At 44.4% G+C, this 54,671-nt stretch overlaps 1 protein-coding gene and 1 pseudogene across 1 annotated transcript; both read left to right on the top strand.

Annotated features, from left to right (window-relative positions):
• Window positions 1–13,203: 13,203 nt before the first annotated feature.
• SH3GLB1 (SH3 domain containing GRB2 like, endophilin B1) lies at window positions 13,204–52,096 on the top strand. Its single transcript, XM_054979064.1, has 9 exons — window positions 13,204–13,412; window positions 15,857–15,998; window positions 22,325–22,453; window positions 24,435–24,568; window positions 24,757–24,849; window positions 37,713–37,802; window positions 40,876–40,976; window positions 47,496–47,727; window positions 51,644–52,096. Exons 1-9 carry the CDS (start codon window positions 13,341–13,343, stop codon window positions 51,749–51,751), a joined length of 1,101 nt encoding a protein of 366 aa, XP_054835039.1. The 5' UTR covers window positions 13,204–13,340; the 3' UTR covers window positions 51,752–52,096.
• LOC129331540 (U6 spliceosomal RNA) lies at window positions 36,717–36,780 on the top strand (annotated as a pseudogene).
• Window positions 52,097–54,671: the final 2,575 nt, after the last annotated feature.

Genomic DNA, 54,671 nt, shown 5'->3' with positions numbered 1-54,671 from the left:
CTCCCTGGTCAGTTCCCGTGGGGAGTCTCTCGCGGGCTGGTCACCAAGCTTGCCCTCGCTACCGGGCAGCCTGCTAGCAAGCCCTAGTCATGCCCAGGTGGCAGCCATGTTCCCAGGCAGCCCGAAGACCAGCCTGAGCAGCCTGCTCAGAGAAGCCATTTCGTGGAAGCGTGCAGATCACGTCCGCAGCGGCCAGCCTCGCCCTGCTCTGCATATCTTGATAGCCGCCCCGGAATGGAAGCTAAAGTGCCGGCTGTTCTGAGCACTTAATGGACGCATCTCAAAGCAACCTCCGCATTCCAGAGCTGATGACATCGAGACAAGCCCAGCTCCCTGAAAGACCCATTCAACCCACCCGGCATTCCCCCTCCCTCCTTTGTCCCCTCTTCCCAAGGTGTCACAATAATATATTCAGATTCTAAAGTGGCCCATCTAGGGTAGTTATAGATCCATCAAACCTTTGTTTCACCCATGAGAACCACAAGGGAAAGGCATCTGCCCCAGGGTACATTTTGGGGCATTTAAGCCGGCCTCCCCGGCCATGGGGTGCACGTGCCATTTCTATCCTGAAGTCCTTGCTGTCACTCTCTTTGGATCTAGTACAGGCATTAGTCCATCCTGTCTCGCTGCTACGTCTTTCTTCCACGCCGTGACTAGGTGAGTATACGCAGTTCAGTCGTTCTCAAGTGGGTTCTCCTGCTCATGCAACCGTCTCTATTTTCCTACGCTATATTTCTTAGTTTCTCGTATGTACCTTGTATGAGTGTGCTAATTTAGGCATACACAACACTATCTAGTAAAGACACGTTTTATTGTTACTTAGGCTGCCTCTTTATTACACGAGTATTCTGGAGAGGGACCCTGGTATATATTGGTTAAGATCCGCACAAAATTCAAACCCAGACTGCAAGCTAATTCCCCATCAAAAAGAGCAATTCTGGTAGCATTCCCCTCCCACTTTTCTAATTTTTGTAATCTTAAACCTATTGCATTATAGTATGCAAGTTAACAGCAAATTAATAGAACTTTCATGCTATTTGCACCATATCATTTGCCTATCATGCTTATCATAATCAAGTTATGCCTAGCATTCTGTTTTTTAAAAACCAAGATACATCTTTGATGCAACAAATTTAATCCTCCAGCAAATATCACAATCCAAAATTGTAACTGTTGCTTTTATACATTGGTATAAAATTGATTTGTACTATATTTTTTACCTGTTTGCTACCCGAGGACCCCAATTGGGTACAATGGTGGCTAAGTATCTTTTTTACCTGCCTATCATGATCAAGTTAAGTACCATGAGAAAGGACCTCTAATACAGGAAGTAGTTGTGGCATCTGCAGCAAAACTAATTTGACAGCATCCAAATGAGCAATCCAATGTGTCTGAGAGAGTAACTACAAGAGATGCCCAATAAATGCTGGGTTACAGGACCACGACTAGACTCATAGTCAGACATACATAGAGGGAACTCGCCTTAAAAAGCACTCATTTGCTTGGCGCTATGAGGGAGCACTATGAGGGAAGAGAGGGAGCTTCCAGTTTTTCTCCCAACCTGCTTTTGCCAAAGGAAAGGGCAGCAAGGTGGCTTTTTTGCCCCTTTACTCTGGCACTATCTTCCTTGCTAGCGCAGCATGCTATTGTGCTTAAAACCCTGCCCTGAATAGCCCAGGCTAGTCTGATATAAGAAGCTATAACTCGACAGGAGACCACCAAGGAAGACCAGGATTATTATGAAGAGGCAGGCAATGGCAGACCACCTCTGTTACTCTCTGGCCTTGAAAACTTCAGCAGGGTTTGCCATAAGTCAGCTACAGCCTGATGGCACTTTCCACCACCACTACTACCATTGTGCTTAATAAACAGCCTTGATTTGTAAATCTCATCTGGTGTGTGTGTGTGTGGTTGTGTGTGGCTATTGCTCTCTTTAGAATTCTAAAAAGATCCTACAGCCCTGCAGCCTACTCAGCAGACTGACCTAAGTGCAACAGAGGATCCTGGGTGTAAATCATCTACCCCCTTCCTTTGCCCAGAGAAGGGCCTCAAGGGCATTAGACATGGATCAAACTAGACATGCAGGTTTTTAAAGTGTTGGGTCCCGGTTCCCCAGACCCTAACTCGAGTTCTCCGCAGCCACAAAGCAGCTCTGGTGAATGGCTGTTTAAAAAATAAAGGAGAACTCTAATGGCCTCAGAACACCACTGTGTCCTAAATAGTGAGTGTGTGTGGGGAGGGGGGTGGTCTTTGTTTTTTCTGCTCCACATGGAGTATTCTGGGAATGTGGAGCAATAAAAACAGGGAAATACCCTCTCCCTGTGCTATTTTGACATGAGGAAATGGGGAAGGGAGGCAGGAGCTCTTCTTCCCCCCATGGTAGCATTCTGAGGCCATTTGGACTTTCCTTTGGTTTTTAACAGCTATTCCTCACAGCTGTTGTGTGGCTATGGGGAGCCCAAGTTGGATCTGGGCCCAACTCTTTATAAACCTACACATCTAGTTTGGCCCATAATGTGGTTTGCTACTTATTCTGGGAAAAAGCAGTATCCAGCATAGTGGTCTTTGGGAACCACCTGAATGATCAGAACTATATTGGGAGTTCCTCCAAAGGATTTAATGTCTACATTTTCTTTTCCACCATAACCACATTAATCTCTGAAGAAACTTCCAAGTATCCTTTAAAAGCACTGAGATCCTACAAAATTATATTTAAAATATCTAAATGAAGTTTCCCACAAGGCAGATCAACATACTCCAACATTCTTCTGGGCCAACATGCCCAATTATACCATGGACCTGTGGCTTGCCTTCCTACAGTATGTCTCCTGGGTACCTTTTCTCTTCAGTCAACTTCTTGAGTTATCTGGGTTTAAACAAACAGGTCAGATGCCTGGAGTCATAGGCTTGCAACTTGCCCCCTCCCACAGCAAACTAGAATATCATCCAAGTGCTTTCTTGCCATTTTGGAAAGCAAATGATAAAGCAGTGATTTGAGTATCTGGAAATCTCTTCCATATGTGTTAAACTGACAATACAGGTAATGCTGACCTACTATAAACCATTTGTTTGAATTAGATTCAGCTTGCAGTTCTATTGTCTATGTAATACAACTGCTGAGAACCTATGGCTTTTGTTATACTGACATCTAGTGGACTTGCAAACCACACAAAAATATGAGATCAATTGACATTTGATATTAAACTTGTGAAATGTGTAATGAAATGCAAAATTACTACTTTAAAGATCAAAATGTTTTCAGAAAACTTATTTCTTCTTTGAGAAAATAGCAATGAAAAAAAAAACTGGAAATCAAGCTGTTAGGACCAGGGCTTTTTTTCAGGGAGTATGAGCTGGTATGGAGTACAGGCATCTCTTGGGCATTTGGAACTTGGACTGAGAGGGGAGACCAACATGAGTACCCACAACTCTTTAAAAAGAAAAAAAGCATTTGTCAGGATCATTCATTCTGAATTGTTTAACAGTTGCTGTTTTCCATCATCATAACTCCTTCTAGTAGTAAGCCTGATGGTCTCGTACCTATCAGGAGGGCAGCATAATGGAGTAACCCACAGACAAGATAGGATTTTATCTGTACTTGAGCAAGTCCCCAGGAATGCAGAAAAATAGGACTAACTGTAGACTAACACAGCTTTCTGTTTGGAATCATGTAGCAGATCCTAATCTTTTAAGCTCTCCCCCTGTGGTTGTAGGACCCAAACTAGAGGTGGGCACGAACTGAAATATGAACCAAAAAAATGCATGAACCTGGGTGATTCGTGGTTCGTTAACATGTGGTTCGTGCAACTGCGTGTTAATGATCCCCCATGACATTTTTTGGCCAGGTTCGTGAGATTCATGAGCAGTTCGTGACCCCAGACAGGCTGGTGCCGCTGAGGGGTGTGTGAAACTGACAGCCCCGTTCCCCTGCTGCCAGCGAGCGGCAGGAGAATGGGGCTGTCAGTTTCACACACCCCGCACCAGCTTCAGCCCATGGGGTGAAGAATCTGCACCGGGTTCTGTGGGGTCGGTGAAACTGACAGCCCCTGTTCTCTTTCCGCACAGGGTGGCAGGAAAACGGGGGCTGTCAGTTTGACAGACCCCACACCGGGTTTAGCCCATGGTCTGAAGCCAGCGCTGGCTCTGTCAAACTGACAACCCCCATTCTTTTTCCGCCCAGGGTGACAGGAAAGCAGGGACTGTCAGTTTGACAGACCCTGCGCTGGTCTCAGCCTATGGGCCCAACCCGGTGCAGGGTGAGTGAAACTGATATCCCTGTTCTCATGTCCTCCGACTGGAAGGAGAATGGGAGCTGTCAGTTTGACAGACCCCCACACCAGCCTCAGCCCATGGGCTGAACCCGGCACAGGGTCTGTCAGTCTGACAGCTGTTGTTCTCCTCCTGCTTGGGCAGCAGAACAGGGCTGTCAGTTTCACTCACCCCATGCCGGGTTCAGCTCCCGTTCTCTTTCCATCTAAGGCAGCAGGAAAACAGGGGCTGTCAGTTTGACAGACCCTGTGCCAGGTTCAGCCCATGGTGTGTGATAGTGAAATTCCACAAACCATGAACCCGGCTCGTGAACTGGGAAAGGGTCGTGAAGTTTGTGGTTCCTGGTTCATGGAAATACGATGAACCACAAATCATGTGGTTTGTTTTTTCCCCGGTTCCTGCCCATGCCTACCATAAACTAGTAATGCTAGTAATTCCATTTATGGATCTCGCAGTAATCTGAAAACCACATGTAGATAAATTCATGGATCAGTCTAGGCACATATAAGAACTTTTAAATTCCCTTTTCTTCAGTGAGTAAGTTATCAATGATGCCTAAACATGTTTAATTATGGCTTAGTTGCAGGTATAATGTTCAAACACTGGCCTTAGATATAAATACTAAAAATCATTCATAATATCTGATACAGTGTTAGAGATATTTGGGAGTAAGACATTTGCATAGGCAATAGAGTGTCCACATCAGAGTTTTCTGGTCACATTCATTCATTCATTCATTCATTCATTCATTCATTCATTCATTCATTCATTCATTCATTCATTCATTCATTCATTCACAGTTCTTTCTCACAGAAATTCAAGATAGATTGCATAGTGCAAGTGAGATAAAATATAATCAACAGATAGGACATTCACTGAGCAAGTACCATAATGAACAACAGTTAGGATATTCAGTGAATAAATACAATAGGGTGTGGTAGCAGGAAATTCAAAAAGAAGCATAAGAGTATAGAGATGAATACTTCTGAAACTATGCATAACTAGTTAACTCCATAGTGCTGCTTATCTATATACTTCTCATTCCTATCAAAGTGCCTCTCCGAGCTATAATCTGAATAGAAAACCCTCCTGAATAATTCAGTTTTGCATAGTTTGCAGAAAGCCAGAAGAGTGGGAGCTTTCTTAACCTCCTCAGGCAGGTCATTCCATATGGTGGGGGCAATGTTCCCTCTAAGGTCTGTAGTGTTGTGAGCCACAAATTTAGTTTCTGAGCTGAAAGTTGCATAAAAATTTATTTTGTGAGCTGACTTGCACAAAAGTTTTGAGAGTGCCTTTAAAAAAAATGCAGTTCACATACAAAAATACAACTATACAAACATTTGACTATCACATAAATCCATTTTTAGAAGCTTATAATTACAACCTTAAAAAAATCTGAGAATTAAGGGTTAGGTTTAGCAGTGGGTCCAGGCACCCTGTCCTACCTACGTTGTGTGTATTTTATTGATATTGAGCCAAAAGAGTCTGGAGCAGAGGGGAGTCTGAGAGGAAAGCTATGCATGGAAAAAAATGAACCAAGCCAAATAGGGCTGAGAAAGAAAGACATGTTGAGGAAGAGGGTGAAAGGGCCAGATTATAAAACACAAGACAAATGTCTTCTCCGGCAGCAGAGTTAAGAGGGGATATGGGTGAGTCAAAGAGAATAGAGATGCTGCCTCTGAACGGGATCCAAACTGAAGTGGAGCAAGAAGGAAGCGGGGAGGGAGCCAAGAGCCATAGCAAAGGGCCTAAAGATGATGCATCTGATGGACTTTGAAGCCCAACCATTTTGGTCCCTTCCCTTGCTCACCTGGGATTATTCCCCCCACCCCAGCCCCCTCCCTCCACCATTGCCACCAAAGGAGAAACAAGGGAGAGTGGGTCTGTTTAGAATTTCACATGCCTTCCTTCTCCCAGAATGCTCAACTTTTAGGGCAACCCTCCTCAACCCAAACTCAGGGGTGTTTGTTGGTGAGGCACATCCTGAGATTTCATGTTATGAAGAACAAAGGAAAGGAGGGAGAAAGACAGGGAGAGCTTCCTTTGTGCTTGCAACAAGCCACAAAAAGGTGCATTTTTACTTAAATTTAAACAAAGTTGTCAGTTTTATGCAAGTAAAAAAGAGAAGGAAAGAAACTGCTCAGAGAAATGCCCTAATGCTCAAGCTCAAAGGTGGTAGAAGAAGAATTTCTTCTACATGAGCAGGAGACGTATGGTTGCCAGCATCTAGGTGGTGACTGGAGAGACCCCCAGAATTACAACTGATCTCCAGGCAACAGAGATCAGTTCCCCTGGATAAAATAGCTGCTTTGGGGGAGGGGTGTGTGATCACTAAAGCATTATACCCTGCTAAGGTCCCTCCCCTCCCCAAATCCTGCCTTCTCCAGGCTTCACATCCTAAATCTCCAGGAATTTCACAACCTGGAGCTGGCAACCATAAAGGGGAGGGATGTATGTTGGGGAGAAAACAACTGCTTGCATGCAGAATGTCCCAAACATGTCCACACCAAGCCTACCTGGGTGCACTCTTGTGCCATCCTTCACCCACAGGCCCTCAGCAGCGCAGCCCAGGCCTGCCAAGGTGCAATCCTGTGCCATCCTTCACCTGAGCCACCGCCCAGGCCTGCCAGGGTGCAATCCTGTGCCATCCTTCGCCTGAGGGCCCTCAGAGGCACAGCCCAGGACTGCCAGGGTGCAATCCTGTGCCATCCTTCGCCTGAGGGCCCTCAGAGGCACAGCCCAGGCCTGCCCGGGCACAATCCTGCACCATCCTTTCCTCATGGGCCCTCAGAGACACGGCCCAGGCATGTCCAGGCACAATCCTGTGCCATCTTTCGCCCGAGGGCCCTCAGCGGCACGGCCCAGGCATGTCCAGGCACAATCCTGTGCCATCCTTCGCCTGAGGACCTTCAGAGCCACCGCCCAGGCCTGCCCGGGCGCAATCCTGTGCCATCCTTCGCCTGAGGGCCCTCAGAGACGCCGCCCAGGCCTGCCCGGACGCAATCCTGTGCCATCCTTCGCCTGAGGGCCCTCAGAGCCACCGCCCAGGCCTGCCAGGGTGCAATCCTGTGCCATCCTTTCCTCATGGGCCCTCAGAGGCACGGCCCAGGCATGTCGAGGCACAATCCTGTGCCATCCTTCGCCTGAGGACCTTCAGAGGCACAGCCCAGGCCTGCCCGGGCGCAATCCTGCGCCAACCTTACCTTTCAGAGGGAGCCAGCTGAGCAGGAAGGTAAGGCCACTGGAGAGGAATCTCCTCTGCGCTCCAGAAGGAATTCTGTGCGCCAAGAGGTGAAATTTCCTGCGCAATTGCGCACAAGCACACTCTACAGGGAACGCTGGGTGGGGGCCACCACAGAGAAATCACGTGTGCAGGCAGCTGTTGATTTAGCCCACCTGCAGGGTGGTATCTGCAAAAGGCCCTGTTCAGATGAGCGAAGCTGCAGTGGTGGAACATAAGGGAAGTGGTTGTGCTGAAGCACGGTTGAGTAAAACCCCCCTCCAAATGGGCACTTGGAGGGCATTTTTATTCAACTGTACTTTGAACTGAGTCTCTCTCTACACAAGACACCTGTCCCATGTTTGAAATGTTTCCTGGGAACTGTAGTTTTAGAAGAATCGCTTGGGATCACTGCAGACAGGACAGGTGAAAATACAAGCAAAATTACATTAGAAGCATTTTTCTAGTGTAGTTTATGGGTGCAAGCCTTTAGTCCTGCCCCCCCCCCCGCCTCACTCTAGGTGGAATCTGCCAGGTCTTAAAATAAAAGTTTTCAAAGACAGAGCAGAGCAGTCTCCTTCTCCCTCCTCCCCACAATCTGGGTGGAATTGCAAAATTTGTCTCCCCCAGCATTCTTACACCGCTGTCTTTGAAAACTTTTATTTCAAGACCTGGCAGATTCCACCCAGAGTGGAGCAGGGTGGAATAAACTACACTAGAAAAATGCTTCTAACCTAATTTTGCTTGTATTTTCAATCTTCCTCTCCACAGTGATCCCAAGTGACTCTTTTAAAATTGCAGTTCCCAGAAAACATTGCATCACCCAACACTTGAAGAATACGTGCCAGATGTCTTGTGTAGAAAGACTGAGAGAGAACTGAGGCAAGAGCCTTTGGTGGCAGTGAAAACCTTTTGGGGAAACTAAGGAAGTCATCACTGAAACACATAATACAGGTCTCTTGAAGGGAGTAAAATGTCACATTTACCTTCGTTACCTTCAGTCTTTCTTAATTAGTTTATTGTTTATCTTGCACTTCTGTTTATCTTCACCACAGAATGAGAGGGAGACTTGAATGTCTGATCCCTGTCATCCTCCATTATATGTGAATTGTTGAAGTGTCTAATATAGAAAGCCACACCTCATGGTACCAGGATCCTCTTAACACAATACCTCCCTTCTCCTCTTCCCATTTGTAATGCTTTGCATAAAAAATGAGGAAAATTATTTTATTTCTTTCATTGCATCTGAGGATGTGAGCTCTAACTCATGAAAGCTCATGCTGGTAGAAATATTGTTAAATGCAGGGCTTTTTTCTGGGAAAAGAGGTGGTGGAACTCAGTGGGTTGCCCTCGGAGAAAATTGCCACATGGCTGGTGGCCCCGCCCCCTGATCTCCAGACAGAGGGGAGTTGAGATGGCCCTCCGCGCCGCTCAGCAGCGCGGAGGGCAATCTAAGCTCCCCCCTGTCTGGAGATCAGGGGGCGGGGCCACCAGCCATGTGACCATTTTCAAGAGGTTCCGGAACTCCGTTCCAACACGTTCCTGCTGAAAAAAAGCCCTGGTTAAGTGTTCAAGGTGCCACTGGATTTCTGTAGTGTAGGGGGGAGCCTACACCTCATGGACTCAGGACCTGAATGCCTCTGCCTTCTACTTCAAACAAAACTACATTTCCCAGCAGCCCCAGCAACAGCATCAGAGCTAGTTTTCTTGCTAGTTCCAGTCAGGTGATTTTGAATCTGACATGTACAGGAATTAGGGGATATTGCCTCTTGTGTAGAGCTTCTTTTCTGGCAGTAATATGCCAGTCCAAAGTACCGGCACATCTGTCAGCCAGTGGGCATTGGCCCCCAAAGCCATGAACATCATGTGTACTGGCAGCTTTTGTTAAAAAGGAAAAAAAAATCCTGCTTATGTGTTGAATGAATTGCCTGAGCCTGCTGAAAGTAAATAGATAAGGCATTCAAAGTGTGAGGGGAGGGGAGGGGAAGTGTCCTCAGCCATGTACCAACTCAGCTCTGGAGGTGGTAATGACTTATAGGAAACTCATATAAAAAGGACTTTGAATGATACGTTTTCCAAATGCAGCGTACTCGATCTCTGTTGACTTACTTGTTATTCTAATATCCCCAAATTAGAATAATTCTAGAGGAGTTATGTTAGTCTGTTATAGCAAAAATAAACAGGAGATTTACAGAATTTTAAAGATGACCAAGTTTTTCATTAACTAGATAGAACCCATTTTGTCCTCAGAACTCCTGTTCCCAAACTGAGGTTCTGATGCTTGATTATGGTATAATGAGGAATCTTTATTTGACATCATAACTCTGATTAATAGGCCATAGGTGTTACAGAGAGAGTAGCCCAATATATCAGAGCCCAATTTCTTTATTGAGCATCGTTTTTGTAATTAATCTTTTAAAAGTATCCTATTAGGGCCAGAATTCATTGATATGTAGCAGAATCTTTCCCCAGTAAAAATGCTCTTATGTTCCAACACCATAACTGCATTGATGCTCTCACCACAGAAGCTCAAATCTATCTCATTATTAATAATTGTATACATATATTTCTATAAGTGTTTTTATTATTTCAGCATGCAAGGGTGAAAGTGTGGAAACATGGTTGTTATACTTTGTACAAACACATCTGCTCTAAATTACTGAAAAATGTGAGGAAAATATCTGTAGATGCTTACACAAGACAATGTGATTATTATTTTCAAAAGACATTAAAACAGCTTCAGACCTGGACTTTGGTAAGGATTAAACTACACATGATGCTGGAGTTCTGGGATTGGAACTCCAGAAATGGTAGGTCTTAAAAAGCAGAGTTGAGGAAGGGGAGGGCCATATGGATTGTAGCCAAAGTGGATCCTCACACAGAATTATACAGAGAAAATATAAAGAGTATAATTAAAAGACTATGAAATGTGATTGGTTCTATGTAAAACTTAAATATAGTCAACAATTATTTACATTGTGACTGGTCACTATGTGCATCTTATCTTTGAGTTTTAAACAGAAATTTCACAGCTTGTTCTTGCATCTCTTGGTCTTTTGCAACGAAGCCAGTTCTCATCTCACCACATTAATGCTAACCTCAGAGCTGAACTACACGAGACACCAGACATGTGTCGGGTTCCCGCAAATTTATCTGGGAAGTGAAGTCTGGTCTGCAGTAGCAGGGCCGGAAGGATGGAAGGGAAAGTCATCAAGGGAAGCCCCAAACTGACAGGCAGCTAGCAGTAGCAGATGGAAGGGCCAGAAGGATGGAAGGGAAAGTCATCAAGGGAAGCCCAAAACTGACAGGCAGCTAGCAGTAGCAGATGGAGCTGCTGAGGCTGCCATCACTGCTGCCGCCGCTGCTAGACACAACCATGTTTTCTCACAGAGAGGGAAAGGAGACTCCTGACAACAGAACTCTGGTGGGTTATCTCACTCATTACACATGTCATCATTTCCCATGTGCAAGTAGATCATGATGATTCCAGTTTTTAAGCATTTTTTGTGAGACCTGTTTTGGTCTGTGTTTATTTTTGATACAGATTTTCTGCACGATTGTCCTTCCTTTTCAATTCATGCGGAGGCTTTTTGCACTTCAAAAGAGCCCTCTCACAAATCTCCAACCCCTTTTCTTGCCATTACCCCTCCTTTAAACATCACACATACATCTGGCTCGCGTGCACGATCATATAATGCCCCCCTTTAACTTTTTAAAATGGTACTTGCGCTATTACAATATCTACATATACTGCAGTGCTTGCTACATTGGATCACTTGGCAATTATCTACAAGTCTAGGACCAACAAGGAGCGTGGAATGCCATTTCTGATTTTATTTTTAATATGGAATTGTGCGATTGTGCTACTCTACTGTTCATATATTTATTAAACACTTTTGCATTTAAAACTTTGAGCAGGAAATCAATGGTAGAGAACAGAGTACTACGCATGTGCAGTTTCTACAGAAGCTGAAAGACAGGAAAATGGTATAGCACAATCCTGCATGTGCTCAAAAAAAAAAAAAAGGAAAGTTGGGCAGGAATGTGCCAGTCATTTGTGATGAGGCGCAGATAAAGAACACATTTTCTGTTTTGGGACCTTTTTTGTGACAAACACCTACAAAACATGCATGAGGATGATGCATGTGAAAGGTGAGTTCTTGAAGCAGATCAGGAAGATGCGGCTTTGGGACAGGAAAAATCCGAAAAAATTGGAAGATGTTAAAGCGGCCCTTCTGGCCCTGCTGCTGCTGGCCTGATTACACCTCCCAAGTAAACTTGCGGGAACCTGACATGCGTTGGGTGTCTCATGAAGTTTAGGTCTCAGGCAAGCAGCTCTCTTTTAGTCCCCACCTAAAATATCTGACAGCCAATGTGCTGTAGCGGTTAGTGTGTGGGCTAGAGCTGGGAGATGAGGGGCAAATACCATTCAGTCATGAAGTTTCTTTCATGATCTTTCGTCAATTCCTTAGTCTTTCTGTCAGCCTAAGGCAGCTCACAGGGGTGTTGTGAGAATAAAAAGAGGAACTATTTATGTTCTAAGGAATATAATATCCTCCAGATGCCTTGGTGTGTGTTCATCAAGCATAGGGAAACACATGGGAAGTGTAATTTAGAAAGACAGAGCCAGCAGAGATTGCTCCTCAGAGGGTTTGTTAATTTCATCTTCGCCTCCCCAAAGGCTCTGTCAATTTCATTTCTCCAGTCTAAAACTGCATGGGATTGCAACCAGAGGGCAGGGAGGAATGGAAATGGGATGGAGCTGCTTTCCAGAGTCGGGCTTGGGCCTGGAGAGGTTATAATGGGCTGAAGTTTCCCTTCTGACATTTCACACAGCTCCAGTGTATAGCAAAGCCTTTGCTCTGCCCCTGGCTCTGTCTTTTTAAACTATACTTTCCAGCTAACATTGCACCTTCCCACACATGTTCTTCATGTGTCAGACGTCCCCTGTAGAGAAACTAAACAGCACTGGTGAGGAGGGACATTTCTTAGCCCAGTTCAAAGCGCTGATTTTAATTTCCTGGACAAGCAGTGTCTGTTTTGAGGACTGCCGCAAAACGCTGCCTCATTAACAAAAGTGAGTGCAGCAAAAACATAGCATTACCCGATTTGTTTCTCTCAAACATACAGTGTCACTTTCTAAAATGAAAGCAGTACTTTGGGCTAAACTGCAGCCTACCATGTCTTCCCTGACTTGGCTTCTAAACCCAACCCGACAAGAACCAGTTGCGGTTGCTCAAAAGTGATTTAACTAGGATCTGCGCATGCTCCATGGCCTTCTCATCTTATTAATTACGTCATTATTTCACAAGCTCACCCCTGAAGAGCCCCGACAGGACGGAAAGCAGTGTTCACAGCGATGCCTCTACGCTCTCCTTCCCTAAACGCTTAAAGGCCTGCCCTATAGATAAACACAGAGAAGACCCTCCATCTAGTTGCTCACTGGACTCTAGTTTCCAGGCCGGGAGTGAACACGGACCTCAAAGCGAACACTTTCGTTTTCTCCTTTCCCACCTTTCCGAAGCGGTCACTGCCCCTTTAAGGCTCGCTTCCAAAGAAATCCCTTTTCAAGGCTGCCGTGTGGGCGGGGCATATTCTTGGAGCCTCGTTTCTGCCGGCTCCTCCTCTTTCCCGAGTCTTTGCTACTCTTCGCTCCGCCCCCTCGCTCGTTCCACCCAATCAGCTGCCAGTTCCGTTGTGCCCGGCCGGGACCGACAACTCCTGACTCTTCCCCTTTCACCGCTGCCGCCGCCTTGGCAGCAGCTTCTGAAGGAAGGAAACGCGGCGGCGGGTGGGCGCCGCCGCCGGCAACGCCCCCCTCCCGCCTTCCTCTGCCCGAGCTCAGCTGAAGATGAACATTATGGATTTCAACGTGAAGAAACTGGCGGCTGACGCCGGCACATTCCTCAGCCGCGCGGTGCAGGTAATCGCGGAGGGGCAGAAGAAGCGAAGAGAGTAGGGGCGGCGGCTGAAGAGACCCGCCGTGGCCCGACGAAGCGGCTCGTCTCGCTGAGCCTCAGGAGGGCGGCTCCCTTCCCCTCCCCCACTCCAGTATCTCGAGGGGAGGGGGATTCGGGGGCTGTTGGGGCGCGCGCGTTCGATGGCTCCTCGCGGCCCGCTGGTGCCCGCGCCGCTCCTTGCGCTGCGCGAGTTTGAGGCGGCCCGCCCGGCTGATAGGTGGCGCCGAGGCAAGAGAGCCTGGCCAGGCCGAGCCTCCTCCGCTCGTGGCACTCCCCGGCCGTGTGAATTTGCGGTGCCTCCCTCGAAGCAGGAGGAGAAGAGGAGAGAACGGTTCTGTCCGGTTGCCCTCGTCTTCAGAGGCCGCAAGCCGGCTGTCCTCACTGCGCCTGGGCTGGTGGTGGGTGCGACTAACCTGGCCGCAGCTGCCTTGTTGTCCGCCACCGGCCTTGAGCTATTATGCAACATCTCCCTTCTCTGCCCTCCCCCGCCCGAGAGGCGCAGTTTTGGTCAAAGTGGCGGACTTTGTTTAAAGTTTGAAGCACACGCCCGTCTCCCCGAGTGATCGCATGCCGCGCAACAGGTGTGGCTGTCTCGTCTCCCTAGCTTAAAGCTAAAAAAAAAAAAAAAGGAAAAAAGTGCCCTTTCTAGATCTGTTCATACGGAAGGCGTGAAAGCTAGAAGTTTTCGGCTGCAGCCCTAAAAAGGGTTACTTACAATGATGCGATTCCAGAAAGAGGCCCACCCCGTGTCTCCCTTTAATCTAGTTTTAAAAAAACGAAGCAGAGGGATTTTACAGCTATCGACAAGCTGAAATATAAATGGTCTTTTTGTTTTTGTTCACAACTGAAACGATCTTTTAAAGTAGGGCACCCAAGGGTATGGTTATATCTGTGTACTCCCTTAAAAAGGTTGCTGATTATTTTAGTACTACTTGGGTATTTTTGGCTAGCAGTCCTTCACGTTCTCTGCTATCAGTTCTAAGGAGGCCGCATAATTTGGTTTTCCTTTCATTATGCTTCCAATATTGTGGATTCATTTCTTTCCACAGAATGAGTGTGGTAGAAATTAGACTATGTTTTCCAGACTGTTGTAGCATCTGTTGCGCTTAGCGTATTTGGGTATGGGTGTGTGTATTTTAGTCTTTAAGCAAGATCCCTCAGTGGTATTTTTACTTTTGACAAGGTTTAGCTGCAAATTTAATCCTGGTTTACAGTTCAGAAAAAAAGCTAACTTAAGGCACCTGAATGTTACATGTTAGAGTAAATTGGAGTAAAGCCAACAATATCTTAAAGACTTTGAGGCTGTGGGGAGTATGTGTTTACCTCACAACTTGTTCCTGCTGTTTGAATGTTGCCTAAATTGTGCTGCAGATCTGATACTGTTCAACAAACTGCTTTTTAAACTGAGAAGTGTTGCATAATCAATAGTGATATAGTAGGGGATAAGCCATTTTTAAAGAGCCCCTAAACCCTACTGTCCTAATATAAGCACCCTGTCCTGGACTGAAAGGAAGAACAGAATTGAATATTGTTCCAATTAGATGCATCTTTAACACTTGAGGAAACATAGAAAACAAATTTTAAAGTTACCTACTATTTTATTTTAGTAAAAAATCAGTATCACTTAATCACTGTTTCAGAGACTACATTGTTCCTTCCCTATCCCTCCTCTTTTCCAAGTGGTGTATTTCTACATCTCCTGTGCTTCATGGCACTGTAGAGAAGACAAGGCAAGCTATCTTATATTTAATAAACACTATGATGCAAATCTTATAACACTGACTATGATTTACTTCATATGCAAGCAACTGAATGTATTATTTTATCTGGTATTGGCCTAATTTCAAATAGACATATATTGCTTTGGTCTGAGTTCATTTGTTTAACTGGATTTCTAACTAAGATCCATAAATGAGTCAAACAAATAGGTCATTTTTTTAACCACAATTTCCTGTCAGCTGCTCTTCACCAGCTTCCTGTATAACCATCCTTTAAAAAGCAGCTGGAATGGGTAGCTGTGCAGTAGATGCTGAAACTTTTACAATCAATCATACAGTATTTTGAGAAGTCTAAAGAGGTCAATTTCTCCCCCTCCTTCCATAGTGAGGTCTGCTGTGGGCTTTATCTGCTCATCTTAAGGACTTTGGTAGTCAGTAATTATTATTGTTAGTATCCCTGGTCCTTTGAAGGAGATATGTCTCTCGTAGCAAACTGCATTCAGATCAGTCTTTAACTGTAAAAAAGCAAAGGAAAGCACACAGAATAAAGTTTGGCTATATTAGCATCCCTTTGGTTTGTGGAACTTGCTTCTTAAAGATGTATTGTTTTTCTCTCCAGTAAGGTAAAAATCTCGTTAGCAGCAATATGAGTATATATTACTAAGAGATTTTATTTTTAACCACTGTAGTTTACTGAAGAGAAGCTTGGTCAAGCAGAGAAGACTGAATTTGATGCTCACTTAGAAAACCTTCTCAGCAAAGCAGAATGCACTAAACATTGGACAGAAAAAATTATGAAGCAGACAGAAGTTTTGTTACAACCAAATCCAAGTAGGAATTAATATGTGTTTCTTCTACCATTTTACAAGTTTGTTTATTGTTTTGCAAAAGGGTACAATGGGGTTTTTCTGTTGGCTGTAGCATGGCTTGTGTTTGTGGATCCTTGCATTCTGCAGTAAGCAGTGAAACCTGATTGCATGTGTAATGTACTGGTTCATTGTTGCTTTGTTGTATTATCATTTTATCACTTAACAAATGAAAGCTCTATATGACTATGCAGTTTCAAAATAAAGGGATTTTAACGGATTTGATGTTGCTCACTATAATACTAAAACGAACAAGCAAATCCTTTTAAGTGAACCAGAATAATGAAGACATTGGTAGTGGGATTACCTTTCTGATGATTCAAGCCAGGGAAGGGAAAGAAATGTGAACAAATCCTGATTCTTCCTTCATCAATAAACCCCTATTACATTTTTATTCCACCTTGCTTTCAAAAAAGCTCATCGAAGGGCATATTGTTTTCACCTCCATTTTATTCTCAGCTTGTGAGGTAGGTTAGGGAGAGAGTGTCACTGACCCAGTTTATTTCATGGCTGAAGCTGGCATTTAAACACCAGTTAAAGCCCACTACAGTCTAATCTATGACTACAGTATGATGTGAAGGTTGAAGTGATGGACAGGTATCTGGGAGAAGCAGGTTCAGTTCTCCACCGCCATGGAAGCTTGCTGGGTGACATTGAGCCAGTCACATACTCTTAGCCTAACCTGCCTCACAGGGTTATTATTAGGAAGGAAAAAGGGAGAATTATGTAAGCCACTTTGGAGCTCCATTACAGAGAAAGGTGAGATATAAATGAAGTAAAATAATAAATAAAAATTATATTACACTGGTGCTCTCAAAGCCAGAGAGCTGCTTCAGTTCTATAAGCTAAGTTAAAATACCAAAATGCTTTAAATTCTGAAGCTAAGTCTCAGTGGGTTTTTTTACTTGTTTTCAGCAATTTGATTAGTATGTTTGAGGAATTATGGAATTAGTGAGACTTCTGTAGATACAGAAAATGCTGACTGAGCAAACAAGAATATTATCTTACTAACAGTGCAATCCTATGGAGAGTTACACCAGTCTAAGCCAATTGAAGTCAATGGCCTTAGACTGGAGTAACTCTCCATAGGATTGCACTGTAAGAGTATAAAACATATGGGATGCATATGAAAACAATAACATCTACACTTAAACCTTTCGTTATGTTTCGTTTTTGATCTCTAAAAAGAGATTGTGATACTACTTAACATCACTACTTTTTCACTGTGTGGCAGGCTGGTCTGTTCAGGATCTGGGTTTTTTTTTTTTTGAATTACACCTTAATTTGAATCTATCTTGGAGACAATTTGTGGGCTTTTGTAAGAAATGGTGCTTATTCTAATTTATTTCCAGTCTAAAGTGAGACATTTCCAGTATATAGAGGACACCCAGAATCATCCTGTGCTAGAAATGATTGCAATTACTAAGTAACTTTCCATTGTCTGAACACATCTCTCTTGCCAGAGCAACGTTTCATGTGCTGGTGGAAAATTCCTTCCATCAGTTTAGGCTGCACCATTGGTGGAATAGAAACATTAGATTCCACAAATTATATTCAAAGGAAGGCCTGAGAGATAGTTGGCTGATTATCTTTGTAGCTGACAGATGCATACCTGGAAAAAGTATAATAAGTAATGGGCATTGTCCTACAATTTGAATGCAGAGGATACAGAGTTTTCCTATGTTCTTCTGCCATAGTTTCTGATCATTGGAAGGAGGATCTTGGGGACACAGGATCCAGGCAGAGAAACTTGAAAATGTTTTAAATAAACAGCTGTGAGGGTTGGTAGGCTGAAGTCAGGAAGTACAAGGGGTTGAAATTGCCCCTTGGCTCTGTGAAGCTGTACTTGTGAAGAGGTAAAGGTCCCCTGTGCAAGCACTGAGTCATTACTGACCCATGGAGGAATGTCGCATCATGACGTTTTCTCGGCAGACTTTTGTTAGGGATGGTTTGCCATTGCCTCCCCCAGTCATCTACACTTTACCCCCAGGAAACTGGGTACTCATTTAGCGACCTAGGAAGGATGGAAGGCTGAGTCAGCCTTGAGCCAGTTATCTGAACCAAGCCTCCGCCAGGATCGAACTCAAGTTGTGAGCAGACCTTGGACTGCAGTACTGCAGTTTACCACTCTGCGCCATGGGGCTCCTTGCACTTTTGAAGGAGGAGCAAATTCAACTCCTTGTTCTTCCTCAGTTCAGCCCCCCGTTCGCCCACCCGCCCCATGGCGCTTCCTCCATGAACTAAGACAAGTGAGCTGATAGCAGGAGTGGCTGGGATGAGGATGTAGAGAAGGAATGGGGTAGATTTACCTGCTCATTAACTCATGTGGAAACATGGAGCAGTCTATACTGACTCAGACATTTGTTCTATTATTGTCTAATCTAAGTGGCAGTCATGCTATTAAATATTCTACCGAGCAATATTACAAAAGAACTTGGTGGACTTTTTAAGTAAATGGTGACAGCTGTGAGAGTACTATATGCTGCAAAATGGAAGACAGAATCTTGTTCAGATATGTCTGAGTGAATGGATAAAGTATATGAATATGCATCGATGGCCAAATTCTTATGTGCATTACAGACCAATATTGGAATTCCAGAAAAAATGGAAAGACTTCTTCGACTATGTAGCTCAAAGTTAAGAAAAATTAAGACTAAATATGGAAATAGATTAATTATAAAATAGAGACCTTAAAATATTGAATATAAAATATGAAATAAATGACTGACTAAAGATCATTGATATGAAATTTTAGGTCTAAGTAATTAAGGAGAGGGAGAGGAGAAACATTCCATAATTTATCACATATTCTGGATATATTTTTCTGTTGCAGTTCAGATTTAGCATTCTGTATTTTGTATAAGTTTATATGCATTTTCTATTGTTACCTGTATTTTTCTTTTCAAATAAAATTCTAATTTTTTTTTTTAAAAAAATGTTAAGTGGAGATTTTTCATATCATCCACTACTTGTCTTTTTACTTTGAGCTGCTGGGTATTGAACTAGGATCTTCTGCATGTGAAGCAGGTGCTCTGGTATTTAGCCACAGCTCCTTGTTAATACTCTGTCACTGGTATGCGATAATCAAATCTTACTGCTTGTCATTAAGAAACTAGTGTCTTGCACTCCGTTGGACTTATAAAATTGAAGTAACAGTGAAATACCTCATAAGGGTGCAGAGTTGAATAAGTGATAATGCAAATCACACTACAGATTGAAAGTTCCTGGAGATAGGTTCAACCAGATCAGTTTGAAGCTAATATGTGATACGGTGCCATTGATTTCCATTTTCTGTTGGCTGCATTTCTGACATAAGTAAAGCTTTTTTCTTTCATTAAATGCAATTGTTATTTAGTTGAGGATATTACCTAATGTGTTAACATGAGTTGTTAATCCATGGGGTAAACTGATAACGAATCATGTGATGTTATAGGGTTGATCTTTGTAATTGCTTTGTTGTATTACAGTTAATGTCATTCTAGCCTTAGAAATCCGTTAACTATGATGATTCAACTCTTGGCCCTATTGCATCTGGCTGTTACTAGAAAACAAGTTTCCTTTTTTGTCAATTCATGATACTTATGTGTACTTTAAAGACTAGAATAGTACCTTTCATATAAATCTGCTTAGGCCTGGTCTGCACACACAGCAGAGTTATGTGCTAGAATATTGTGACAGTGCAGTGAACTACTCCATTTCAGATTGCAGGGTAAGGAATCACATTTTTGAATGTTTCCCTATATTAAAACCCTCTGCAAGCAGAAAAACAACATAGTAGATAAAGAACTGGAATACAATCTTTTCTCCTTATGCTAGTTTCTGTTTGCCAGAAGTCATATTCTGTGGGTGAACATTCAAAAGTGATATTCTAATCTGTAATTTGGTATGGTACAGTCTATTTCACACCTTCTCCTGCTCTATGTAGTCGTCTTGGTTTCTGCCTCCATTGCTGCAGGAATAGCAACGTGAAGGATTAATGCAAAGGATGTGTTTAGTATTAGAATAGTTAGGAGGAACTAAGAGCCTATGTTGTAGTTGTTGCACAGAAACAGCTTGAAATGACCTCATGACTCCTCCCCACTGCTGTAATGTGCAGAAAGTGTTATATAGAATTGTTTTCAAGTGGTCTCTGTTCTGTAATGTACACAGTAGGGGTGTGTGCTTCGGGTTCCCGGTTGGAAAAAACCCGAACCGGCCCCGATTTGTAAAGATTCGGTATTTCCGGGGCCAGTATGATGGGTCCGATTCAGAAATACTGAATCAAAGCTTTCTGAAGCGATTTGGGTCGCTTCAGGAAGCTTCGGGGCCTTTTAAAACGGTTCCCTCCCACCACCACTCGACTTACCTGGGACATCCTGGCACAGGCGGTGGAGGTGCCGGTTGCGGCCTTTCCTGCTGCCCTGCTGGTGATGGTGGAGGTGCCAGCTGCGGTCTTCCCCGCCACCCAGCTGGCCACTGCAGAGGCGGAAGCAGTGGCGTGGGTGGTGGAGGTGCCAGCTGCAGCCTTCCCCACTGCCCAGCTGGCTGCTATGGAGGCGGAAGTGGCAGTACAGGCGGCAGAGGTGCTGTTTCCAGCTTTCCCCGCTGCTCTGCTGGTCACTGCGGCGGTGGAGGCACCTGCTCTGGCCTTCCCTGCTGCTACGGAGGTGGAGGAAGCGGCACAGGTGGCGGAGGAGCCAGCTCCTGCCTTCAAGAAAGGTAAGTGGGGTTGGGGGAAGGGGGGCTCGGGTGGGTGGGGGGCCTCACTTCGGTATATTCCAAATCATTACGAAGCATACCGAAGTGATTCCGATAATCCGAATCTGAAGCGGCTTGCCGCTTTGGATTTTGGGTTATTCCAAATCTTTTTCCTGCTTCGGCTAAACCTGGTGCACACCCCTAGTACACAGTTCTCTGTGATTACTAGTCAGATATGTGTGCATATGATGGAGGATTTTGTAATATATTCTGATGACTGTTGGTTATTTACCACTTCCAGAGAAGTACAAATGCTTGTAAGGTCCTGTTACATCTCTGGAGTAAATGAGTTCAGATGTGAACGCTCACTACCTCTGACTCGTTTTGTATTACACAAGCAGTCAATGGAGTATTTTATTTAAATGTATAGGGGTGAAGCATATTTTTGAAGCAGCTACATCATCTGCAGTTAGTATTCTGAAATGCTGATGTGACAGAAGGCATATGTAGTCTGTAGAATATTTATTGATCGTTGGGAACTGCTGCTTAAAACTGCTGAGCAGTTATGATGGATGGAAGATTTAGAGACAGTTTGTTTTGGATATTAGAAGAGAGGCTATAACATACCTTTTGGAAAAATGTAATTAAGTATATGTGTAGTCAAATTTAAATCAAGGTGGCAATGTTTTTTTAAAAAATCCGATTGTTATACAAAAAGTCCTCTGCCAGGATTGTCCCTGGCCCTCTGCTGACATCATCTTAGTGGCCCTGATCTAATGAAATTTATTTTAGAACATGAACACTTCGATGATAGTAGAAACACTTGAAATTTTGACTCTCAGAGTTGCTACACTGGTTTGATGTAGTGGTTTAGCTAACTTGAAGAATTGGTTTGCAAGTGCATTAAAAAAGTGGTTACAGTGGTGGCTGCTACAATTGCATTAGTTTGTTAGAAGAAGGAAGTTTTAACTGCTGCTTTGGTTTAAAAATGTAGGGTATAGTTTTGTACTTGTTTATCTTGGTCTCTTCCAGAACGGTTCAAAGAAAAAGACTGTATTGTGGTGTGTGTGTGTGGGGGGGGGGGATCACATCTAAATTCCGTGCATGAAAACACAGCTTCTCCCTCTTTAAGCAACATAAAATGCCCCATGAAACATTGCACCCTGAGGAAACAGAGACTCCCAGGAACAAGATGAGAGGGGATTTGGAGGTCTGCTGCAGGAAGGGAGGTTATCTTCTCCCAGTGTGTGTGTATCTTTTGAATGGGATCCAACCCATTGTGCAGTATCTCTTAATCAGAAGATTGGGTTTTTAATTGACAATATACTAAATGACTAGAGCAAGTGATTTTGGGTTCCATTACTATGCTTTAACATGCCACAGTTATACCTATCTAATATCCTCCCTTTTGCATAATTTTCTGTAAAATTGCTGGTATTTTTTATACTTGGCTTTCTATGATTTGCCTAGTTAAAATGCTATTACCAAATATAATACCTTGCAATGTTTCAGCTTGTTTTTCTTTGTTTCCCTTGAAATGTCCTGTGACTTAAAATAGCTCTTTTAAATTGATCACTGATTAATGATGTTGGTTGGTATGCCCTCTTTTGGCAGATGCTAGAATAGAAGAGTTTGTCTATGAGAAGTTAGACCGCAAAGTGCCAAGTCGTGTGAATAACCCAGAATTACTGGGTCAGTATATGGTCGATTCTGGCACTGAGTTTGGTCCAGGAACAGCATATGGTAAGTGAGAGCTAGTTTTTTGTACAATATTGAGATTCAGTCCTAAGCATGTTTGTGTAGTCACAATCTGCATTGATAGTGGTGAAACCTGTTTTCAGGTAAGCATGGATAAAATTATAGCCTAGAAGCTCTATTCATAGTGAATAGAAGCTCTACTAGAAGATCTAGTGATATGATAGTTCTTGCCTACTGTAAGGACTGTTAGTGATCCAGTGTGCTATTTTTCAGTATTCAGTAATACAAGCCTACTATATAAAAGGCTAACCATGTTCCTGACAACTCACTTCCTACCCTGGTGCACCTCTAGAGGCGCTGCCATAGAGGGAATCCCAGATGAGGCAGCCCGTTCCTCCAGAGTGTGCGCCATGGTGGGAGGCCCAGGCCAGGATCAGGTGCGGAGCAGGCGGCAATGCCTAGCCCCTGCCTTCTCCTAGCTGGGATCAGGAGCGGAACAAGTGGCAATGCCCGCCCCCCTGCTTTCTCCCAGCTGTGATCAGGAGCAAAGCGGGCCGCAATGCCTGCCCACTGCCTTCACCTAGCTGAGATCAAACTTGGAGCAGGCGGCAATACCCACCCTCCTTCACCTGGCCAGGATCAGGCGCAGAGTACGCAGCAATGCCTCCCCCACTTCACCTGGCTGAAATCAGGTGCAGAGCAGGAGGCAATGCCTGCCCTCCCTTCAGCCGTCCGGGATCAGGGGCAGAGCAGGTAGCAATGTCCGCCCTCTGCCTTCACCTGGCTGGGATCAGTCACTGAGGAGGAGGAGGTAATGCCCACTTGCCTGCTCTTCCCTTTTTAGAGCCCATTGTATTTTTCCCCACAACGGGCTTTGTTACTAGTATACTATATTTGGAATAGGTCTGAAAGAATAAAACTTGCTTAAGTGCAAATGCAGTACTTCAAGTACTGTGAAATCAGTAACTATTAAAAAGATAATGGTAGTCCCCTGTGCAAGCACCAAGTCATTACTGACTCATGGGGGGACGTTGCATCATGACGTTTTCTTGGCAGACTTTTTATGGGGTGATTTGCCATTGTCTTCCCCAGTCATCTAAACTTTACTCCCAGGAAACTGGGTACTCATTTTACCGACCTTGGAAGGATGGAAGGCTAACTCAACCTTGAACCAGCTATCTGAACCTGGCTTCTGCCAGGATCGAGTTCAGGTCATGAGCAGAGCTTGGGCTGCAGTACTGCAGCTTACCACTCTGTGCCATTGTTTCAGATATGAATTAGAATAGATTTTTTATAAATTAATTTATAAATAAATTAATTATAATTAATTTTTGTTTGTGTATCATTCAGCTTCTTAGTTAATGATGCCAGATTCCAGAAGGGTGGCTGTGTTAGTTTCTTGCAGCTATAACAAAAAATATCTTGTGGCACCTTAAAGTAAACATTTTAGTCTTTATTGTGTCACCACACTGGTACAGACTGCATTAGATGTTGAAAATTACTTATATTTTGTTCATTGTGAGAACAAGCCAGAACTGCTGATGCTCTCATGTTCCTTCTGTCCTCTTCTAGAACTTCAAAATTGTAGATTTCTTCGTTAGGTGTTTTTAGTGCAGCTGTAGTTTGCGGTGACATTGATTTCAGATATTTCAATCAGTTGCAGAACAGAATTCTAAACTCTTTAATCCTTGTTTGCAGGCTAGAGACAAACTACAGTGGTTGATTTAGGAGAGACATTAAACCAGGAAATCTTCTGTGTCTGGATAGCAGGGGGGGGGGGGAGAATGAACATATGAACTCAAAGATGTCTGTCACAAAGTATGGCTTTCCTATCTCTGAATGCAGACATAATTAAGTGTAATCAGGTTCCTTTTAATACTTCAGTGGTACTAACTAAAAATGCATTGCCCTTGGTAGAAAAGCCACTATGTTGTCATTTGTTTACTGATCAGATCTTAGACTTAAGTTCCTGTCATTGTAAATGGTTGGTATATATAAAACTCCTATTGGAACTTTTCCATTTCAGGAAACGCTCTCATTAAATGTGGAGAAACACAAAAACGAATTGGAGCAGCGGACAGAGAACTAATTCAGATGGCTGCAATAAACTTCCTCACTCCGCTAAGAAATTTTATAGAAGGCGATTATAAAACAATTACTGTAAGTTGAAGAATAAAGTGCTTTCTAACTGGAATTTAACTAGTCCTAAAAGCTCATGAGTCTCTGGAATATGGGGTGGTGTTTGCCAGTGAGCTTGTGGTTTTTGTGCTTCTCCCTGTTGATTAAAATTGAATCAAAGTTTGTTCTCATGTTATACTTCAAGCAATAATCTTTCTCAACTTTCACAGAAAGAACGTAAATTATTACAGAATAAAAGACTAGATTTGGATGCTGCCAAAACCAGACTGAAAAAGGCAAAGGTAGCAGAAGCGCGAGCTGCAGTAAGTAAGATCTCATTCTAAACATTCAATATATATTTGGCTTTCTATCTAGAACTGGATTTTGATCACTTTGAAAGCCACCTTATGTTCTTTAACTAAAATATCCTAGTACATTTAAATCATGAAAACATGATAATTAAGGAACCCTTAAATATGCGTGTTATGTGCTGTCAAGTTGCTTCCGAATTATAGTGACTCTCCATTAATGACCTATCATTAATGGCCCTGCTCAGGTCTTGCAGATGAAAGGCTGTGGCTTCCTTTGAGCCAATCCATCTCATGTTGGGATTTCCTAGTGTTATTGTCTTTTCCAGTGAGCCTTGTCTTCTCATGATGTAACCAAAGTATGATTTCTTCAGTTATTTTAGTTTTTAGGAAGAATTCAGGCTTATTTGTCTTTTTGATGGTTCGTGGTATCTGTAAAACTCTCCACCAGCACCACATTTCAAATGAATGATGGTCTTAAATACATCAGCCTTCAAAACAATATGTTGCTTCTACACTTTCCCATACTTATGTATAACTTGTGGCACTCTGGTAGTCTTAATGGAGAAACTCCTCATTTTCAGTTTGTAAAAGCTTCTTCTTATGGAATTATTCTTGCCGTGGGGAAAAGTGTATAGGTCTGTGCGTTGTGCCTATTCATTGTGGTGTCTGGTTGTGCGTGTGGCTCATTATCCTGTAAACACAGTCCTGCAGGCTACATTTGCAGCTCCATATTGTAGCTTTTTGGCAACTTGCTTATGGGACTTGTCCAGTGAAGAAAGCTGACAAGTTTTGTTGATGTAAAACAAAGTGCAAGGAATTGAACATATAGTTGTGCAAACTACTTGAAGGTTGTATTAAAAGGATTTTAACTTCTTATTCATTTAGATCCTTACTCATCTAGCCACTATACGTGTGTTCAAAGGCCAGTAAGGTTTCTTGTAGTATAGACTAAATTAATCTGATAGTTTTGGATATTTTACGTGGTGGATAAAACAGAATTCTCCAGTTTTTTATTATAGATGATTATGCCGAATGCCTTAATATTTTATTAATTCTCAGTCTCTGTCCTAAATTGATCTGTTGTGATACATGAATATGTAGAATATTTAAGGCTTTTTGACTGAGGCTTTGTTTCACATTGTTCTAGAGACAGAGACATGCCTATATACGAAGTATAGTTGTTAGACTATATAGACCTAGTTGGTTGGATCTTAAATCTTTTTCCACTTGTTCAAGGAGCAATTCCACTTTCACAAGATTTTTTTTGCCAATTCTCCACTGTAGTCTATTCTGTTTCCAGTTGTCCCCTTATACTGTATTTTGTGGGCACAAAAGGCTGCAGCAAGAAGGGGGGAAACATGTGTTCCACAAATGCAGCTCCATTCATGGTATTTAGGATATTATTGTTTCTGTCCGCTGACACCACAACTTAACAATGTTTGTATTGATCTAAATATTAAGCTAATATTGGTCTCATTTTCTGTGCAACTCAGCTGTGAGACCATCCTTGTGTTTTGTAATTTGCTTCACAGTATAACACAGCTTTTGTCTTTATGTACTTTAAGCAACTAAACCTGTCTCCACCTGAAGAAAATAACATTATGGTAAATGTCTCTTACATGCTCAACTTGCTGCATGTAAAATGGCTAAAGGTTTGTTGGCCTTTTGTCTTCATAACTTTTGGTTAAGTGTTTCCTCTTGCTTTCCTACTTTATTTTGCATATTCAAATACATGGAATGAAGGACTAGATCAAATTATGCAAATTTTGTTTCAGATGAACTTAAGTTGTCGAGGAATAAAGCTAATATTGGACTAAATGGTTTTATTACTTTAGCCAGAAGAACATGAGCCTAGCACATCTAGGGAATTGTATAGTACTTAACTTCCAAACAAAATCAATGAATGTTTTTTCTGGTTGGTAGCTTAGGTTATCTAGAACAATTTTTATTTAATCAATTTTATCCTGTTTTTCTTTCCTTCAAGAAACAGTGTAAAAAGTTCTCTCCCCTCAATTTAATCCTTACAACAACCCTGTGTGTTAGGTTAGCTTGAGATAGAGACTGGCTGTCTCAGTCATTTATGGGAGAGCAGGGATTTAAAAAATGAGTTCTTCTCATTACTGGTTTAACATTAACCTTTACTGTACTGGAGTAACTGAAACTGTTCTACAGAACATTCTGTTTGAGGATGTTTGCAGAGCACTTAGCACAATGGTCTGTTTCTAATTGGAACCTAAAGGCCAGAGGTATCTTGCTTACCCATCTAAGATAAAGGCCGTCTTCTTGTTTGGAATAAACAGTTCGACATTCAGTAAAATTGCCCTCTGCTCTGTTGCTACTGTGAATATTTCACATGAACATATGCTTTGTTTACTATTTACAATTCCTAAATTTCATACTTCAAAGTTTTCCAGAAATACCATCTACTAAAGTTGAGAAATTATTCTTTGATGTACTGTTTCATCAAACAAGCTTTAGAACTGTTGCTCCAATATAGTTAATAGTTAAAACTTCTGAGTTGCTTTTTGAAGGTCTCTGATTTTGGGATCTCTCCTTTCCTAAAGACAATATAGCAAAAAATTCTTAAAACCAGTATGTGTAAATGCTGCATAAGTATGTTTGTTTTTCTCTTCCACTCCTGTACTGTAAGAGAAATTCCTACTCCTTTTGTTGGAATCTTTATAACAAACAGTAACAGTGGCTTGGATCCATCAAACTTTGAATGGGAGAGGCTTCTGCTGCCTTTTCTTTTAACTGCCTCATCCAGAGCCTCCTGGGAAAAAAGAGTGGGGATGTGGGAGCTTCTGGAAAGGAAAGGAACACAGCTGAAGGGGTAATTCACAGGGGTTCCCCACACTTCTTAGGCTATATGTGGAGCTGTTACTTATGCAGGAGCCATTCCTGAGGGTCCCTGATCCTCAGAAGTAATTTTTCAGGGCACTTAGGAAGTTGTAGTAGGAAGGGGAAGATGGCTAAGATCAAACTCTGCTCTTCACATTTCATTAGAGCCAAGCTGCTGCATGCTACATAGTAAAGTTGAGGAGGGGGGAATGTAGTTCTCTGTTTTGTGATTGGCCAAACTCTTAATTTCTGATTATACCTGAAGGCAAACATGGGTAGCAAGAGAAAACACTGATTCTTTCCACTGTCATTTGTATTTAAAGAGTTTGAATAGATTTTCATGGTACAGCATATTTTTGAAAAAATTTCATTAATTCATTTATTAATAATTGTCAAATAGTAACAGTTCTTCTAAAACTGTAGTCCTTGTATGCTGTATTTTTAGTTGTGTTCTTTTAAGCTTAGTAGCCACTTCACCTATTATGTAGGAAACTAATTGACTGTAGTGGCTTACAACTAAAGGTAACCAGAGTGAAAGAAGCCTCTTCCTGCTTTTTCTTGCAAACATGTTCTAAGGGTAACAAGGAGATAAGTTGGTTCATAAGTTTTAGCCAGCAATGAGAGCCTTTCCTGTGGCTACTTTATGTAATGAGCAAATCAGTAAATCACGGAAGTCTGACAGATTAAAATTCTTCATGCTATTGTTTCTTTACCTTTTTATGCATACAAGATTTGGGCAGAGGAAATGACGAAAGTAAGTAACCTTACTGAAGCTGTCAGTTGTAAAATAATTTGAATTCATTAAATCTTGCTTTGCCCTGTACTAGAGGACTAGTACTGTTAATCTGATGCAATTTGGAGTGGTAAACGGTAAGCAAAATTGTCTGCACAATTTGTGGATAGTTTAACTACCAACAAAGAACATGTGAGAAGATCTAAGAGAAGATGTTTGATTGCAGCAAGAACGGTTTTACAAACAGTACAGTGACTTTTAAAAAAAAGTCATACATAAAGAGTTTTTTGAGTTTGAGAGTAAAAGATCTGTGCTATATTTTAGTGGCTAAGAAAGTAGGTAAACAAACTGCCTTTTGATTAAAGAAACATCGTTTTTGGAAAAATGGCTGGGTTTAGTATTAAATATTTGCTATCCAGGCAGCTGTAAGGAAAGAGCTGTGAAGTGATTGCCAGCCTGACAAGTAGGTAGACAGTACACAACTCTAAATGTTCCTCTATGTACACTACTAGTGTATCTTTATTAGAAACATACCGTTCCTCCTAATACTCTTGTTTTCTGGTTTAGTTTGTATGGACTTTATTTTGTGTTATGTCAAGGGCTAGTTTAGCCAGTTGGGTCAATTAGCAAAATATCCCATACTGTTGCACAAAATTAATACTTATGATTAAGCTGATGATTATGATTAGAAGAATTTTGAAAACTTCTATCGCTTATATCCTACCAGTTGGCCAAGGGCAGCATATTGTGTGCAAAATGTACCATGCATGTTTAAGAGATGTCTTGTGTCCTGCCTGGATGCCCAGGGGTGCTTTTCTTTAGAGATAAAAAACAAAGAGCTCAAAAGCTGGCAAGTGAGTCCTCACTTTCCAAGATAGCGATGCTATCACCAGCCTCTTTGACTACCCCACAGCTCAAAACCAAGAGGCCCTCTTGATTTAAGCAAACAGAAGTCAGCCTTTCAGGGTAGACACTTTACAGGCTGAGTCCAGAAAATAATTACTTGGGTGGCTTATGGCAAAATGGCCAAGGCGCTGGATTCAGATTGAAGCATTAACAAACCGAATAACTCCACACGAGTATAATTAATAAAGTTTATTGAAAGAAGTACAAAATACAAATTATAGAAGTGTACAATCAGGAAAAGAAAATAACAGGCTAATTAGCTACGCTAGTAAACACTTGTAATGCTTTTAATACTAAACCAGATGTTACCTTTCAAATTCTAAAAAGGAGTTTTAAAGTCACAGGTCCTGAGAACAACAGCTTGGTGTATAGCTACAGGCCTTCTTCACCCATAGCATCACATTCAGAAGCAGAAGACTTAATCCTTCAGGTAGACGTTCCCCCAGGAGGGACAAAAGCCAGAACAGGAGAGGGGGCATTTTATCGTTTATGGTGGACATTCAACAAAGCAAAGTAGTTCTGGAAACAAATACATTCAATTATTCAGAAAAATTTAAAGATTAATGTACAAATGAAATCAGAGGCCTTTTTGTTGTACTTAATGGACAAACAGTTGGAAGGTACACAAGACACACCTTTTTGTATATGACAACAGCAGCGAGACTATTACATGCTCAAAAACGGAAAGCTACTATATTACCTTCAGTAGAAGAGTGGTTGGAGAAAATGATGGATTATGACAAGATGGTTAAACTGATGTCTTTGATCAGGGAAAAGACATTAGATAAATATCTGATTATCTGGAAGCCCCTTTATAGACTTTTTGCGAGCAACAGAAAGAGATGAATTAATGATTTGTGCTTTCAAAGATTAGGGAGAGGGAAAGAATGTCTCGATGGAAATGAGTAGTAGTTATGGTAATTTTGGGGTTAGTATGTAATATGGCTGTACCTTTTCAAAGGAAATTGGTATATATTCCTGTTTATATAATAATTTTTTTTTGTTCTTTTCTCCTTTTGCTTTATCTTTTAGATACGCCTTTTGATCGTCGTCGTCCTTCTGTGCAGCCCCACATTGGGACTGCGCAGGCGCAGGCCAGCCGCGGAGAAGATTCTTTTAGCTTCTAGAAATGTGACGGGGACGTTCGGGCCCACCGCGCATGCGCGCCGGTGTTCCCGCCAATTTTGAAGTACAAGTACCCGAACGTCCCCGGCATTCCCTCAGTTCCTTTTTCGCCGCCGTTCGAAAAGGTTCTTCAGCTGTCGCTTGTGTCTTCCGACTTTCTTCTAGCTGTGAGTTGCCGTTTCCTTCTGACTGGGAAACGCCTCCACTATGTCCCATTCCGCTTTATTTAAAAAATGCCAACAGTGTGGCACTAAAATGACCCACTCTGATGGTCATGACCTCTGCCTCATCTGTTTGGGCGAGGGGCACGTCGTGGAGCGCTGTAAGTTTTGCATGGCCTTCACTCCGAAAGCGCGGAACGACCGCAAGGCCAGGCTCCGGGCCTTTCTTTGGGACGCCAACCTTCTACCGCCCAAAGCCTCTGGGTCGTCCGGGAGCAAGCCCAGCTCTGTCGCCCCCTCGCTGGCTCCTCATCACTCGTCGGAACCGCTCGTCTCGGCTCCGACGGAGGCGTCCGCTCCGGACGGTTCGATCGCCTCCGGTTCCGTGAGTGCTCCGTCCAGTCGAAAGGCGAAGAAACGTGCTTCTTCGAAGCCTTCTTCGAAACCTGTGGCCACCGAGGCTTCTTCGGAGCCCCCGCCGAAGAAGGCAAAGGCCAAGTCAAAGGCCAAGCGCCGTGCTCTGTCGCCGGCCCCGGCCTCGTTGGCTGGTTCCTCTCCTGGACCGGCCCCTCCTCCTGAGGACGTCCGGAGTCTCCTCCATACCCCGTCGCCTCCTCACACACCTCCTCCGGTGATTCCCGACGACTGTGAGTCGATCCGTGGATTTTCGGACGCGTTCCAGGAGTTTGAGCGCTCTCTGCCGTGTGCTCCGGTTCCGGCGGAGGTCTCCGTTCCATCGCAGCCAGTCTTCTCGGTTCCAGCGCCGTTTCACCGGTCCGTTCCGTTGCCTGCTGCTCTGCCTCCTTGGCAGCCTGTCCCGGGCCTAGGGAACGTGGCCTCCTGGCAGGATTTTGTGGCTTGGATTCAGCAGTCCGCTCCCTTTCTGCCTGGTCCTTCGGTGCCCCTGGCCACAGTTCCGGCGCCCTCCACTCTGCCTCCAGCTCCGCCTGCCACTCAGCCGCGTCGCCATCTTTCGGCACCCCAGCCTTCTACCTCGGTTCCGGCTGACCGCCCGTCGGTTCCGACGCAGACCCCAGCAGCTTTCTCCGACTCCGAGGATGATGAGGGCTTGGCGTCTCCGTCTGAGTACTCGTCGGACGCGGCCTCTGACCCTTCCCCTGATGATGCTGTGGGGGAGCTCCGCTCATCGTCCCCTAATGACGATTACAGGGTGTTTGCAGAGCAGATGGTCCGAATGGCCGCAGCACTGGAGCTCGACGTCGCCTCCACGACCTCCAAACCCAAGAGTAAGCTGTTGGAGCCGTTGTATTCGGGCTCTCCTGCCTCGGTGGCGTTTCCTCCTGTCGAGGATCTCGTCGACAATGCCCTGGCACTCTGGCAGACCCCTGCTTCTGTACCGCCTACGGCCAAGAAGGTTGAGAAATATTATCGCCTCAAACAGGAAGATTGCCCTTACCTCTTTGCCCATCCGAAGCCCTCTTCCATCGTGGCCGAGGAGGGTCAGGCTCGGTTCCGACGGGGCTCCTCTTCGGCTCCATCGGATCGGGAGGGGAGAAAGCTGGATGGAATTGGTCGGAAGGTGTATTCTTCGGCTTCCCTGGGGTTCCGGATCGCCCATTTCCAAGTAATAATGGGCTCTTACAATCTTTTCTTGTGGAAGCGTCTGTCGTCCTACCTCTCTGACCTCCCCGACGATCGCCGTCACTTGGTCAAGGCTCTCCAGGCTGAGGCTTTCCGTTTGTCGAAGCAACAGATGACGGCTGGCAAGGACGCTGCCGACTCCGCGGCGCGTGCGATGGCATCCTCCGTGCTCTTGCGTCGGCACGCCTGGCTTCGATCTACTGCCCTGCCCCCCGAGAAGAAGGCCAAGGTCGAGGATTTTCCGTTTGAAGGTCCTCAGCTCTTCTCAGAGAAAACGGATGAGTCCCTTTCTCTTATGAAGAAGAACCAGCAGACGGCCAAGTCGCTCGGGGTTGCGCCTTCGGTTCCGCAGTCGGGTCCGAGATATCGGTACGGCAGGTTCCGGTCCTATCAGTCCCCCTACCAGCAGTTCCACCAGCGCCAAGGACGGTTCCCCTCCGGTCAATCCTATGGCCACCGTTCCTACTCTGGCCAGCAGCGCCACTCTTCGAGACGCTCCGGCCGGTCCAAGGGACGACAGCAGCCTCCTTCGCCCAAGCCCTCGACTTCAGCGCAGAAGCCCACGGTCTTCTGACTAGACCAGGACGCTTCCCAGTTGGTCTCCAAGGACGCTGTTAATGTCCTGTTCTTGGACAGGCTACGGCCTTTCTTGCCCCGTTGGCGACTCATTACTACGGATACCTGGGTCCTCTTTATTGTGGCCCGTGGTTATAAGTTGTCGTTTACCACTGCACCCCCTCTTTCGCACCCACCCCGTTGTGCTTCTTGTTGTAATATTGTGTTACAGAATAATGTTTTGGAGTTGGTTGCCAAAGGTGCTGTCCGGGTGGTCAATGTCTCTACTTCCCCTTGGGGGTTTTACTCAAGGTACTTTCTTGTGGATAAGAAAGATGGGGGGTCTCGTCCCATTTTGGACCTTCGGGCCCTTAATACCTACTTGAAGGTGGAGAAGTTTAGGATGCTTACCCTGTCCCGGGTGTTGGAACTCTTAGAGTCAGGCGTCTGGATGGCCATTTTGGATCTCAAAGACGCCTACTTCCACATTTCCATCTTTGAGGGCCACAGGAAATATCTCCGTTTTACCTGTGGAGGCGCTGTCTATGAGTACACGGCCTTGCCCTTTGGCCTGGCCTCGGCGCCCAGGGTGTTCACTAAATGTATGGCCACCGTGGTGGCACATCTACGGTCTACTGGCTGTTTTGTTTATCCCTATTTGGATGATTGGCTCCTGGTGGGTCCCTCCTCTGACTCCCTCCGGGCCTCTATCGCCCTCACCTTGTCCGTCCTAGACGGTCTGGGGCTGGTGGTCAATTTGGGGAAGTCGGTCCTGTCCCCTGGTACGAGCATTAGATTCATTGGGGTCCACTTTGACTCTCTGCTGGGCCGGGCTTATCTACCCCCGGACCGCTCGAGCAGGCTGTCCTCCCTGGCCCGCCACTTCGTGCATAACCGGTTCCAAACTGCCCTCCTGATTCAAACGTTGTTAGGCCTTATGGCCTCCTCCACAGGGGTGGTGTGTTTTGCACGCCTGCGCATGAGGCCTCTACAAAATTGGTTTGTTCGGGTTTTCAACCCCCTCACTATGAGTCAACACCGTGGGTTTTCCGTCCCGAGGGTGGTACAGCGGACGTTGGTGTGGTGGACTGACCCTGAGAATTTGTCCAAGGGTTGTCCTTTTGGTCCCTTCCTGCCGGAGGTCACCGTCTTCACGGACGCTTCCAATCTAGGCTGGGGAGGGCGTTGTGGACACCTGTCTGCTCAAGGTGTTTGGTCCTCCCTTGAAATGAGCATGCACATTAACCTGTTAGAGCTTAGAGCGATCCGTTACTCCCTTGCTTCTTTTGCAGATGTCATTCGGAACAAGCGGGTGCAGGTCCTATCGGACAATACCACGGCCTGTTACTATCTCAACAAGCAGGGAGGAACGGTCTCGCTCAAGCTCTGCAAGGAGGCGACTACACTCTGGACTTGGGCCATTGCCAACAACGTCCTGCCCAGGGCCATTCATATTGCGGGGGAGAACAACACAGCAGCAGACACGCTGAGCAGGGTGTTTTTGCCCCAGCACGAGTGGTCCCTCAACACGGTTTATCTCCACAAGGTTTTTCGCACATGGGGCACGCCTTTGGTCGACCTCTTTGCCACAGCCCACAACAGAAAAGCCCCGCTGTTTTGCTCCCGGGCCGGGATTGGCCATCGTTCACTGGGGGATGCCTTCCAGATACCCTGGTCTCCAGGGCTCTTTTACGCCTTCCCGCCCTTCCCGCTCCTTCACAAGGTCCTCTCCAGGATCAGGGCCTTCCGAACCCACTGTATCCTGATTGCCCCTCGGTGGCCTCGCCAGGATTGGTTCCCCCTTTTACTTTCCCTGTCACAGGGGCGGTGTCTCCCGCTGCCACACGCCCCAGACCTGCTACTCAGGGACGGAGTGTGGCATCACGATGTGGCAGTGCTAAATCTGACTGCCTGGCTCCTCTGCGCCCCAGACTAGGCCTCTCTACTAGGGTGCTTAATGTGATTCTGAATGCCCGAAAACCGTCTACCAGGTTGTCCTACCAGAGGAAGTGGTCACGTTTCTCTAGGTGGTTAGCCCCCAAAGGGGTTTCCCCTTTCACTTGCCCGCTGCCTGTCATTCTGGACTACCTCCTGGACCTGTGCTCCCAGGGCCTGGCGTTCTCCAGTGTTAAGGTGCACATGGCTGCTATCTCTGCCTTCCATGAGCAGATTGATGGGAGGACTGTGTTTGCACATTGGCTGTCCAAACAGTTCCTGAAGGGCCTACTAAAGTCCTTTCCTCCTAGGGCCCATCCTATTCCTCAGTGGAGCCTGACCCTGGTGCTCTCCCGTCTGATGCTCTCCCCTTTTGAGCCCCTGTCTACCTGTCCCTTGCCTCTGCTCACACAGAAGGTGGCCTTTTTGGTTGCAGTCACTTCCTCCAGGCGGGTTGGGGAGTTGTCTGCTCTGAGGTGTGACCCCCCCTTCCTGCAATTTTTCCCCGGTACGGTCATGCTCCACACTAGTATGCAGTTCCTGCCCAAGGTGGTTTCAAAATTTCACCTGCGTCAAAAGGTGGTCCTTCCTTCCTTTTTTCCTACACCCTCTTCCCCAGAGGAACGTACTCTACACACATTGGATGTGAAACGTGCTTTATTGTTTTATTTACATCGCACCAAGTGTTTCAGGAAGTCTCCTGCCTTGTTTTTATGTTACTCTGGCCCTCGCAAGGGCTCGCCAGCTTCTGCCCAGTCCATTTCTCGCTGGATTGTGTCTGCAATTAAACTTTGTTATCAGCAAGCTGGAGTTCGGTGCCCGTTGTCGATTACTGCTCATTCTACTCGAGCACAAGCTGCCTCTGCTGCCTTCCTGCGAGGAGTGCCACTCCAAGACGTCTGCCAAGCTGCGACGTGGTCTACCGCTGACACTTTCATTAAACATTATTCCATAGACGTGAATGCACGCCGTGAATCCGCTGTTGGCACGGCTGTTCTGCACTCTCTGTTCTCATAGACACTCACACCCGCCCCCATTGGTGAGATGCTAGCTATTCTCCCAATGTGGGGCTGCACAGAAGGACGACGACGATAAACAGGGTTTCTCACCTGTAACTGTTGATCGTCGAGTCTCTTCTGTGCAGACACACATTCCCTCCCACCTGCCCCGCTGTGAGTGCTTGGTTTCTCCATTGTTTCTCAGGCGGCTCAGGTGAACTGAGGGAATGCCGGGGACGTTCGGGTACTTGTACTTCAAAATTGGCGGGAACACCGGCGCGCATGCGCGGTGGGCCCGAACGTCCCCGTCACATTTCTAGAAGCTAAAAGAATCTTCTCCGCGGCTGGCCTGCGCCTGCGCAGTCCCAATGTGTGTCTGCACAGAAGAGACTCGACGATCAACAGTTACAGGTGAGAAACCCTGTTTTTTCCTTTGTATGTTTTTATAATTAAATTTAAACATTGTAATACAATTTTATTATAAAAAGGGCAAAATCTAGATTTAGGGTTCAAGTTATAAGGCTGCTCCCCTGCAGTGATGCCTGAACAGTTTCACCGATCAGTAATGGGCTTGATCTGTGATGACATTCTTTGCAATTTCCTGTCTTCACAGGTGGAGGAACTAATCACTTTACTCCCAGAATGCCATGCATTAATGAGCAAGTGCTATCTTCCCTCTAATGTTCTGTCCTTGAGAGCGTCAAAGATCTTGTACCTTTGGTGCCATCTCATCCTTATTTAGCTGGGAACTGACAGTGTCATCTTTGTTGCAGAGAAAAAGCTTCCTATATTTCCTAATTAACTCTAACTGCACTGACTAGGCCAAAAACCTGAACCAAAGCCTGTGAATAAGCGAAGACAGGCAAGTGAGTTTCTTGACAGTGCTGGCATGACATGCTACCCTTGGCTGAGTAGATTTTTTAATTTCCATATAATAATAATATGTTTATTGCTTTTCCGGCCAAAGCCATAAGCCTTACAAACACCAACAAAATATGAACTGTACACTTGAACATACCCAATTCGCTTCGGCAGCACATATACTAAAATTGGAACGATACAGAGAAGATTAGCATGGCCCCTGCGCTGAGTAGATTGGTGGGATACAGCTCCATGAACACTGCCAAGTTGAAATTTTCTTGAGGCTTTAATACAAAATGTGAGGCACTTCTTTATCCTTTGGTACTCTACAGTGTTTAAACAACCACTGAACTTTTGTTTTTATATAGCTATTATAGAAAGATCTTTTCCTAATACTAATGCATTGTTTTATTTTAAAAGGGCATTTCACATGCAAGAATAGTTAGTATAGTTATATTAAAAGCAGATGCCTGTACTAAAGGGCTGTGTATAGAAACTGACATCCTTAAAGCAAGAAAATACAGATGCATGGTGGGAAGAATCTGTCATAGGGTAGAGATCTGGAAACAGGGCTGGGTATTGTAGGTCGATTCTATAAAACCATAAAACAGTATTCTTCCTGCTGATCTAGTAGGTACTGTTCTGATTATAGGAAGCACTGCCAAAGGCTGATTGAAGTTGGAATATTGGGCTGTCCCTTCCTGTCGGTAACCGGTGTTTCTGACTTCAGCAAAGATGACAGGAATTTGGCAGATTTCTGTACTAATTTATATTTTTAGTGTGATAACTGACTTAGCAGATTTCTTTTGGTTCCAAATCACTTTCTTACAGCCAACTTTTGAATTCTTAACAGGCCTTGACACTCAGCTGGGAGACAGAGTGCTGTGGCTGCAGGCAGTTTACTAGCATGAAACACTAAAATATGCAGATACTCTACCACTATTTTGTAATGATATTTCAGTCAGAATTATGAAATTGCCCATAGCTTTATATAATTTATTAAAGCACAATTATAGTCCAGCAAAAGTTAATTATATGGTCCACTGAAATGTATATTGAAACAGTTTCATAGATGTTCAGCGAGATTGGGTATGTTTTGCCCATGAGCAGCGTAATTGATTTTCAGCTTTTTGTTATACATTGTAATGTATCTTACAGTCTGAACAGGAAGTCAGGATAGCCCAAAGTGAGTTTGACCGGCAAGCTGAAATTACTAGACTTCTTCTGGAGGGCATCAGCAGTACACATGTGAGTATTGAATAAAAGAGAATAAACTGACTTTGTAAAAGATGCTTAGCTTAGATGCCCCAATTTCCCTTTTATATTTGTACTAGAAACTTGGAACTTGCTAACTAGAAACCGTATTACATGAGGCATTACAGAATGGTATAGACTCTGGTGAAGGTATCTACTGCCTTAAAAACCGACACCCAATATTAAAGTCTTCTCATCAGCATCAGTAATCCTATAATGATGCTTCATAGTCTTACCTTTATGTGGTTATTATAGAAGCACCATGCTTACACTTAAATATCTTTTATCTAACTCTTAAATTACCTTGCTGTACTCAGCTCATTTTTGGGTATTTGGTGTTGATGGGAAGAAGAATAGTTGCAGAAGTAAAGATACCTTCATCTTACTACCCCAAACCATCTAACATACTATATTGTCTATAAAAGTTCATGCTTTTAAATGTTAATCTCTAAAGTGCTACAAAGAACAAATCCTTTCTTTTATTAATGCTGTCCAAACTTCCATATATAGCTTAATTTTTAAAAACAAAACCCACAAAAAAACACAGCTCTGTCCAGGGATTGCATATTTCGAACCAGGACATTGACGGTACCTCACCTCAATCTTATCATAGAATCATAGAATGATAAGAGTTGGAAGGGGCCATACAGACCATCTAGTCCAACCCCCTGCCCAGTGCAGGATCAGCGTAAAGCATCTCTGACAAGTATTCATCCAGCCTCTTCTTGAAGACTGCCAGTGAGGGGGAGCTCACCACCTCCCTAGGCAGCTGATTCCATTTTTCAACTACTCTGACCGTGAAAAAGTTTTTCCTAATATCCAGCTGGTACCTTTGTGCATGTAGTTTAATCCCGTTGCTTCGCGTCCTACCCTCTGCTGCCAACGGGAACAGCTCCTTGCCCTCCTCCAAATGACAGCCTTTCAAGTATTTAAAGAGAGCAATCATGTCCCCCCTCAACCTCCTCTTCTCCAAACTAAACATTCCCAAGGCCCTCAGCCTTTCCTCGTAGGGCTCAGTCTCCAGACCCCTGATCATTCTTGTCGCTCTCCTCTGCACCCTCTCGATTTTGTCCACATCCTTTTTGAAGTGAGGCCTCCAGAACTGCACACAATACTCCAGGTGTGGCCTGACCAAGGCAGTATAGAGAGGTGCTATGAAACTAAGCTGAGGATCTTATAACAATTTAAATGACTGTATCACTTTTAAAAATATCACTCCATCTTAAAAAGCCTTAAACATTGAAATGATTTAACCTGGTCCCAAAACAAAAATAATGTAAGTGCCTCACAAATCTTCCTTGGGAAGGTATTGCATAAATGGGTCACCATAGCTGAAACAGCCCTTGCTCTTATCCCTTACTGCTTTCTGACATCTGGTGATGAGCCTTGGATGCAGAATGTAAAAACTGGAAGTCCTTCAAGTACTGTGATTTTTATTTGTTTAAGCCTTTAAATGTCAAAACAGTACCTTGAGTTGTGCCTAGGAACATCCTGGCAGTGCAGATCTTTCAGTGATGGTAAGAGCTGTTGAAAGTGGTGTGTGATAGTAAACTAGCTGACGTTTCCAAACTGTTCAAAGGCAGCCTTATGTATAATGGATTACAGTACTCTGGGCTGGATGTTACAGGAATATGGGTAACTATAGCAGGAATGGTGACATATACACACACTCCTGCATGCTTAATATCAGAGTCAAAAACTCGAAGCTAAAGCCCTCCTGCACTGAAAGCCCAGCAGGAGAGGTGAAATTCCTATAGAACACAGTAGTGCATTCCTTACCTTCTGTCGTTTATATTGATGCTGTAAAGAGAACCTTGGGATAAGCTAATTTCATCTAGTTCATCCTCTCTGGTCTCAAGAAATGCCTGCCAAGCCAGTACCTTCATCCAGAATGAAATCCTGAATATCAGATTCTTTTAAATGTATCAGTCAGACAGTTAATTGTAGCACCTAAGATCTGGTGGTTTGTTGACACTGCAACCTGGGTGAACACAGGTATTTGCCGTACGCTGAGCCAGACCTTTAGTTTGTCACAGTGAGTACTGTCTACTCTCACTGGCAGCAGCCTTCTAAAGTTTAAAGAAGAAATCTGTCTTACTACCTGATCCTTTTAACTGAGGATACCGGAGACTGAATGTGGGGCCTTCTGCCACTGAGCTGTGGGGCCTTCTGCCATCCCAGAGGGAAGGATAATTGAAAATAGAAGAATAGGAAAGCGTGATATGCCTTAATTATCTAATCATAAACAGGCTAACTGCCATATTTTCTACCTGTTATTAACTGAACAACTGGGTTCTCCTCCACATGTACACCTCCCAAAGAATGTTATAATTTCTGAAACAAAATTAAGTAAAATTCATAAAAATGAAAATGAATCTCACTGCCGTTGATAGAGACCTTATCATTCCCATCTGTTACTCTCATGTGGGCCTTTTGCTTCTCCTGCCACTAGTGAAGACCTGCTGGATCTTCTGCTGTTTGGGGTTATGACAAGCATTGGGGAAATATGCACATGCCCCAAAGGAGGCTGCTTTGCTTGTAACACGGTCGGTAGCTGGATGTTTTAACTCAAGAGAGAGGTCTCTCCTCAGTCACGACACCAGGTGGAAAAAAAAGTTTTGGATCTTTCTTTGACCTGGCTGGTCAACAGTGAAGGAGGCTGGAAGGTGACACGTTATTTTGGAAGCTGTTGCTAACTGCTACTGCTTTTGTCTCCAAGCACTTTCTTCTGAACCGTCTAAGGCAGGAGGATAGGTTAAAGCAAGTATTAAGATTTTTATGACACACTCATCATGTGAGTTTATGAGACGGCTATCAGCTATAAAAATAAGCTTTTATTTTTATACTAATAAAAGTTACAAACTAAATTATCAATCTAGCAACATAAAAATTAGTTACTAATTGAGCCTTTTTGCCTGGCCTCTATCTCTAAGATAATTATAATTCATCAAACTCCTGAATCAGGATGAAACTTGGAATCTGCTTCAGGAATCCCTGTGACCATAGCAAATTAATACCAAACAGTAGTTTTTGATGTACTGACACTTTGCACTTCTCTATGTTGCAGGCACATCATCTTCGTTGTCTGAATGATTTTGTAGAAGCTCAAATGACTTATTATGCACAGTGTTACCAATATATGTTGGATCTTCAGAAACAGCTTGGAAGGTAACCAGTTTTATGTAACTCCTTGCATAAATGGACACTGAATAGTCATCTACTGAAGGCAGCTTGGAAGATGGACAAGAGAGGAGCTGAGTTAATACTGCCTCACTTCATAGTGGATTTAAACCAAAACATTAATACAGTGATCAGGAATGAGTGTGGAAGCAGCAGTCGTTTTATGATTCTGCTGCAGTGACTTCTCAAGTACTTTAGGAAATGGCTATAGACAAATCACAGTAGTAAGACAGTAGTGTATATGCTGTAAATTTGCACAGTAGGCCTGCAACTAGGCTTGCTTGGTGCCTTTGGATTTACATTTGTAGCAACTCAGCAAAAGACAATGGACTGGATCCAGAGATATGTTAGAAGAAGGAGCTAACAGTTGACTCCCAGGATTGAGATTCCTAGATGAATTAATTGCCGTTTAGTGTGGGAGGTGCAGTATGAAGGGAACAAATTGCCCTTGTTCCTTTCCCTTCCCCAGTGCAGCCCCTTTGACCTTGTGGTTGTTAGTTCATGTTGGTTCCATAACTCCAGGATTCACTTTTCCCAGGATCAGAAGTGACTGCTTGTGGCTGTTATCCTTGTGGCTGGTGATAGAGATACTGCATAGAGCGGTGATAGACTTACCCATGTGCTGTTGTTTTGTAATTATTATAAAGGAGTCAGAAATGATGTAACTGCTCTACTCTTGGCTATGGTGCCAGACTTTTCAGCTGAACAGTCAGGGCCAAGCTGGTCATGATGGTGTCTGTGAGTTGGACCTATGGATGCCCTCACATCTAGTTTGGTTCATGGTTACTATTCTTGTTTGGGAGAACATACATACTACTAGAAAAGGGGTTATCTTTTTTAATGTAGCCAGAGACTAGGTACTGGATGTTGAAAATACTCTGCCAAGCAAGCTTGTACAATTGCTATATTTTGTTTTAATTTAAGTATTACTGAAAGGTCTGTTGACCATATAATAAGCAGTTAACTGTATTGGCAGTTAATACGTAAGATAGAACTCTTTAGGAAATCTTTTTGTAAATTGGTTTGTTTTTTATCTTGTTTTATAAATGTTCTATTATTGGCTTTAACATTATTTTATTTTTATTTTTAGTGTTATTTTCTTGTCTGTTAGCTTTAAATATTTCATTTTTAAATACCTTTTGTGACTCACCTTGAGGCTTTTTTTGAGAAAGGCAGACTATAAATGCTGTAAGCAAATAAACAAGAGATGACCTTTTCTTGTAGAAAGTGCTCAGTTAATTTCTTATTGTGTAGAACAGCTGTCCATGAAGGCTTTTGCTCCTTCATGTTAGCAAATATTAGTTGTGTTCACTGAAAGCTAGTCTCTAGTGGACAGCTGCATCTTAACACTTGGCTTGCTAATAGAAGGCCTTGACCTGATTTGAGAACATCTCTAGGAGCTTGCCAGAGTAAAACAGCAGCTTCTGCTAATAACAGCTACTATACAAACAAAATCTTGTGGCATTTTTAGTCTTTACAGGTTTATTGTAACAAACTTCGTGGACTAGAGGCCAATTAATCTATTCCACTGGAACTTATGCCACAATAAATCCTTTAGTCTTTAAGTTGCTGCAAGGCTCCTTTTTGCATTTGTTTACACAGACTAGCACATCTGTCCCTCTGGTATTTACAATATATGGACAGAACATTCTTTTTTAAAAAAAAACATAGGGTTAGATCCCAAGGTACTGTTTTGATAGGAGCAGTATTTGTATTCTCCTTCACACTACAAACCCATACTATGTCACAAACTGTTTGTGGGAGTCTCCAGGCAGTGTATCTATTACATGCCATGGAATTCCTTCTGACTTAAGATGACCCTATGAATTAATGACTTCCAAAACATGGTATCATAGACAGCCTTGCTCAGTCTTGCAAACTGAAAACCATGGTTTACTTTATTGATTCAATCCACTTTATGTTAGGTCTTCCTCTTTTTGTACTGTAAGGCCTATTACATGGTGTATATCAATGCAATCAATATGATGAAACATCTGATTAAGCAATGTAATAGGACTAGAATTACAGAAATCTGAAACAAAACAGTATTAGACGTATGTTAGACAATGTACAAAATGGCATTACATAAGTAGAACAGAGAGTGACTGGATCTGTTGGGTGCCCCTCTTGGACTTGCCCAGCTCTACCAAAACCTCACAAGATGCAGGGGATCTCTGTTCGGACCCCAATATATGTGTTGTAGTTGAAAAAAGGGCCACTGTGCGCCTGGACTATTTTAATGACTTTTTAAAGATTATTATTGATTTTATGGTTTTGTGATTAATTCACTGTGTTTTATGAATGTTGTTAGCTGCCCTGAGCCCATTTGTGGGGAGGGTGGGGTATAAATCAAATAAAATATAAAAATACTTTGATACATTGAGCGAGGTTGGAGACTGTTGGAAGCTGCAGGCACTGAGCGAGCCCCATTGGGATTGCTGGCTGCTGTTGGGTCTCTCGGCTGTTAGGCTGCCATGGATAGGAGCCCTTCCAGCAGTCTGAGGTTCTAGTCGTATCTGTTTGGTACTGCCTTGTTTTTATGCTGGTTCTTGTCAATTGGTCCTTGTTGGATGTACCTTAGACGTTATACATCTGGTTGTTGAGCTGTGAGTGTTGTGACCTGAGCTGCCTGGCCGATGGAATGAGGGGGGTTGGGCGAATTGTTTATATACACACAGACTGAAGAGTGAAGGAGCCAAAGAAGAATACTTGTTCAACACCTGGACCACCTTCTGGTTGTCACACTAAAAGAAAATCTATTTGTCCCTGAGCTGCCCTTGCCAGATGATGACTGTGACCAGGATGGGGAAAAGCTCAAGGAAGGTGAAGTTGTGGAGGTCAGACCTGACCCAGGCTACCAGCCAACATTGGGCGCACCACTGCCCCTGGAGATAAACGCCAAAACTCACTCTTCATTGGGTTGCACTGGGAGCTCCCCCACCCCCGGCTCCCAGACCTCTTTCCAGAGGAAAACGCCATTGTACCCTTCCAGGAAGGTGAGCCCACCTGGAGGTTGGCCTAGATGCCCTTGGAAACTTGAATGTGGTGATGTGGAGTGGTAGCTCTGGCAGTGGATCTGGCAAGGCAGGTGCAAGAGGACTGTCCAGGGGCAACCATCCATCAGACAATATTGAGATGCCCTATGAGGGACTGGATCTGCTTGAGAGTGGTCTTGAGGCAGGATAGGGTGTGTATTAAGAGTTCCTGAGAGACCCAACCTTGTCTGTGGGCAAATGCAAGCAATCTGCCATGGAGTCAAGTTCAATTCCCAAATAAGTAAGGCAAGTGACAGGGCCCTCTGTCTTCTCCTGGGCAAGGGGGACTCCCAGTTCACCAGCTAGGGCATGAAAGGAGGCCAGGCAATCAGCGCAGGCTGACCACCCACCGGACCTGCTATCAGAAAATCATCCAGATAGTGGGTGATGTGGGGGCACCCCAAGTTGGTTGCCTGTTCCAGGAGTGTGCTGAAGGCCTCAAAAGCTGCACAGGCTATGGAGCAGCCCATGGGCATGGCCTTGTCCACGTACCAGAAAGCATTGACCTCAAAACCAGGAGGCAAAAGTCCTCCCAAGTGGTTGGGCAGCAAGCAAAAGGCTGACTGCCCGTTGCACTTGGCCATGAGGGCTGCCTCTCCACAAGACTTGACAAGGTGTATAGCCTAGTCAAAAAAGGCGTTATTTTCCAGCAGTGGCTAGCTCGGCCCCAGTGCTGGCATGCTGCGCCGCTGCCCCATCCTTGTGTCCTAAAGAGGAGGAGGGGTGAGTGGCCCGAAAGGGCTGCTGGCTGTCTGAGGACTCAGGAGCAAGTGGGCCACAGATGAGGGCAGTGACCCGTCATAGGCATGCTTATACCTGCACCTGAGACACTGGCACTTCCCCTGGTTATATTTGCAACAGAACCAGCAAACTCATCCTGCCTTGGAGCCCCTCTATTCACCTGGGAGGAACCTGTCTTGCCCTTCATGTGAGGACCCACCAGCCACAACCAAAGCTTGTGGCTGATGGGGTCCTAGCGGTCCTAGCGGGCCCTGGAATTATGAGATGCCCACTTACGGAAGCCTTGGCATAATCCATGGCCACTGTGTCCCCTGTGAGTGCCTGGGTGCGCAGCACATTGGCCATGTGATTTGAAACTTGACACTGCCTCTCTGGGTAGGCCACCTGGATGACCCTCATAAAAATGGTTTAGCCCTCCAACCAATTGGCAAAGGTGCATTTGGCCTCTACCCCTTTTTCTCTCTTCCTTTCCCCCCTGGACAGGGGCCCTATGCCCATCCTCGGACTTGGGACACAGCAAAGAAAAAAGGTTCACATAGAACCATCAAGGATCACTTTGCAGATCTTACGGGACAAGTGAACCCCTGAGGGATCTTCGCCATCCCCTTAGGGGGCATGGGATGTGGAGGTGTCCTTCCTTTTAGGCCATTCTGCCTTGGGCCCGGAGGACCCCTTGATCCCCTAATGGCACAGGCCAGCAGTCCAGGCACATGGACAGTCTCCCTCCAATAATCTGCAGCAAGGTCTCCCTCTTTCCCTTCAGAAGAGACTCACATGACATTCCCGCGCTATCTGAGTCGTCATTCTGACACAGTGTCTTCCGTGACTTGTGGGACCTCTGGCTTCGCTTCCTCGCTGGGCGCTTCTTTCCCTCAGAACTGTGGAAGGCGAGCAGCCCCTATAAGAGCCTTGCGGCTGCTGTACCCTCAAGCAACCTTACCTGCTGCTTGAGGGGGAAGGGGGGCTCAGCAGGCCCAGGGACAAAAGCCTCCGCTGCTGCCCCGGGCCTGGAGATGTCCAGCTGCTCCACCCTCTCAGAGAGACGATTGATTATGTCAGATAAGCCTTGCAACGTGAGGTTCCTCTGCCACCCCACAGAGGAACCCTGAGCAGGCCTGGAAGGCTGCTCCCCCCCCCCCCGGTCTGTTGCTGAAAGCTTGTGGGCTGGCTTGACCAAGGGGTCCTGAGCTGGTCTAGGAGGCCACTTGCCTCCCCCCCTTTTCCCACTGCCGTAGGCTTGATGGCTGGTCTTCCTACCCTATCCCCTCCTCCCCTCAGAGGAGGCTGCTGCTGAGGGTGGTTTTCCCTGTTCCTTTGCCCCTTGCTGAAGGGCAGCCCCTGCCTCACTGCCACCGCCCCTCCGAAGGGCAGGAAGGGAAACCTGGTGAGGCTGAAGCCCTTGCTGTGTGCTGCTGCTGCTGCTGTTCCTGGGCCACGGCTGAGCCATGCCACCTTCTCCCGTTACCACTGACTTGCCTCAGTCCTTCCCAAGCTGCCCCTGGAGCTGCTGCCAAATCCACTGCCAGGCCACTGCTGAAAGACTAAAGACTTCTGAAGGATGCCAAGAGCTGGCACTCCAACTTGATTCCTGGCTTGTGGTGAAACACGAGGCCACCCGGGTGACAGCGCAGTGAGAAGACACATGGCATGCTCTTTGGCATGGCCAGCCATTCCTGATTGGCTAGTCAGGCTCCAGCCTGGCGATAGGCTCCCACCAGGTCACATGGACCAGAAGGAGTTGATAGGGCCAGGCTGCGGCAGCAAGCTCTGCTGACCACCATCACCTTGCTGCTCCGCAAACTGGCCTGTCTGTAAGTTGGCAGGTCATTGTTTCTTGGTGAACACTTGATTCCTCAAAAATGATCCAGGGCCAAAAGCTTTTAAAAATAGCACAACTGCAGTGCTTGCTGCTCTGAACTGCTTTTTTGCTATGAATTAGTTGTTGATGTTGTCATGGTACAATCTGGCTTGTCTATGGCTTGTCCAGCTGTAATTTCTGCTTAAAGAAGAGATTTTATTCAGTGGAGTGAAACTTCCTTGACTCCCCTTCTTGCTGTAGCCCAAAATACTTCTTGCAGTGTACAGGGGACCCCTAGGCACAGCATGAGGGGAGAGTGTAGGTCTGCAGTGAGAGTGGGAATCAGATCCCCCCTTTCATTTGCAGAAATCCGCCAGTTTATCCAAGCTTGCCAAGATCGTTTCTGCTTTGTCTCTGCAATCATGAAGGCTAGAGCTGTGTATTTAATTGTTGAAGACCATAAAGCAGGTTTTTGAATGTGTTTTGTTGGGAGAAGTCCTGATTTAAAATAGGTATTGTGTAGAGTATCAGTTGCTAGTAAAGTGGAGTATAGCAAAAATATAATGGTGTGACTGCGCAGATGATATTCAGTGAGCATCAGCTGGGAAATGGGAGATGCTTCAGATGCTTAAATGAGCATACTAGACACTGTAAATTTTAAAATCTTGCTTGAAAGACCATGTATTTGTAAGTTCTAGATAATGCTTAACAGCTTACTTGTTCCTTTTGTCATAAGAAGGTTCTTTGGAAGATGAGACTTCAGAACATAAAGATGCATTAGAGGCTTTTTAGGTTTAAAGGCAGAGTATAGCAGATGGTTAATAGTTACTAGTTAGAATGGGCCATAGCTAAGTTGCTAATTGAAAGCTCATTACAGTATAGTAATGATGGGTATATCCTAAACTGAGCCAGCGTTTAATTTGTTTTTCACAGCTTTCCATCTACGTTCCTTGCTAACAATAACCAGTCGTCTTCAACCTGCGCTCCAAGTAGTTCTACTACTACGCCCTCTGCTTCTGTTACAGCTTCGCTGTCTTCAATCAGCAATTCAGCAGTGACTTCAAGCTTTAGTGAACTGAAGTCATCAAGTGGCAACAGAAAAGCCAGAGTGCTTTATGATTATGATGCTGCAAATAGTAGTGAATTATCACTACTTGCTGATGAGGTATGTTTTTTCCTGCTTCAAGTTGCAGTTCAAAGTAAAAACTGAATATTCCAAGAACTAGAAGTACATGACAGCCAGGCTGCTAGTAGTTGTGTAGCATCAAGGGGCACAAGCATAAATAGCTGTTTGTTACAGGGAAGCTGTGCACCATCAGTTAGGACTGTAATAGTGAGAGAAGGTTATAAGATGATTGTATTACTTTTGATGCAAATTTAAAACATTTATATCTCACACAGTTCATTAAAAAACTTTAGTTAAATAATGGTGGTGGAGAATGCCCTCAAGTCAGAGCTGACTTATGGTGACCCCTGGTGGGGTTTTCATGGCAAGAAACTAACAGAGGTAGTTTGCCATTGCCTGCCTCTGCAACCTTGGTCTTTGTTGAAGGTCTTCCATCCAATTACTAACCAAGGCCGACCCTTCTTAGCTTCTGAGATTTGACAATATCACGCTCACCTGGGCTGTCCAGGTCAGGACTAGTTAAGTAATAATGGAAGTTTATTAATTATACATTAAAACATTCAATAAAACTTTTAAAAGCAGCATTCACAAATAAAGGGTCATATCTTAAACTCATCTTTAAGGATCAATAGCTGTAGAAGCAAAAATCAGTGATGACCAGCATTAATAAAAACAAGGCAAGATTTGAGTACAGTGGCATCTTAAAGACCAATACAGGTTTCCACTGTATAGCTTTCAAGAGTCATGCTCCCTTTGTCAGATACGAGGCAGAAGGTCTTGGGGAATAATCACTAGGCATGTGCAGTTCAGTTTGGAATTCAGATTAAAATACCGAATTTTGGCTGATTCAGTAAAATCTAGGTATTCCTAGTCAAAACCCAGATATCCTGAATTTTTACTGAATTTTCAGGAAAAAATTGGTAAAATGCAGCCATTGTTTTCTATAGGAAAATCACTCTTGGGGACTGTCCAGTGGGCTGGGTGGGGGGGGGGGAGTCATTTTCTACCAAATTTGGAGGGAATCTACTCCTGACTGTCCTGTAAAGAACCTCCATGTTTCATGGTTTGGATCCCTGGGGACATTTTATGGGCCCTCAAAGAGGTTGCCCCAACCCACTCTCCATTATTCCTTACGGGGAAAATATCTGGGTGCTATCTGGATGACTGGAAGTGGCATTTTTCAAGAAAACTCCGCCAAATTTGCAGGGGACCTACTCTTGACTGTTCTCTAAAGCTGTCCCAAGTTTCTGGAAGAATGGATCCCAGGGGCCAATTCTGCGGTGCCCCCAGCCACTCCATTGTTTCCAATGGGAAAAAAGTTAAAGCTGACTCCTGTTGCAGAAACACACTGGGGCAATGCTGCCATGGCCAAGGCACACTCCCAAATGCAAGCTGAGCTCATCCCAGAGAAAGCCCAACAGAACCAAACCAAAGCCAGGGAATGGAATCTCCCCAGAACCAAAGTGAAGGAAGGGGACTAATATCAGATCAGAGAATCACATCCATTCCACCCAAACCAAACTGAAGCACTGTTGCAACTTAGCCCAACAGAAGCAAACTGAAGTACAGGAATGAATCCCTAAATTCTGTGTATATTCTCAGATTTGGTTAAAAAAATTAGATTTACTGAAATTTTTGTGTTGCACACCCCTAATTAACACAGTGAGGACAATTGCTCAAGGGCTTGGAAAATGATAATCCCCGACAATTGACTCAAATGCTGAAACTTCATTCTTGGTACTACAGCATAAATTTTTTTTTACTCACCTTAAGTCTGACAGTGGGGGGGGGGGCACACAGTGCAAGAATTGTAAGGGTTACCTTAATTGGCAGACAGGTCCATATAGTAGAAGACAGAACTTCAGCTACCTGGTCCCAGATTGTGTAAGACTTAATGGGTTATCTCCAGCATCTTGAATTTTTCCTGAGGCAAACTAGTAGCCAGTGAAAATCTTCTAAAAGTGGTGACATATATTCCCTATAACTCCTGCCTAGAGTCAACATTACCATAGTGTGTGAACCACTTGATGCTTCCAGATAGGCCCAAACTAGATCTTATATGTAACTCTTGATTGCTCCAGGGACTTGCAGCTATACATATGGCAGTTGTGAGTTCCCTGTGAGTACCCAATTCTGAAGCGCCTTATGGCCCCTGATTTGGATCCAAGACTGCAGTGCAAAGGGAAGGAGGATCTTAAGCATTCTCCACCACCATGTGCCATTTTTGCAACCTGAAACAGTCCAGGTGGGGGTGAATGTTATTTTCCTCCACCAGGGCTGTGTGCGCACTAAATACTTGCATGTGCAGCCCCTGCAGAACAAATAATGTTCCCTGAGGCTATTTTGGATCAGGAAAATGGCACAGGAGGTGAGAAGACTTGTCTGACTCTACCTCCTGGGATCATTTGTGCCCTCTAGTGTCTGTTTTTTGGGGGGGTCAACTACATTCTGGACCCTCTCTCTCTGGCTTTATGTCCCCTCTCCTGCTGCAAGGGCATGATCTGGCTCTTCTTCCCTGGCTGCCTTGCGACTTGCCTGATAAATGGTGGCTTGGAGGTAGCTCTGCCCTGGGATCCTCCAATGTCCTTTGCCCAGAGGTGGGGATCCAGTCCATTAAGTGCTTTTGGGTCAGTAGCTTCCCTTGATGGGAAGCTCCTCTGCAGTCTCCACTTCCCCCAAGGTCTCAGATGGTCTTGTGTCTGGCCTGTGTGGCCTTGGAAGTTGGTGCTGCTACTGGACATCTCCTGCCTTCCCCTTTCTGTGGCCCTCAGCCGAAGGCCCACCTGTCTTCCATGGGCTGCGCTGGCTCACAGAGTGCAAAAATGGCAATTATTGTGTTCCATAGCGTGGGCCCTCCCCAGCTTTCCTGACTGCCACTCCCAACAAAGCTGCCTGTTCTGGAGGCTGCTTGGTGAGACAACCCCAGCAAGCAATGCGGCCTCCATGGCCCCTGTTGTACCATCCCTCCTGGAGGCTTTGTCCTTCACAACTCCCTGCCTGGTCTTCCAGAAGAAGGCTGGCTGATGTTGTTGCCACTGCATCCTGCCCATCCACATTGGAGCAGGGCCGCCACTCCTGGTCAAAACTGAAGCTCCCATAGTCTTTAGAGCCTCCCTATTTAGATTATATTGCAGTAATCTAGCCTGGCTGCATGAAGATCTGTGGCTGGATTCTGTCTGTCAAAAGCCACAGCTGGCACTCCAGATGAAAGTGGCGAAAGTTATTGTATATGGAGAAGGACTGCACCTCCATCTCCAAATCCAGATCTAACAGCACCTGGAAGTTGTGAACCTGTTACAAAAAGAGTAATCAGTCTCTGCTCTATAAATTTTTTGGACCTAGTGTCAGCCAGCAGCTCCTCATGTTTACCTGGGTTAAGCTTCAGGTTATTGCCCTCATTCAGCATGTTACCCGCTCCAGACAGACATCTGTTCAGGATGCCCACTGTACCCTTATCTCAGGTACAACAGGGCCAATCATGGCTCCACCCACTGGCAGGCCAGGCTTCCAACTAATATTAAACAGTAGTCATTGCACAAAAGCCAGTGTGGTGCAGAGATTAGCGTTTCAGGCTAGGATCTGGGAGATCTAGGTTTGAATCCCCACTCTGGTTGTGGAAGCTCACTGGTTGACCTTGGTCTGTCACACACTCTCAGCCTAATCTATCACAGGGTTGTTGTGCGGACAAAATGGAGAATGGCTTTGGTCACCATTGGGGAGAAATGAAGTAAATAATATTGCTGAAGATGGGGGTAGATAAAAGTTAGCGTGGCTGGTGGGTAGGAAGGAGAGAAGGAAACAGGGAAAGAGGAGAGGATATGGGGGCTTCCAGGAGGAGGAAAAGAGGAAATAGTAGGTGAGAGGATACAGGGGAAAATGAGATGCCCCCATGAGTTTTGCCAGATCCCTCACTTGTATGACATAATAACCACATGCTGTGTATTTTTATTTTTAGGTGATAACAGTATACAGTGTCCCTGGCATGGATTCAGACTGGCTGATGGGTGAAAGAGGAAATCAGAAGGGCAAAGTGCCTATTACTTACTTAGAACTGTTAAACTGAATGACTGGCTTGTATAAAAACTGCCAGTTAAGTTGAGAACATATTTATATGCAATTAACATTATATAATACAGGTTTCAGTGTCTTCCTTATTAATGTCTAAAGTGTCAAGGATACCAGCCTTTAGAAGTGGGCTTTTCTGCCAATATTGTTGCATGGTAGAGACTATTCAGATTTGTGCTTTTACTTAAGTGCCAAGAATGTGTTTCCTACAGAATATTGTTTCTACTGGACTTTTCACTAACAAATGTCTACTTTTGAGTAATCTAAATTGAAAGGAGGTGCTGTTTTCTACAGAACTTTTCATATGACAAACTTCTTCACAAACAATAAATAGTTAAATGACTTACTGTGGGTTTTTTTTTGCCAAACCTTATTTTATCATTCGGTGGCCTAAATGACTAAAGCTGTGTCCAGCAGAAGTCTATAGCTTTGTTGGTGTATTTAATTTGCAAAACATTAAACACTTTCAGAAGGAAAGGCAGTGTAAACTTGATCTCCATTTTTGTTATACTTTTGCCTCCTTGCTCTTATTTCTTTCCTTTATTTGGCTTCTAGACATGTTGGATCCAGGCTTCTACAAGCGCAACACAGCTTATTGAAAGGAACTTAATCATGACAAAATGGAGATGCTACTGGTGGGGGAGGAAGGTGGAGATGTCTCTTGTTCTAGATGGGGGTTGCTCTATCCTAAAGGAGCAGGTTCATAGGCAGGGGGTGCTGCTGGATCCAGGCCTTCTGTTGTTTGGTTAACAGGTACCAATGGTGGCCAGGGTCACCTTTCATCAACTACAGCTGGTGAGGCAGCAAAGCTCTTACCACTATGCTGCATGCCCCAGTGACATCCAGATTAAATTACTTCAATGTGCTGTACATGGGGCTGCCCTCAAAGACTGTCTGAAAGCTTCAGAATGGTGAAGTCAGAAAGTTGATTGCAGTTATTGTAGGGACCATATCACTCCAGTTGTGATAATTCTACACTGGCTCCCAATTCAGGGTGCTGGTATTGATCTTTAAAGCCCTATACACCTTAGGGCCAGCATATCTTAAGGACCTTCTTCTCCCATATGAACCTTACCCATCCACTTCAGTAATCTTTGGAGACCTTGCTTCAGGTGCCCCAGGCATTTGAGGCTAGAAGGAGGCCAACCCAAGAACAGGCCTTTTGGGTCAAGATGGCACCAAAACTTTGAACTTCCCTCCCCAGAGAGATTGTCTGTCTCCCTCTGTCATTGTGTTCTGCCAGCAGGTGAAGACTTTTCTTTCATTTATTGTATCCCCTAGTAAACCCTTATTGACCTTCCTCCCTGGTTTTGTGTGTTTGTATGCCTATATGCTTTTATTGTATTGTTAAATGTTTATATGTCCATTTTAAATGTTTTTTAATGTTTTGAGAGTTCTGATGCCTTGATGTTTGCCACCTTGAGGACCTTTTTCAGTAGAAAGGTGGCATATAAATTAACGAAATGAATACAATAAAACTTTGCTGCCTTCCCCTTTGTCCAGTCCCTGACACTCCTGGCCATTCCTAAAAGTAAGTGGACGCTCAGGAACAGTGTGGTATGTATTGCTCAGGGGACTCCAGTAAGAAGATGAAATTGGCATGACCCCTCTCCACCATGAGCTGTTACTCAGTTTGCATCAAAGTTCATGTTCAAGGGAGGGGATTCTTTCACTCAGTGCAGCTCCTTGCACCATGTTCTCCTATACTATTTCTTAAGGATCAGCTAGAGAGGGGCACAGCAGGGTGGAAGAAGGGAAACTCGCATAGATCCCTTCTGTGTGCTATGCTGTACTTAAAAATGTTTGGACCCACCCATTGTTAATGTCACATGATGGTAGGCTTGAGTGTAGGTTGAGGCTGCAGAATTTGATCTATCTACATGTTCCTAACATTTCTTTTCAAAAACGTTGGCGTCACAGATTTTGCATTAGAGGCCCTTGAAGTTGATCACATTTCCTTGCAATGCTCTCTTGTAAAACTAAAAAGTTGTTTGAGAATGTGAACATGGAAGTAATTGCTTTCATTTTATTATGAAATCAATTGGGCACCAGGGGTCTAGAAAAAGATAGTGAGGATTTAGTTAACCTTTACTGGAAACATGAACTTGTGAAAGCAGAATTTGCAGCTATTAATAAAATTGGTGAACTAAGTGTGGAACTAGTCATGTTGTCTGTGATCATTTGGTAGGAGTTCTTCAGGATTTGACAGAATCAGCTGATCTAAGATGGCAGAGGTAGGAGTGGCACAAGCTATAATTTTCATGGTTTCACATTTATTTCAAGAAGAAAACCATGCATTGGGGCTCTTTCTTTACATATTTCAGAAGTTTGAGGCATGTGAGAGCTATTCTGTGTCTTTCTGTGTTTCATTTATTGCAAGATGGATACTAGCCTTTCCTGTACCCTAGAGCATTCTTTCCTTCCTTCTGCCTGGCATGCTCGTGCTAAGCAAATGCACTGCCACTGAGCCACAGCCTCTCCCTAATAGTATACAGTATACAACAGTATAATCCAGTCCTGTACCCTTTTAATAAAACATCTTCATAAACCATTTGGTTATTATATAGCCCTATTGCATTTGTAAAAATGCCTTCCTGAATGGAACAATCCTATTTTATGTAGTTTGGGCAATGCCAAAGCATGGAAACTTCCTGACCTCAGACAGGCCATTCGGGGGGCGGCGGGGGGACAGAGAAAGAATGTGTACAAGCAGTTGTTGAGCTTTCCCATTTGCAGAGTGGCACTTTCAAAAGACTTTGTTCAGATGAAAGAAGCTGTTGTGGAGTATAGGACAGCAGGTGGTCCAGCAGCTATCTGGGCTCAAAACCATGGAGGAGGCTTTGTACATGATAGCCAGGACCCTGAATTTAACATGGCAACTAATGAACAGCCAAGAGAGCAACTGCAGAATGGTGTAA

The sequence above is a fragment of the Eublepharis macularius genome, chromosome 5, assembly GCF_028583425.1.
Source record: "Eublepharis macularius isolate TG4126 chromosome 5, MPM_Emac_v1.0, whole genome shotgun sequence".
NCBI lineage: Eukaryota > Metazoa > Chordata > Lepidosauria > Squamata > Eublepharidae > Eublepharis > Eublepharis macularius.
Note: the sequence above shows the minus strand (reverse complement) of the source record. Positions and strands in the feature narration are given on the sequence as shown.

Excerpts from the sequence above, each read along its gene's own strand:
- SH3GLB1 (XM_054979064.1), top strand. The coding sequence starts at position 13,341 with ATGAACATTATGGATTTCAACGTGAAGAAACTGGCGGCTGACGCCGGC. Across the intron at positions 24,569-24,756 it reads GCGATTATAAAACAATTACT|AAAGAACGTAAATTATTACA; the intron begins GTAAGTTGAAGA and ends CAACTTTCACAG. Across the intron at positions 37,803-40,875 it reads AGGGCATCAGCAGTACACAT|GCACATCATCTTCGTTGTCT; the intron begins GTGAGTATTGAA and ends TCTATGTTGCAG.